This window comes from Nicotiana sylvestris, chromosome 6, assembly GCF_000393655.2.
Source record: "Nicotiana sylvestris chromosome 6, ASM39365v2, whole genome shotgun sequence".
NCBI classification, from domain to species: Eukaryota; Viridiplantae; Streptophyta; class Magnoliopsida; order Solanales; family Solanaceae; genus Nicotiana; species Nicotiana sylvestris.
The window spans coordinates 42,786,321-42,858,409 of NC_091062.1; the positions used below are offsets into that span (position 1 = coordinate 42,786,321).

General features: G+C 37.7%; 3 protein-coding genes and 1 long non-coding RNA gene across 6 annotated transcripts; 2 read left to right on the top strand and 2 right to left on the bottom strand.

The window, feature by feature from the left end:
* Positions 1-17,745: 17,745 nt before the first annotated feature.
* On the top strand, positions 17,746-22,464 carry LOC104217255 (probable sodium/metabolite cotransporter BASS1, chloroplastic). Its single transcript, XM_009767447.2, has 7 exons — positions 17,746-18,380; positions 19,913-20,006; positions 20,082-20,115; positions 20,219-20,273; positions 21,303-21,386; positions 21,473-21,760; positions 22,016-22,464. Exons 1-7 carry the CDS (start codon positions 17,859-17,861, stop codon positions 22,166-22,168), a joined length of 1,230 nt encoding a protein of 409 aa, XP_009765749.1. The 5' UTR covers positions 17,746-17,858; the 3' UTR covers positions 22,169-22,464.
* Positions 22,465-28,576: 6,112 nt separating this feature from the next.
* Positions 28,577-31,049, bottom strand: LOC104217254 (uncharacterized). Its single transcript, XR_708727.2, has 2 exons — positions 30,509-31,049; positions 28,577-28,700 (listed from the first exon to the last, which is right to left on the bottom strand). It is a non-coding gene; the product is annotated as an uncharacterized lncRNA (long non-coding RNA).
* A 1,844-nt stretch (positions 31,050-32,893) lies between these two features.
* On the top strand, positions 32,894-39,763 carry LOC104217253 (cyclic nucleotide-gated ion channel 4-like). 2 transcript variants are annotated; one of them, XM_009767446.2, is made up of 8 exons: positions 32,895-33,279; positions 33,439-33,558; positions 37,098-37,313; positions 37,404-37,717; positions 38,062-38,170; positions 38,269-38,505; positions 38,932-39,018; positions 39,186-39,763. In XM_009767446.2, the coding sequence occupies exons 1-8, from the start codon at positions 33,028-33,030 to the stop codon at positions 39,699-39,701; spliced, it is 1,851 nt and encodes a 616-aa protein (XP_009765748.1). In that variant the 5' UTR covers positions 32,895-33,027; the 3' UTR covers positions 39,702-39,763. The 2 variants fall into 2 exon arrangements, with proteins under 2 accessions (XP_009765747.1, XP_009765748.1); XM_009767445.2 differs by having other exon boundaries at positions 32,894-33,558.
* Positions 39,764-40,092: 329 nt separating this feature from the next.
* Positions 40,093-43,856, bottom strand: LOC104217252 (vesicle-associated protein 4-1-like). Of its 2 annotated transcripts, XM_070150017.1 has the most exons (8): positions 43,605-43,855; positions 42,998-43,068; positions 42,514-42,595; positions 42,293-42,414; positions 40,675-40,752; positions 40,469-40,588; positions 40,293-40,371; positions 40,093-40,215 (listed from the first exon to the last, which is right to left on the bottom strand). In XM_070150017.1, exons 1-7 carry the CDS (start codon positions 43,741-43,743, stop codon positions 40,312-40,314), a joined length of 672 nt encoding a protein of 223 aa, XP_070006118.1. In that variant the 5' UTR covers positions 43,744-43,855; the 3' UTR covers positions 40,093-40,215; positions 40,293-40,311. The 2 variants fall into 2 exon arrangements, with proteins under 2 accessions (XP_070006118.1, XP_009765746.1); XM_009767444.2 differs by having other exon boundaries at positions 40,093-40,371; positions 43,605-43,856.
* Between the last annotated feature and the right edge of the window lie 28,233 nt (positions 43,857-72,089).

Consider the following 72,089-nt stretch of genomic DNA (forward strand, 5'->3'; position numbering starts at 1 on the left):
TTTTCTTATTGTTCTTAAAAGTCACAATCTTCTATCCCTAGTAGATGGAACCGTACCATGCCCCTCACAAGATCATGAGGATTATAAGTTATGGATTCAGTGTGATACTATCGCAATGAGTTGGATTAATGCAACACTTTCTCCAGCAGTTCTTGACACTCTTCTTAACTATGGTTGTGAGACATCCAAAGAAGCTTGGGATACACTTGACTCCCTCTACCTTGACCAAGTTTCCTCTTCTTCAATCCATTTGAAGTCAAAGTTCCAAAACTTCAAGAAAGGTTCTCTATCCATGAAGGATTATTTACAACAAATTCATTCTACTGCATGCTCTCTTCGAGAAATTGGAAAACCTGTAACTGACAAGGACTAAGTTACTCAAGCACTGCAAGGATTGCCTCCCTCTTATCGCACTTTTATTTCTGGCCTAAATGCTACTGGTACTTTTCCTTCATTCATCGCATTGCAGCCATTATTGCTCACTGAAGAAGCCCATATTAAGGTAGCCACTCTAGATGACTTAAAGTCACAAATAGCTTTGACAGCATCGACTCAGGCTAAAGATTCATATGATGCTCCCTCTCCATATCAAAATTCATATTCTAGAAGACAAAATAATGGTCGTGGACGAGATAAGACTAATAGAGGCTACAATATTAGGGGTCGTGGGCAAAGTAACCAGCATTCGCCTCGCTCTTTTTCTCCTCAATGGCCTGGTTTCCAATCATCCTTTTTCCATCCCTCACCTATGGCTGGGGTATTGGGACGTTCCCCCTTTAATCCCTCTAATCAGTGCGAAATTTGCTTTCATTTTTGTTTACCTTGAAAATGGTAATTACAATTAGATTTAATTTTGTAGTTCTAAAAATACATGATTTATTTTTATACTAGTTGTTAGGCAGTAGATGCTAAGTGTGAGACTAAAATATAAGATAAGATCTTGAAGGTAGTATGTTAAGCAAATCGAGAGACTGAGAATTAGGGCCTTGAGCTGCCCTATACGGGGCCTCGAGGTCGAGCTAAGTGTTAGGCTATGACCAGCCGATGAAGGTCTAACTATTCTAAGAGCTTTGAAAAGAGCTCTTTATGATCAATAATGAACAATAAATGAAGAACGGTTAATATAACACAATAAATGTAAGCAATAAATGTAAATAATAGAATCAAGAGAGAATATGTTTAAGCTAGAGAGCAGAGAATGTTCTTGTATTGAATGTTGTATATTGGATCTGCTTACAAAATGACAAGGGTCCCCTTTATATATGAGGGGGAATCCCAACATAGTACAGACACATTTATTACAAGGATTAGAGGCTGGTACAGTCATTTAATGCTACGGTACGGGTTTGAACTAGCCTAATAGACCTAGTTAGTTTTAATCATGTGCCTTGGAAACTTCCCGTTTGTCCATCATAGTCATTGATGTGCACAGCCTTGAGGTCGATCATTGAGAACCCTTGGGGTCGAATCCTGGGCTGAGCCTCGAGCATTTTGGGGGCGGTCTTACGAAGTGCCATAACGATCATAAAATTGGACTCTCTGATTTTCATCGTATACAGATAGTCCCTGCATTTCTTAGAATGAGAATTATAAGAAACAGTCTTGAATTCTTGCCTCTTCGATACTACCATCATGACGTCAGTCCATCACATCATTAAATGCCATGACTCAAAGACTGCACAGGAGTCACAGTCAACCGTCTATCGAGAAGCCCACGAACCGTTATTGGTTTGGCCTTTCCACTTCCCAAATGCTGCCCATATGGCTTCTATAAATACCTCAACCATTTTTTTATTCACACTTTCATAGCATCTTCAACTTTCTAGAGGTTCACCATCTTCTACATTCTTCTCCCTTCTGCGCTTATCTTCTTACTTCCTTTCTTGGGAACCTTTTTTATAGTCATGGCTAGGACCTCTAGAACGGCACCTCAAAAAGAGGGTGCTGCTTCTTCGTCTCGCCCATCTAGGGGTAAACCAAAAGTACCCCCAACTGTCAAGCAATGTACTCTTACCCAATTCGATAATGTATCCAATTTTTCTATCGAAAATCCCCCTTCTACACCAGGTCGATGTGAGCACGTGTCTCAGTATATCAGCATGGTGACCAATACGAACAGAGTGAAGGAAGACTGCTGATGGGAGGAGGCAGTGTCAGTAGAGATCCCCAATTCTAGGGAAAGCATAGTAGACCACAAACCTAGCTTCCTCAACGTGTATACGTACCCGTTTACTCTAGGTCCCATAGATTCCTCGAATCCTTCTTCCCCGTTGATAGATCCGGTGATTCTCGACTTTTGTCATGAGTACCGAGTGACACTCAGTTAGATCTGTCCTTCTTTCTGGAGGATCGTTTATATGATCTGGTACTTTTCCAACCAGGTTGAGGGTATGACCTTCACCCTCAACCACTTGGTCAAATTATATAGCCCTCGTCTCTTCTGGGGTTTGATCAAGCTTCACCCTCAATCCGCGAGGCCGTTCTTTTCGAGCATCAATAAGGACAAGGATCGGGGTGGATGAGTCCGTTTGTTTGACTGAGGACCTCATACATCATCCCGACTAATAGGATGCCATTCCTTGAGGAATGGAATATGAACCGTAAGTGCCCCTACCTCTAGCATATTTTATTTCCCTTTTATCCCCTTCTGAAAGATGATCTTCTTTTGATTATGCAGCCACCATTTGGTACCTCGATGCGGTTTAGAACCTACTGGGATGGATCAGACAGTTGGACTCCACTTTCCCTTACATCGAGCGTTCTTGGTGCAACTTGGCCAAAATGCGGTGGCAGGCCAAGAACCACGGTATGCTCTTTACCGCTATCTTTACCATGTTTCCATATGAATATCTTTTATGGTGGTAAGTTTGAGCGTCACACTTGTGTAGGCCTCTGGGATGGAGTGCCGATGAGACCGTCTCCTGATGGTGAGGAAGGGACCTCGAAGCCCGGTAAGGGCAAGAAGAGGAAAAAAGAGGTGTCGGCTGCATCTCCCAAATCAGAGACCTCTAAAGTTCAAAGGCCTCGGACTGATGCCAAGGTCTCGACTAAGGTTGCTGTGGAAAGTCCCCGTGCCAGGGATAAAGGTGATGATGATGATGAAGGCCTTTTGGTACAAAGGACGAGACGAGGGGCAAATCCTCCGAAAGTTGTCAGGCGAAAAACTGCCGAATCGGTGGTGGTCGATATGGACCAAACCCGTGTTGAGGAGACCCTCGAGGAGGGTGCGGGCACAGTCCCTGAGTTTCAAGACGGACATGGTACAGTCCGTGACGATGAACCCGCTATTGGTGACTCTGGAGGGCCTGAACCCAAAGCTTCTCGGGGGCAAGATGAGACCCTTAGAGAAATTAATCCTCTGGGTGGCCTTAATTTGGGTCATTCGTACTCACCGGGGGAAATCAGGGAGGCACAGGGCCCGAGGACCGTTGATGCGGGGGCCTCTCATGGAGGATAAGATGTGCTTGGAGACCTATTTGCTTGTATAGACGAACACATTGATCTTGATGCTCCCATCGCTCTCAAGGAGGCAGAGAGGCTTCAGCAGTAGGTCACATTCTTTGACACAACGTTTGCGCTTCAATCTTTACCTTTGGTTTTCTAAATTCTCCGCCTTGCTATAGGCCAAGAAATGTATGACCGTGCCTTTTCCAGGCTTTGAGACAAGCTTTCATCTTGTGGGAATGAGGTCGAGAAGCTCACCTCGGAGTTAAAGGAGTCGAAGGCCTCCTTTGCCCGAAAGGGGGAGGAGTTGAGCAGGCTCCAGGCTAGTTTGGAGGGATTGTGCCAGGAAAGGGCTGTCGTTGCTGAGAAGGTAACACGGCGCCCATGAAATTGTTTTTTATCCTTATAACTTGATGTTTACCAACTTGTTTTGTCTTCGCAGATCAGGCAAAAGGATTCCCTCTTGGGGCAACTTCAGGAAGAGGTTGCAACCAATGATGCGGAGATCTTCGAGCTGAGGGGGCAAAATGAGGTCGTGACCTCGGAGAGAGAGCTTTTGCAAACGGAGTTGGCCTCGATCTAGGGTCTTCTTCGAGATACTCAGAAGGAGGCTATTGCACTATTTGTGGCCAAGTCTGAGGCCGAAGAAAATGCGTCTTCATACATGAAAGATGTCGCCACTGCGAATGAACGAGCCTGAGAGACATTGGAGAAGGCCAAGCAGAAGCTGGCTTGGGCCGTTGCTTACGCTCGTTCGCAAGCAAGGAGGCAGTCTCTCGAGGAAGCAAGCGCCAAAGGCACCGATCTCGGGAGAATGCATCGAAGTTTATCTCCTTTATAGGGAAGAAACACCTCGAGGCGATTAGAAAAGACTGCGGATGGGGAGAAAAGGCGGTACTGCAGGTACCTTCCCCAGAAGAAAGCATCATGGCTCATGTCGAGGGGTTTTTGAACGTGTATGCGTAACCCTTTACATTGTGCCCTCTTGATAGGGTCGTGCTTGAATTTTGTAGAAGATATCAGGTTACCCTGGCACAGGTTCACCCGTCGTTTTGGAGGATAGTGCTGATGATAAGGTATTTTGCAGATAAAGTCGGGCTCCAATTCACCGTCAACCATCTTATTAGATTGTACCGTCCCTTGCATTATCGAGGCCTGATTACTCTGAGACGTCGATCCACTCGGTCCTTTGTTGCCAGCAATGAAGAAGATGGGGACCCAAGGTGGATGAGTCATTTCGTCCGAGTGCCATCTGTCGATATTATCCCCGCAGAGTTCCTTCCATTTCCTGAGAAATGGAATTTTACACGTAAGTGGTACACTCGTGTTCTCATTATTTCTTCCCATGGTGGAGGCGGATATTGTAAAGACGCTTTCTTTTTCTTTTATTTTTTTTTAGCAATCCCGTGGATGCCATACGAGGTTTCAGACCAGGCGGATTGGTCTCAAAAACTGGCAGCTTGCTTAACTTACAATGAGCATAAGTGGCGAGATCTGTCCAAGGGTAGATGGGAGGAAAACATCACGGTATGTGCTGTGTGGCTTGTTTTCTTTGAAATGTACTTTCTTTTACGTGTACTAACTCTGTCACCGTAGGCATTAGAGAATTTTCTGAGATGAGACTGTGCCCCCTCAGGGAGGAGGAATAATCGTCGCTTTGGGGTCGAGGACTGATAACAAAGCTGAGCCTGCGACATCTGAGGCTTCTAGCCTTGGAAAAGTGGTTCCTCCCTTGGCGCCATCTTCATTTCCCGTCGCATGTACTTCAAGGGATACATGTGTTCAGCCGTCATTCTCGCCCCCTGTCAAAGGTACTTTAAGGGATGTTCAAGACCATGGGCCGCCTAAATCAAGCGGGGTCTCGAGCGACCATGTCCCTACCGAGATAGGTTCAACTGGGGCCGGTGAGACCAGGCCAGTAGATGCACGCTCAACCTTTGAGGAGGCTCAACGGCTTTGTTATGTGGTGAGCTTTGGTTGACTTCGTTGATCTTCTGATTTTACATTTTTGTTTTCTCATTGAGCTTCTTTTTCATAGGCCTTTGACAAGCTCAAGTCTGAGTTGCTCCGCTGTGAAGCCCGGTTAAGGAAAGCCTTGGATGGGGAGAAATCCCTCAGGCTTCTTTGTGATAAAGGGGGAAAATAATTGAGGCACCTTCGGTACGAGGCGAATCGAAGCCTGAACTATGAAAGTTACCTCGAGAAACAGGTAACCTTTGCTCCGAGGGAATGTGTGTTTCCACTTCTATCCTCAAAGACTAATATTTTGACACATCAGTTGCAGAGCAAGACAGAGGATCTGGATTACCTTTGGGGCAAGGTTGGCCAGGCCAAGTATGAGTGTAACGGGCTAAGGGCTCAGATAGATGCCCATGTTGCAGCTAAGAAGAATGCTTTGGCCAATATTTCTTCCCTCGAGGTGCAGCTCCGGAATGCCCATGAGAACATCTTGGTTCAAACGAGCAGGATTGCAAGGCTCGAGTCCAACCTTTTAGAGATGAAGGTCGAGGTCGTGGATGCCTGGGCTGAAGCTGAAGAGATTTGGTCTAAGGCCAACAAGAAAGTGGTCATCTATTTAAAAGACGTTGCTGATGTTCGAGCTAAGTTGAGAGAGGCTTCCGATCGGGAGAGCAGAAGCAATGAGTATTCTCGGTGCAAATCCCAGAGGGAACCCCTCGAGGAAATCTACCCTAAAGGCTTCGATCTCTCAAAAGAGATTGAGCAGGCCATTGCGGATGAATACGATGCCAAGTTCCTCATGTCCGATGCCGAAGATAATAAGGGGGAGACCGAAGGGGCCGCAGTCCTCGAGGGGGGAGTAGACTAGGCTTTTTCTTTTTGATTCTTTGTACAGGGCTCTCAAAGAGCATTTACAGATATATGCACATATAAAGAAACCTTTCGGTTTTCTCCTTTCATGAATTTCTATTTGCTTGTGTATGTCTTTCTTTGTCTTGAGTTTTGACATTTGTCAATGATTAGCCAGACGAATTGGCCTTCGAGTAAAACCCTTTAGGTTTATGAATCAGCCTTGAGGCTCGTTGGGCTGGCTCGTATGCTCTTACGCATTTGCCCTTAGGCATTTTTAGTTAACTATTTCGGGCTTAGTCTTTGAGTCGTATTTCGATTCAAGCTCATTGACCCTTAAGTTTTTAAGTTGGCCCTTAGGCTCTTACACGTTGGCCTGGTACGACCTCTAAATATAGGTTGGCATCTGGGCTCTTACACGTCGGGTCGGTACGACCTTTTAATATAGGTTGGCAATAGTCGCATTGGGTCGTTATGACCTTTAAATATAGGCTGGCAACAGTGGCTCTTACGCATTGGGTCAGTACGACCTTTTAATATAGGCTTTATTTTCCCTCGTTAGAGACTTTTTGAAGTTTTTGTGTTTGCCCGACTCTTCGACTGCTTGATGAGAGCCTCGATTGTGAGCCGTTATGTAGGGATAAATGAGCACCACGGGAGGTTTCGCTTGATGGCTGAATTGTTTCGAAGCCTATTGTTTGGAGCTGATATGATCGAAGCTCTTTTGCTTATGTTGAAGGTAGCCTGATTAATCAGTTCTTTTTGAAGTATTTTCAAAGTAATTTAAAGGCATGTGATTTTATAGCGACGGTCGGGCGTCCCGAGTCGCGTGAGTTTGGCCGGAGATCATTGCGTTTGGTTGTAGCCTTTTAGTCCCCGAGTGAAGTAATTTCGGTGTTTATATCGAGGGTATGCCTTTTTAGGGGTCTTACAAGTTCGAATATAGCCTTAACTTTAAGATCATGATGATGCCTTTTTGCAAGGTCTTATAAATTTTAACATGCCTTACTTGAGGTCTTACAGATTTGGTTACTTGGTACAAGTATAATTCACGCCTTGCTTGAGGTCTTATAGATTTGTTTACTTGGTACAAGTATAATTCATGCCTTTCTTGAGGTCTTACAGATTTGGTATTGCCTTATAAAGTCTTATGAGCTCGAGGTTGCCCGCATGGGGTTTTATAGCCTCAGGTTTTCAACAAATCGATGGGCGTGACAGTCGGCGACAGTCCCCAAGTCATCGAAAGTTTCTTGGCTCTAGAGTCGTTCCTTGTAAACTTGGTATTTCCTCATTGAGGGCTTACGAGTTCGAAGTTTCCGACTCGGAGGTCATGTGGCCTCAAGTTTTTGGCGTGAGTCCCCGAGTGTTTGGGAAATTTCTAGCTCTAGAGTCGTTTCTTGTAAAAGTGGCATACTTCTTTAAAGCGCAAAGAGTTTTAATGGAGGAGAAATATTCTTCGATTACTTGGTACAAGTATACATGTTTTTGCCATCAAGGGCTCAATTATTCTATGCGGACACGGTTCATTCGACCGTTTGGATCGATACATCATTTTCCTATTGAGACCCTTTTTGGCTCATCTTGACTTCTTCGAGAAGGTGATGTTCCGGGGGAATGCCCCCCAGTGTTCGAGGTTGATTGAAGAGAAGCCTTGAACACTTGTGAATTTCTCCTTAGGTAGCATATAGATGTTGCCTCATTAAAAACCTTGCCGGTAAAACCCTTCTTGGGATAAAACCCGATCGAAGGAAAAGAGTGCAATGTATGCTTTGAAACCTAAGGTCTTCAAGCTGGATAGCGCTTTGACTGTTCTGTTCGGACACTTGCACAAAGGTTAGTGTCAGATATAAATGGAAAGGGAGATGTTTATACCTTAGTGGTGATGGCTTTTTGAGCCTCGATATGCTTCAAACGTTTGCTTCGGGACGCAGCACGTTCCTTTGCTTGTTTTATTCGGGTGTAGCTGAGAATGTGTCTCGTGATTCTACTTCACTGTTTGCTTATCATTTGGCTCCTTCGATGTTGAAGGCGTCGATGCCCGTGCCACATCATGCACCGCGAATATCTCCATCGCTATATGTTGTTCTCCATACACGGTTTTTATTTCGTCCTTTGTCAAAAACTTCATCATTTGATGAAGGGTTGATGGTACTACTCTCATGCAGTGTATCCATGGCCTTCCGAGCAAGGCGTTGTACCTCATATATCCTACGATGACATGGAATTTGACATTTTGGGTCGTGCCGTCCACTTTGACCAGGAGGGTGATTTTCCCTTTCGTTGTTTCATTTGCTGTGTTAAATTCATTGAGGACTCGAGAGGCGGGCATGATCTGGTCAAGCATTCCGAGCTGCTCCACCACCTTCGACCTGATAATGTTGGCTGAGCTACCTAGATCCACAAGCACACGCTTAAATTGAAATGTATTCACAAGAAAAGAAATTACCAAGGCATCGTTATGAGGTTGAGAAAGGGTCTCGATGTCCTCGTCGATGAACGTGAGAGCATCTTCGGGTATGTAACCCCGAGTTTGCTTCTCCCTGGTGATGGATATTTTCTTTTTTTTTGACAATATATTCCTACAGGATGTCGATTCCTCCAACTATCATGTGGATGACATGTTGAGGCTCATCTATTTCATTCTTCATGTTCGCCTCTCTTTCCCAGAACTGATTTTGGCTCGGTCGCTAAGGAACTCTCGGAGGTGCCCTTTGCCGAGTAGCCGGGCTACTTCTTCTCGGAGCTGTCTGCAATCTTCGGTCCTATGACCATGTGTGCCGTGAAATTCGCACACTAAGTTGGGGTTCCTCTGTGGCGGATTTGATAGTACAGTTCTTAGCCACCTAGGGTCTCTGATTTTACCGATGGTAGATATGATGTCTGAAACATCAACTTTGAAGTTGTATTCCGACAGGAGAGGTAACTTCATCGATCCTGTGTGTCTGTCGAATCCGGCTCTGCTCACGAGTCCCTAAGGATTCTGACCCCAATCTGTCCTTCGATCACTTCGGGGTATGTTACGCCTTGGGGCGTTTCTCCTATCTTCGGTGTATGGTTGGTACCTTTCCTTGTTTGGCTTTGGCTCTTTTGCCAGGAGTCTGCTAGGATATACTGAGCCCGAGGGGGCTCCCAGTTGGTCGTCCTTGACCCTAATATTTGACTGATATCGATTGTGGACATCTGACCAAGTCACGATGGGGTATTCAACCAAATTCTGCTTTGAAGCCACCGAGCTTCGTTCGTTCAAGCCTTGGGTGAAGGCATGTACTGCCCAGTCATCGGAGACTAGTAGTAATTCCACTCTCTCCATTTGAAAGCAAGATATGAACTCCCGCAACATTTCATTTTCTCTTTGTTTGATTTTGAAGACGTCGGATTTCCTTGTAGCCACCTTGATGGCAATGACATGTGCCTTTATGAAAGAGTCTACCAGCATGGCAAATGAGTCTATCGAATTCGGAGCTAGGTTGTGATACCACATCATGGACCCTTTTGAAAGTGTTTCCCCGACCTTTTTTAGCAGGACAGATTCAATCTCGTCGTCCCTCAGATTGTTGCCTTTCACAGCACAAGTGTAAGCAGTGACATGCTCGTTGGGGTCCGAGATTCCGTTATACTTCGGAAGGTCAGGCATTCTAAATTTCTTCGGGATGGGCTTTGGAGCGGCATTTGACGGGAATGGCTTTTGTACGAATTTCTTTGAATCAACATCCTTCAGGATCGGGGGTGCGCCCGAGATCTGGTCGACCCTTGAATTGTAGGTCTCCACCTTTTTGTCGTTAGCTTCTATCATTTTTTCGCCCGATTCAATCCTCTTTGTGAGGTCCTCGAGTATCTTTATAATAGCGGGGTCGGTTGTTAACCCGTTGTTACTCGATTTTTCCGGTACCTATTCGGCTCGAGGAGCCATTTTCGGTGTTGTTGTGCTTAGAGTTTTTTGGTGGCTTTGCAGTTGAGCAATCACCAACTATTGTGCATGTAACATCTCAAAAATAACGTGAAGGCTAACCTCTTGCTCCCCTCGCACTGGGATTTCCTGAGCTTCTTGTTGGTTTTCTTAGCGTATACTCCTGTTGGTGTGGGAGCTTATGTCGACGTGTTGGGCGTTGCGCGAGACCACGTCCACAGGAATTGGTTCTGATGCATCCTCAGAGTGTCGTGGTGGTACACTAATACCTGGAACAGCTATATCATTCTCTCCATGGTCCTCAAGATCATTGTTTTCATGTGCGTTTACTGAGTTAGATATTTTGACCTGAAATCAAAGATTTTTGGACTAGAAAAAGTGTGAAGAATAACTTGCGTTATGCAGTAAACCAGCAAGAAAACAATCACTATTATTTTTAGCCCCATGGTGGGTGCCAAACTGTTTACCTTGAAAATGGTAATTATAATTAGATTTGATTTTGTGGTTCTAAAAATACGTGATTTTTTTTGCTAGTTGTTAGGCAGTAGATACTAAGTGTGAGACTAAAAAATAAGATAAGAGCTTGAAGGTAGTATGTTAAGCAAATCGAGAGGCTGAGAATCGGGGCCTTGAGTTGGCCTATACGGGGCCTCGAGGTCGAGCTAAGTGTTAGGTTGTGACCGGCCGATGAAGGTCTAACTATTCTAAGAACTTTGATCTGAGTTCTTTATGATCAATAATGAACAATAAATGAAGAACAATTAATGGAACACAATAAATGTAAGCAATAAATGTAAATAATAGAATCAAGAGAGAATATGTTTAAGCTAGAGAGCAGAGAATGTTCTTGTATTGAATGTTATATATTGGATCACCTTACAAAATGACAAGGGTCACCTTTATATATGAAGGGGAATCCCAACATAGTACAGACGCATTTATTACAAGGATGTAAGGCTGGTACAACCATTTAATGCTACGGTATGGGCTTGAACTAGCCTAATAGACTTGGTCAGCTTTAATCACGTGCCTTGAGAACTTCTCGTTTGTCCATCATAGCCATTGATGTGCATAGCCTCGAGGTCGATCATTGAGAGCCCTCGGGGTCGAACCTCGGGCTGAGCCTCGGGCCATCTGGGTGCGGTCTTATGATGTGCCATAATGATCATAAAATCGGACTCTCTGATTTTCACTGTATACAATTTTAATCATACTGTGCTTGAATGCAAAAATAGATTTAATCATTCTTATGCTTCTAATGTGCCAACTAAGTCTTTTGCAGCCATGAGCCTGGAAGAAGTTCGTCCTACTACTTGGTATCCTAACTTTGGGGCTTCAGCCCATATGACCCATGATCCCATTATTTTATCATCTCCTTCCTCCTACACCGGATCATCTCAAGTCATTGTTGGTAATGGTAATCTCCTTCCTATTCTCTCTACTGGCACTTCAACTATTCCTTCATCTTCTAGGCCTCTACTTTTACGCAATGTTCTATATATCCCTTCTCTGAAGAAAAATCTCCTTTCAATTCAATGACTTTGTGCTGATAATGGTTGCGTTATTCAGTTTACTGACACTGGTTTTTTTGTTAAGGACAAGAAGACCAATCAAGTGTTGCTCCACTATGATAATGTTGGGTCACTTTACCTTTTTCAAGTTATTCCGTTTTCGTCCTCTCACCTTGCTCTTTTCAGTGATGTTTCGTCTCCTACAATTTGGCATCAAAGGCTCGGGCACCTTGGTCAACGATCTCTTGCTGCTTTAATTCATAGAAAGTTGATTCGTTGTGTTTCGTCTTTTGACAATAATTCTTGTATTGTTTGTCATTTGGGCAAACAAACAAAATTGCAGTTTAATCTTTCAGTTAGTCGTGCAAATAAACATTTTTTCTAGTTCATTCTGATGTATGGCAAGCTCCCTTACCCTCAAATTCTGATTATCATTACAACATTCTTTTTCTTTATGATTACACCAAATTTTCTTGGATTTATTTGATGCACGACAAATCCGAGGCCTTTGACAAATTCAAAGAATTCTATCTTATGGTTGCTAATATTTTCCATTCTTCTATTTCGTATTTTCAATCAGATGGAGGAAAGGAATATGATAATCACAAATTTTAAAGTTTCTTTAAGGACCGTAGCATCCTTCATCGTTTCTCTTGTCCTCACACCTCTGCCCAAAATGGACGTGCAGAGAGGAAACATCGTCACATTAATAATATTTTGCGATGACTTTTATTTCAAGCTTCTATACCATTCTCCTTTTGGGCAGATGCTTGTCTTTTTGCTACTCATTTAATCAATATTTTCCCTCTTCCAGTTCTTAACTTTAGTTCACGTTGTAAGCACGTGATTTTTGCCCTATGAGAGAAATACTCCCAAAAAATTCAAAATAAAACAATTTTCCTTTGTGTGCAATTTTGAGAATTTTTCTCTCAAATTTTGATAATTATTTGTATTTTGTCCATGCATGTTTATTTGTTAAATTAATAAAAAATACAAAAATATGTCGCATTTGCATTTAGGATTTAATTCTACAATTAGGAGCAATTAAGTTTGTTTTTACAAGAACAAAAAATCATAAAAATATTGTACGTTGCATTTTTAGCATTTAATGTCCAAATTGTGTGATTTTATCGTAATTGCTATTTAATTGTGTGTTAATTGTTATTGAGAGTTAATTTGCACTTTTATAAATTAATTTAGTTCTATATGATAATTTAGGATTTTTAGAATTTAGTTTAGTTTAAGAGAAAATAAAAGAAGAAAAAAGAAGCAATAAAAGAGGAAGAAAATCGGATTGGGCTACCTTCTAATTTAAATCAACCATGGCCCAAATCAAATAACCCCACCGGGTCGACCCGACCCAGTCCGCCCCATAACCCAAACTATGGTTAATCTCATACCCCCATTTTCATTTTTTTTTACCCTAAAAAACCCTAAAAGCTACCCGCCCGCCCCTCTCTTCTTCTTCTTCTCCAAAACCACCCCACTTTCCCTCGTCCCAAGCTCCCATGGCTGACTCCAAGCTCCAGTTCCAGCCTCCTCCTCACGACCAGTTGCTGCCCAAGCTTCGTCTTCATCGAAGAACAACACCCCTCCTCGTCGTCCACCCAAACCGCCATGGCTGCTCCTTCTTCTTCTTCTTCTTTGTTCCCAGCTCCACCATGAATGACCAACAACCATGGTTGTTGTTTCTTCGTCTTCACCAGTCCGTCGACCTCCCGTCCAAAAATGAGCTCCACCAAGCAACCAAACAGTCTGTCGCTCCATGTCTAGCAGCCATTGCTGCTGCTTCATCTCCTCGTCCCAAGCTCCCATGGCTACCCTCCCATGGCTGAAACCCCAGCTGCTTCCATGACCACACGCACACACACGGAGGAAAAGCGAGGCAGTCCGGTTAAAGTCCGGCGAAGTTCTGTCAAGGTTTCGTTTGGTTTTGTTTGAGTCCGTTGTTGTTCGTCGTTCGGTGAGGTCCAGTCTGAGTTCGTCAAGGTTAAAAGAGAAGGTGGGTATTCATTGAAGTCGAGATCCGTTAGGTCGTTGGCAGTCTTGGTTCGAGTTTGCCATTTCCGTTCGAGTTCGTCGTTGTTCATTTCCGGTTAGTTGGTTTAAGTTTCATTTCTGTCTGTATTTTGTTTGATATTCTCGGATTTGAAATCAGTATATGTTTGATTCTTTTCTTGTTCGTTGTTTTTCATTTCTTGATTATTTCTTCGTTTTGTTTTTATTCATTTGTTTTTGTTTAGTTTTAATATAGAAGTGTGTTAGTTTAATCACTTGAATCATTCATCTTTGTTGTTTAATTTAGATTTAATTCGTGTTCATTTTTTGTTTGATGATCGTTTTTAATCCAGTGATTTAATGTGAGTTTATGTTTTGGTTTTTAATTTTTGATTTAGTTTGAATCATTCATCTTTGTTGTAATGTTGTTGGATTTAATTCGAGGTTCGATTGATGATCGAGTTTAGTGATTTGTATTTACTTGTTTGTTCTGCTGAGTTTGTTCGGAAATGAATCTGACTGTGTTGTTAATTCATGAACGTTGTCGATTAGGAGTTTGTTTGGCAAGTTTATTATGCAGAGTTTGATTATTAGTTGTCAATTGTCAGGTTTGATTGGTTATAGTTGTTGTATTTTGGTTAATTGATTAGGTGAATTGGTTATAGCTGATGTGGGTAGAATGGTAAATTGCAGTATTTTCAGGGGTATAATGGTAATTTCAGTAATTTCAGAGGGGTATTTTTGGAATTGAAAATCTGAACAATTATTTGTTTTGAGTGCTCTGTCCACTAAGCTAATAATATTAAAATAAGGTATTAAAATAATATAGTGGGGGACAAGACATGTGGTAGTGGGGAATAATGCATTTGTTTAATCAATAATGGGGAACAAGACATAGTAGGATTACGGGGCTCAAGAAAAACTGATTAAATAAAATAATAATTGCATTTTTTATGTAGTAGTGGGTTTGGTAAGAGAAAGTAGATTGTTTTATTATTTGTTTAATTGATTAAGGGGTCTGTTATGAGACATAAATAGAGCAGACTTGGACAGAATTAGAGGGGATTTTGGCTGAATATTGGGAGAAAAAAATTCGAAAAGATTAAAAGATTTTTGAGGATTCGAATTTGAAGAGAGTTTAAAAGAAAGAATTTTCTGAATATAAAAAAGGAGAAGAGATTCAGAATTCAAGTTAAAAATTGACTGACTTTTAAATCTTGGAGAGTCAGAATTTGAGAGAAAAGAACTAGATTTTAACGTTAAGAATTCAGTTTCTTTTTGAGAGTCAGTAGTTTGAGCGTGTTCTATTTTGAGTGCTAAAAGAACAAAAATCAGAACGGTTCCATTGCATTTTTTGCTTCTGGTTCAATCTGCATTCTGCGTGTGATTGTTTGGTATTGCTGGGTTTCAAGTTGGTTTTTCCTAGGTTGCTATTTGGCTATTTGCCACTGTTTCATTGGGTGTTGCTGGATTTCTGCTCGTTTTTTTTTAAAATCTGTTGTTGGGTGTTGCTGTTGTCGTATGCTACTGCATTTCTGCTGATCTTCCTTTTCTTTTGCTTCCAATATCAGGTACACAACTGACACGCTGGTTACTGTAAACTAAAACATGAAGCATGAATATGAAATGAAGAGTTGAAGTTCTGAATTTATCTTAGTTATATTCTGAATTTCAATTGTATATATACACATTATTTAGCTTCCTCTAATCAGAATCATGTAGTTGTTTAAGATATATAATGGAACATCTGACAGTAGCTTAGTGGACGAACTGTCTATATATTACTAATAAATAAAAAATGGTGTGGTAATTCTGTTCAGTTAGTTCGTTATTGTTTGATGATTATCATGTCTCAAAAAGTATGTTAGCTGATTTAGACTATTCTTAAACATTCAACAATTAGCTCATTAAACGAATAGACCGTTTCGGAACTTGTAGGAATATTGTTTAGCTAGATACTATTGGTTAATTTCAGCATGTAAATGGTCTAGGATTAAAATTAGATTGCCAAGTTTTTTTTTAATTTGACAAACTGTGAGCATGCCTAATATAATGTAACTAGGTAGTAACATGTGAATGAGATGGCCCAGGTCCAGTTTTGTGCCATACACATTGGGCCTGGGTCCACGTTAGCCAACGGACTATCCATATTGTGTTCTGATTTAACAAATTGTGTTCGGAACCCGATTATAACAACTCGTAAGCATGTAAATAAATTAGGACATTTTCTCTTTCATTTTTTAGAGACAAATTTAATAGAAAAAATGTAGGCACTTTAGGATTATCCTTTTAAAATAAATGAGATGAGTCTCACCCAATAAAACGCACAAGTTGTGGGGCCCTCAATAAATGGTTAATAATTGTATAGACTTCGGGATAGGTCATTTAGCAAATTTCACGGTCTCACCCAAAATAATGATACGCTAGTCGCTTTAGGCGCGCCTTTAACAATTTATTTTCTTAAACTCGGGTGCACATTTATGTGACCCAAATCCAAATCTCAACAGAGTCGAAATATGTCGATAACCACGGGTACATTGATGTGACGTGGTTCGAGATATATTTTCACGATATTGCAATTCTCGATAAAAATAATAATAATGATAAAAACGGTTAAAAGATAAAATTCGCACATATGTTCAACATGTATTATATCAGATAATCAAGCCGAATATGACAGTTGAGCGACCGTGCTAGAACCACGGAACTCGGGAATGCCTAATACCTTCTCCCGGGTTAACAAAATTCCTTATCCGAATTTCTGGTGCGTAGACTGTTAAACAAAGTCAATATTTTCCTCGATTCGGGATTCAACCGGTGACTTGGGACACCATAAATCTCCCAAGTGGCGACTCTGAAATAATAAATAAATCTCGTTTCGATTGTCCTTTAATTGGAAAAAACTCCCTACTGCGCCCCTTTGAGGCGGCGCGGGCGAAAAAGGAGGTGTGACACACGTTAGGAAATAATTTTTGGGTGTTCCCCAGATTATAACCTTGTTAAAGTATTTGGTTGCTTATGTTTTCCATTTGCTTCTCTTGGTCATAAAAATAAATTCGAACCCCGTTCAATTCCATGCTTGTTTCTGGGAACTTCCACCAAGCACAAAGGTTTCAAGTGCTTGGATCCTACTACTAATAAATTTTTAATTTCTAGGCATGTTAAATTTATCGAAAACATATTTTCGTATCTCTCAATGTTTCCTAGTATCTCCCTGACTCCTTTTATCTTAAGAGACACTGATTTCAAATCACCTAATCTTGATTATTCTCCCACACTTTTCTCCTCTCAAAGTAATATTACACATAATTCATCTGATAACTTGAATGCAAACTCTAATAAGAAGTCTTCCCCTTCAATGCATGTTTTACATGATAACTTACTCACATACTCTTCGAAATTAAAGTTAAGTGAGTTTTCTTCTGCTTCGCCTCCTATTTTTTCGAAGACAGTTGAACAAGACTTACCCTATTCCTATACTTCTGGTAATCTCCAACAAGAGTTATCCCCCTTCTTCCTGAGATTCTTTCGCAACTTTAAGTTCCAAGTCAATTACAACTTCTCATTCTCATATTCCTATCTCTCGTGAAAATTTAATCTCAATATTTAAAAAATTGACTTACTTGGTTTGGTTTCTTTTTAGGAAAAAATCGACCCAAACCGAACCATGAACATCCCTAGGTAGGAGTAAGGTATGCGTACACACTACTCTCCTCGGATACCATTTATGGGATCAAACTTGATTTTTTTTTTGTTATTGTTGTTGTTGTAGATATTAGAAAATAATTAAATACTTATATTTTAGTGTGAAATTTATTTTGAAAGGATAAGAAAACAAAAGACATTTCCTAAATCCCAGGACAAAATAGTGTCGGGATTATTTTATACCACTTGAGATATGGCATAAAATAATACCACATTTAATGACATAAGATGGGATAGATACGATAATAGGTGGGATTAAATTTATACATTGTTTGATTGGAGATATAAATTTATCCTGGAATTAATTTATACCTCCAACCAAACAAAGTATATATTTTATCCCACCTGTTACCCCACTTAATCCCTCCTACCAAACGACCCCAAAGAGTTTCGTGAATAGTTTATATAATGATGGACGATGGGTGACTAGCAGAAAAGTTGCTTCGTTGTCGGAGTGGTGAACAGCCACTGAACTAGGGGGAAAAATGCAGGCGTTTCTATCAACACCAAATACTGCAAAAACCTGTTACTTCAATCACACAAGATTTATACACAACAATCAATATCTCACCTCTAGAAATCTCCCTTTGCCCTTTTCACCATCCCCTAAATCACTTCACTTCTCAAACTCCCATTCACCAATTCTTGTTTTGAATCAAAAACCCAAACCCATTTCACAAACATCCAGGACAATAAGTGTGCCCCTTCTGTGTGCAAATTCGTCAAATGCCATTACTGCAGATGATAATAACAGCAAGAAAAGCTTCGGGGATTGGATCCAAACTGTTGGGGAGGCCATTTCTGTCTTGTTTCCTTTATGGGTAGCTTTGGGTTGCTTAATTGGGCTGTTCAAACCCAACTCCTATAATTGGGTCAAACCCCAATGGACCGTGATGGGTATTACACTTACAATGCTTGGCATGGGAATGACTCTTACTTTTGATGACCTTCGTTCTGCTTTAGCTATGCCTAAACAGTTATTCTGCGGTTTCGTCCTTCAGTACTCGGTATTTTATTAACTTTTTGTCCTTTGAATATTTATTACTCCTTTTAGCGTACTTGTGAAATGTTAATGAGTAAGTAAATTGATCAATCAAAGGTCCAAATTATCACCGGTGTCAGAGGTGGAGCCAGGATTTTAGGTTCTGGATTTTTGGGACCACGATTTCAAGTGTTAATAATTTTGTTCTAGATTTAATATCTATACATATTTCATGAATTCAAAACACCAAATACATCACTTGAGCAAAAGCTAGGGTTCGGCCGAAGCAGTAGGTCGGCTTGTGCCTTCGCCCCTGACCGGTGTTGTAAGCATGCAGCTAGAAATAATCCAGCCAAAGTAATAGAGGTAACATTTATACCCAAATATTGTTTTGATGTATGAAGCTTTGTCCATTTTAGTCTACATTTGTGGCTGAAGAAGGAGCAACATTTACTCTGTAATTTGATTGATAACCAATAAATCCGTTGTTTTTAGCTTGGATGCGTGGTGGATTTGAACTCATAGACCCCCATGCTACGGTTACTTGTGGTCCAATGATGTCCGCCTACCGCACATTTTTCTTTATACTACCTTTGGCATCGAACCAAAGCCCTAGGGGCAACTTTTTTTTCTCTAACTTAGAAATTAATCGTTTGTTTGTTCTCTGAGTTCTTAAGTTTGGTACCATCCAACTCCTTGTTGCTCCATGAACAAGATGCTAAAATGATATGGATGAAGTATGCTGACAACTTGTAAATACATTTCCAAAAACCATATGCAAATTCGAAATGAATTGTAGCACTTTGCTACCAAGTGCATTTCACCATTTAAAGACAGAAGACTTAGTTAGGGTTAAGATTTATATGGGGATTCCTTCCCTTTAGGGTGAAAACTGATATTATTTTGGTTTTGTGTTCTTAAGCTGCCAATTGTCGATTTTATCCAGATTTGTCAGCTTCCGATAATGCATTTTCTTCCTCTTGAATGTTAGCTCTTAGATTGCAACTCAAATATATGCTTCCCTTGACTTCTTTTTTCCTTGTTAAACTAATAGTTTGTTCTATTTGTCCATCCTCTCTTTTGTTCAAGAAGTTGCACTTCCTGTGATGTCTCTCGGAAAACGCTTTCTATATAAAGTGAACTTGTTCCGCATTTCTGTTTACCTTGTCATTCGTTGTCCATTTCTTGTGATGACCTGCGCTAGATTTGCAGTTTATCCCACAAACTACTACTCCCTCCATTTCAAATTAGATGACACATTTCGCTTATCGAGAGTCAAACTGTATGAAGTTTGGCCAACTTTTAAAAATGTATTTTTTTTAATCATATTGACATGAGAAAAGCTGCATTTTATAGTACTTTTCGTATAGTTTTTGGATATATAAATTTTAATTTAAAATGCGGAGTTGAACTAATCCAATTTAGCTTAAAGTTTAGTCAAATTGACTCTCGATAAACAAATTGTGTCATCTAAATTGAAACAGAGGGAGTAAGAAAATCTATTTCCTGCGTAATTTCTTTGGGATGGACACGTTAACAGGCTGTTTTCTGGTGTAGGTGATGCCTTTATCAGGTTATTTTGTTAGTAAGCTGTTAAATTTGCCATCCCATTATGCAGCAGGCTTGATTTTGGTTGGCTGCTGTCCTGGAGGTATGCTTAGTTAGACTCCTTTTCAAACCCTCTACTTATAGACATTTACTAAGCATCTCATGCATTTTTCTGCAGGGACGGCAAGTAACATTGTCACTTACATTGCACGGTAGGTACTTTTGGAAAGTTCTCTTGTATCATTGTTATTCATATTACTATTGTTTTGCTGTTGTTTCCATTATAAATACCTACTAGGTGTCAATTAACTGCAGTGGAAATGTGGCGCTTTCAGTATTGATGACTGCTGCAAGCACCCTATCTGCCGTGGTTAGTAGTTTTGTTTGGTTGATGAATATAATATGCATATAAGACGTTTATATCTGTACATACGCTTATGTTGTGTGTTTAATGCATCCCAAGCATAAGTGACCTAAAACAATATGAGATAGTTCTAAAATGTGTAACGTAAGGTAAGCTCTAAAGTCTTGTGAAGAAAGCTTTTGGCCGACAAAGAAATGCATTATTGACAGAATAATCAACAAGCAACTAAATCAAATCTGGGGAGCTTCTTTTTCAAGTTACTTTGAATTTGAACTCTCTTGATTCCCAAAAGCATGAAGGCATTTGGAGGAGTTGGTCCTTTTTTTCCTAAGAGCGATACAAGCTTAATAAGATTGCAGAGCAGTCGACTGTTGCCTTCATCAAAGACAAAGATGAACTGTCAGGATAGACATCAGATATAGACAGGACATTTTTTAAATTCAGGTGGGGAGAATATGCAGATTTAAGTGAAGGCTTCAGCACTAATTACAATCATTTCTTTTCTAAACGGTTAAATTATACCACCAGAGTTGTTGTGCAAACAGTCCAAATATTTTGCTTCTAGACTACAATCAAGGTGCAGAGTTAGAGAGTGTAACATTGAGTATTCAATGGTCATATGGAAGTGTCAAGTCCAGAACAGGAAAGTGTGTTTGGATGGTCAAGAATATAAGAAAAGATTTAGGTTCTTAAATTGTTTTCTTCATACATAGTTTTATTTGATTGTTGATCCGTGTTTAACTTTAACAGCAAAATTATTGGTAAGCAAATCCGTGTTTGCGACTGCTCCGAAAAGACACAGATGGCGATCTTTATATCTAAACGTAATAAACAAAGCATTTTATCATCTCACCAATTAATAAGCAACCAGAGAACTTTTGTCTAAAAGACTGGTGGGCTGTTCGTGGGAAAAAGCTCCCACACTTCCTCTTATTGTTGCATGTGTCTCATTCTCTTAATATCCTTGAAGATACTCTAATCCTTTCTGATGGTGTGAGAGCTCAAGTTAATTGACCTTTCTGGCTATACGTGCAGGTGATGACCCCTTTCCTAACAGAGAAACTTGCAGGGCAATTTGTTGCAGTGGATGCAGCTGGACTTTTCATGTCCACTTTACAGGTCCATTTCCTAATCTGGTTATTGGCTTATAAGTATCGTAGTATTGTAATTTATCATAATGAATTATAAACCCTGCCAAAATACAGGTGGTGCTTCTTCCTGTCTTAGCTGGTGCATTTCTGAATCAGTATTTCAAAAGCCTTGTCAAAGTTGTGTCTCCATTGATGCCCCCTATTGCTGTAGCAACTGTTGCAGTTCTTTGTGGAAATGCAATTGCGCAGAGTTCTTCTGCAATCCTCATGTCAGGTCAACAGGTTGTCTTAGCTGCTGCTCTTCTTCATGCATCTGGTTTCTTCTTTGGCTATGTGCTCTCAAGGATGCTCGGGGTTGATGTATCATCCTCAAGGACAATATCTATTGAAGTCGGCATGCAGGTAAGCAAATGATTTCAGAAATAGACTCTGGGAAGAGCTCTCTCTCTCTCTCCCCCCATTTATCCCCAAAAAAAATTGCCATTTCCAGTCCTTAGTATATGACTGAAGAAAATATTTGTAATCGTATTACATAATGGCACCTGAAAAACAATCAGGGGAAATATGACACTTAAATAATTAGATAAGCCCTTGATGTAAATCATGCCTTTTAGTAAGGTGCTGTATAGTCATTAAATTGTACTTTGTTTGTTGCAGAACTCGGTTCTTGGAGTAGTTCTAGCCACTCAGCACTTTGGTAATCCGCTTACTGCAGTACCATGTGCGGTTTCTAGTGTTTGTCACTCAATATTTGGCAGTGCCTTGGCTGGTATCTGGAGGTGTTCTGTTCCAGATCAAGTGCAGCAGTGAGTCACTCTCTTGGTGTATCTTGGCAATTGTTTGTTCATGAATCTGAGATTGTAGCGTTCTTCTTTGGCACTGGATCGCTAAGTGATACATCAAGCTTGTTAGTCATTTGGAGTTATAGGGTCTTTTTTTGAAGTTCCTACTTCCTAGTGTTGATGTCTGGTAATCAGCATTGATATTCGATACCAACAACATTTTTATTTTTTTGGTGGTGATTTCATGATGTTCTTCTGGGAACTTCTAAAACTGCTTCGACCAGAAAAATTAATCAATTACGCTGGAAGTACCTATGGTTATAATCTCTACGTATTTAGGGGGTTTTGGGGGGGGGGGGGGGTTCTTAGGGAGGGGAGTATCAAATATGTGGATTGGCATTCGTGGTTTTATTTTTCTTTTTTTTTTATCAAGGTTTGCTTTTTGGACATTCATGTTTTTTTTAAAGGGAAAGCATCCTATAAATGTTGTCAAATCTTCTTTCTGTCTTGGTATGCAAAGTCTTATCACCCTGAAACTGTCGTCCCACCCTAAATAGTTGATGCCACAGGTAGGGGTTATTAAATTTAATCAAACTAAACCAATAAAACTGGGGTTTTTCTACTTCGGCTTTTCTCATGTTTTCTTGGATTTTTGGATTTTTTTTCGGTAAAATCTTCGTAGAACAAAACATATAATTTGTGCTTAAATATTTCTTTAATCCTAGTAAAATGCAACTATATAAAGTATTTTTCAAGAAAATATAAAATATGAGATGTCTCATGGCATTATCCTAAAATATTCAACAATAAAAACAATAAAATTATATAATATAAATATTGCTAATTTAAAAAGTCATAATAAGAATAAACATAATCTAAAAGTACTAAATCATGTTAAAATAAGTAAAAATTGCACGGGGCGCCGTATTTGGTCGCCCCCATTTAACCTATACCCATTTTTTAAAAAAGTTTTAAATTGTACCCACTCTTTAAACAACTTCAGCCTCCTACTCCTTTCTTCTTCTTCTTCTTCTTCTTCTCCTTCTTCTTCTTTCTTCTTCTTCTTCTTCTTCTTCTTCTTCTTCTTCTTCTTCTTCTTCTTCTTCTGTTGGTGCTGCTATGAAACTCCAGTTCATTGGATGATTGCCATAAGTATGTTTATCAGATTATTTAAAAATAAATTATAAATAATTACGTAAGTTAGTAGACAATAATTTGTGAATATTTCCACGTAAATCTGTTCTTTTCACGTTTATTGTTTCCAAAATTTATGATTTAGATACTGTTGGCAATCTGATTATTTTATAGTAGTAATACACTATGAATGTGATGACCCAACAGGTCATCACTTGATTTACGAGTAAATTCTATGTTCCAAGGCCTTAGAAGCCTCCTTTTTCCTCACCTCGATTTGCATGTGCGGTCCGGGCATATATCCGAAACGCTTTTATGTGGAAATGTGATGAAAATGTTAATTTGGCCTTTAAAATTGAATTTAAGTTGACTTCGATCAATATTTTGGGTAAACGGACCCGGACCTATGATTTGATGGTCCCGGAGGGTCCGTTGGAAAATATGGGACTTGGGCGTATGCCCGGAATCGAATTCCGAGGTTCTAAGCCCAAGAAATGAATTTTTAAAGAAAATTATTTTTTGGAATATATATAAGTTTTTGGAAATGAAATGTGTTTGGAATTTAATGGTATCGGACCCGTATTTTGGTTCCGGAGCCCGGTACAGGTCTTATATGTGATTTAAGTTGAGCTTGTAAAATTTGGCAAGAAACGGAGGTTATATGACGAGATTCGGAACCTTACTTGTAAAATTTGAAACTTTGAAAGTTCTTGAGAATTTCTTTGATTTTGATGCTAAATTCATAGTTGTTGATGTTATTTTGGTGATTTGATTGCACGAACAAGTCTGTATGATGTGTTTGGGTTAGTGTGCATGTTTGGTTTGGAGCCCCGGGGGCTCGAGTGAGTTTTGGATAGGCCTCGGAGTGAAATTTGGACTTAGGAAGTTGTAGCTTTTTAGCTGGTATGTTGCAGGTCTGCAGGCTTCGCAAATGCGAAGCCTGGCTCGCAAATGCGAACGTTTATCACAAATGTGAAAAATACCTGGTCTGCCTTGGGGTCGCAAATGCGACGTAGTCATCGCAAAAGCGATATCGCAAATACGAAGGGCCCATCACATTTGCGAAGTGGCATGGAATCCTTCAGTGTCGCAAATGCGACAATCCCATCGCAAAAGCGAGTTCGCAATTGCGAACATTTAATTGCAAATGCGATGATATCAGTCTTCTGAAAAGTTCGCAATTGCGAACACTGGTCGAAATTGCGACATCTGCAACCTACAAATTCATAACTTAGCCGAAAGTCTTTCATTTTTCAAATTTGGGCGATTTTTCAAAGACAAGTACTCTTCCAAATCGATTTTAAGTCATTTGTAACTCGTTTTCATTAATCTTTAACATCTTTTCACATGATTTGAACTCAAAATCAAGGGTTTTTACGGGGAAAATTGGGTGTTTTGGGTAGAACCTAGATTTTTCAAATTTTGGGGATTTGAACCTCGATTCGAGGTCCGATTTCAAAACAAATTATATATTTGGGTTCGTGGGGGAATGGATAATCGAGTTTTGGTTCGAACCTCGGGTTTTGACCATGTGGGCCCGGGGGCAATTTTTGACTTTTTGGGAAAAATTTTAGAAAACCTATTTTCATGCATTGGAATTGATTCATATAGCATTTATTGATATAGTTAAGTAACTTGTGGCTAGATACGAGCGAATTGGTGGTGGAATCAAGGGGGAAAGCGATAGTTGAGACTTGAATTGTGTTCGTGGCATCAAGGTAAGTGTTTAGTCTAACCTTAGCTTGAGGGATTAGGAGTTGTGTCCTATTTGCTATGTGTTATTTGTTGAGTACAACGTATAGGCATGGTGACCAGTATCTATACGTTGGTGTGAAGCATGCCCGTGAGTCTTATATTATGATTATTATAACTCCGTTTGTATTGTTCATGCCTTATGTGATGATTTCTATTGTTGAGCAAAGCTTGTGGAAGTAATATTGGTAATTGAATATTGAAGAGTGTTGGCTCAAGTTGTAAAACGAATCGTGGAAGTAAAATTGGTAACAGAACCTTATAGAATATTAGCTCAAGTTATGTAGTGAGTTGTGAAGTAAAGGTGAAAAAGAGAAGAGGATTGTTATATTGTCTCCCTTGCCGGGATATTGTTGCTTTTAATGATATCTCCCTTGCCGGGATGTTGATGTTTTTAATATTGTTCCCTTGCCGGGATTTAATTGTTTTACTATTGTTCCCTTGCCGGGATTTTATTGTGATTTTATTTATTTCCTTTCTCTTATTACTTGTGATTGTTGTTTGGGTGAGGAAGAGCGTTAAAGCACGAAGGGTGATGCCGTGCATTGTTTTGGTGAGAGATTGTTAAAGCACGAAGGATGATGTCGTATATGATTTTGTGAGGAAGAGTATAAAAGCACGAAAGGTAATGTTGTGCCGCACGATATACAATTCCGTGCCGATTATACTTATTTTATGGTAGGACGAGAGTAAAAGTACGAAGGGTGATGTCGTGCAGATTATATTGATTCTTATGGCGAGGATGAGAGTAAAAGCACGAAGGGTGATGTCGTGCACTTGTTTGATTTCTGATTCTTGTTGATAATTGAGTTACGGAGTTCCTTATATTTACCTGCTGTCTTTCTGTTATCATTTGATGTTTCTCCGCAGCATGTTTCTCCCTCCCATCCTTAACTATACATTCCTGCTTTTATTTTCCGTTGTACATGATTTAACTGCACATGTTATTTGTTAGTCTGGTCCTAGCCTCGTCACTACTTCGCCGAGGTTAGGCTAGGCACTTACCAGCACATGGGGTCGGTTGTGCTAATACTACACTCTGCACTGTATGCAGATCCCGGTACTAGAGCATACATGCCATAGCTTGGGTTGCTGCCTTCAGTCCGCTCGGAGTTCCAAGGTAGTCCTGCAGGCGTCCGCAGGCCCTGTCGTCTCCCTTTATCCTTTCACCCTGTTTCATTTATGTATTTCAGAAACAATGCTGAATTTATTTTTCGGACCTTGTTTGTAGTACTCCTAGACTATCTGTGAAGTTGTGACACCAGTTCTGGGTAGTCTTTATTTAAGAAATTATATCGGAAATACTTAAATAGTTGTATTTGTTTCTTTCGCTTGTTTAAATTTCCGATGTTTATCTAATATTGGTTATTAATTGTTAAAGGACTAAAATGGGAAAAAGATGAATAATTCAAACGGTTGGCTTGCCTAGCTTTCACTAGTAGGCTCCATCACGACTCCCCAGGGTGGAAAATCCGGGTAGTGACAATGAAAGAATAAGGTGATTATTTATCTAGTATGTTAGAAAACTTTTTCAAAAACTTCAGCTTATATAGTGCTGAAGTTTTTACAAATGAACTAAATAACTTCAGCATCTTCTGCTGAAGTTTTTGAAAAAGCTTTATGACAAAATTGATGAATCCAGGACAAAAAACTTTAGCTTATTTAGTGCTGAAGTTTTTACAAATGAACTAAATAACTTCATCATCTTCTGCTTAAGTTTTTGAAAAAGCTTATCCACGACAAAAAAACTTCAGCTTATTTAGTGCTGAAGTTTTTATAAATGAACTAAATAACTTTAGCATCTTCTGCTAAAGTTTTTGAAAAAGCTTAATGACAAAACTAATGAATCCAGGACAAAAAAAAACTTCAGCTTATTTAGTGCAATTACGAAAAAAAACTTCAGCAAATAGAGAACAAAACTTCTGCTACTATGCTTAAGTTCAGCAATTACAAACAAAAACTTCAGCAAATAGAGAATAAAACTTCAGCTACTATGCTTAAGTTCAACAATTACAAACAAAAACTTTAGCACACTTAGTTCAGCACACTTGCTACTTCAGGCCCGTCTACTAGAATGCTGAAGTTTTGCGTGACTGCCTTTGCTACTTCAGCCTCGTATGCTGAAGTTACGCAAAAAAGTGGGTACGTTTGCAATTGTATTTGCAAAGCAAGCACAAGTTAAAACGTGACCCAAAAAGCGGGTATAGATCCAAATGCCCCTTAAAATAAGTAGACTAATAAGGGAGTATTAATTACATAACTAAATGCTAAAGAAAAAAAAAATAGGCTATGCATTTTTATCCAAAATTATTGCCAAACAAAAATAGATATATTCAATACATTCCCGTTCGTAGCATTGAATTGAATGTCTTTTTTTAGCATAATATTGATTTGATATTGGTTTGGGCTTTTGTTAACATTATTTAATTTACTAATATTAATGGCTATAAAACTTATTGGAGCTTTCAAAAGTTCTAAGTCCAACTTTGAAATAATACCTTAAAAGATAAAATTATGAAATTTTTTAACAAATATTTATAAATTGCATCACAATAAATATATTTATATATTAAATATATCTAAAATTTCTATATATGTAATGACGGGTTGGTTTGGTTTCGGTTTGACTTTCTTTGGTTAAAACTAAACCAAACCAATTATGGTCAGGTTTTTTTTTCCAACACCAAACCAAATCATAGTCGGATTTTTTTTCTCGATTTGACTCGGATTATCGGGTTGGTGCGGTTTGTTGGTTTCCTTTGTACACTCCTAGCTACAGGAGCTGAAGAAACAACATTTTAGGGTTGTCAAATTTGGCCCAAGCCCAAATGACCCGCCCAACCCGTCCAAGTTTGGGCTGTTTATTGACCCGCCCCTTTATTGAACTTAGTCCATCTTAACCCAATCCATTTAAAGTTGGGCTGATTTTTAACCCAAGTTGATCATGGGTAACTTTGTCAAAATATCTTAGAAATAATTTATTTTTTGTTTGATATGTTATATATGACCACAACAAAAGAAAAAAAGTCTTATTTAGTAATTATACAATTCATAAGAAATAACACATGTATTAAGTAAAGATTGATAAGAGTTGGACAGGTTGGGTTATGACCTAAATTTTAGCCCATCTTGACCCAATCTATCTTAGCCCAAGTAACTTTTGGGCAATGCCCAATTATTGAGTCGGCCCGTTTTGACCCGCCCAATATCGGTCCAATCCGCCCATTTTACAACATTTTAATAACCAGAGGAGCCTGTGTCCGATAGACTATTTCTTCCCTATTGCTTGCGGATATGGGAGGGCATTGCATTGGCAATTTGGCGTAGGATAAGACCAAGCTAGAGCTAGATGTGAATCCAGAATTTAGTATGTCCATTATGAGCGTGATCTTATTATGTGTATATATTTCAAAATTCTTTTTGTGGATGCATACATAATTCGGACCACAAGCACCGGTTTAGCTATTGAGCACGTTCGTCCTAAATACGCCCCTGGCAACTCCTGATACCTTTCTTTCAGTAATAAATAGTAGGAGGGACCATATTCATATATGTTTAATATACAGAATCTTTGTTTCAGCACGGAAAAATCCTGGAACGGAAAAAATTCAACAAAGGATACAAATTCTGTTTAATATGTCAGAAATGCCAGCTTCCTTCATCTTGGCTGTTGCCTACAAATTAAACTACACATTAGACAAAATCAACCCAAGGAATACCATATAGAAGCTGACTGATACAAAATAACATCATGTGCTCCTCAATAGCTCAGACACCACTACACACTTAGCATTCTGCAGATGCTTCTTTGACCAAGCATACCTCTCTGGAAATAAAGAACTTCTTGGTTAGGAGCATTTTATCCTATAGTAATAAAGCTAATTATCGGGGAGGAATCCGAATTAGTGGGCTAGTTGAATTTCATATAACGGATGTCTAAAGCAAAAAAGAAAAAAGAATAGCTAGATTACGTATAGAGGCACAAATTACCAGCAAGATCTGTGAATTAAGTTAGGTCGATCGGTATTTGTATAGATCAAGATGGGCTTAAGCTGTTGTGCTCTTAATAGAAAATGCACTCCAGAAATATATTTGTCCACCAATAATCTCTCAAGAGTTATAACAGTTGGACTGCATTAGGTGCTACACAGCTTTGGGAAGCATAACAGTATTTATTACACGTACTATATAGAAGGTAAAATCTGAGGAATTAAAGAACAAATAGATTTAGAAGTTCTCCTCATATCTAAAACATGAATAGAAATATATATATATATATATATATATATATATATTTCTATTTGCTTCTGGCCAGGATGGACCAAGATTGCAAACAGGACCTACTGCAACTCATCTCAAACTTTATGTCACGTGAAAAATAAAAGAAAATAGCTAATTCTTGAAGGTTCTGACGTGGAACATGTTAAGACCGAAAAAATCATGTTTCACGCGGAAGCTAGTAAAACAATATTCAAACGGCGATAAAGCAGACAATAAAAGAAAAATACCAAAAGAGACACAAATATTTAATGTGGTTCGGTCAATTGACATACGTTCACAGATGGAGATGAGCAATCCACTATATAAAAGAGAGTACAAAATATCGAGAAAACAACCTCACGAAGAAGCAAATACAAGTAACACACTAACACTTGTCCCGTAAAGTTTTCCCCCTAAACAAGACTCTCAAACTCCATATGGCTACATTGTGGATGCTACTGAATGAGAATGACGTATCCTCAATTTATAGAACTCCAAACATTTTCCTACAAGAAAAGGGACTAGCCAAATATGGAAGAATTAATATTTTTCTTCTAGGAAAAGAAAAACTCAATTATAGTAAATATGTTGTTATTTCCTTAATGAAATAGGAAAATCAATTATGGTAAGAAAATCAGGATAAACAACTAAGCGAACAAACAAAAAATATCTGGGCTAAATTACCGCATTATATAATTGATGGAATGATAAATGATCACTTATTACTAAGAAATTGAATTTAAGTTATATGCATGGAACGAACTTTTTACATTATAAGTGTAGTTTAACTTATTATAATATGTTACTTATTATTTATTTTAGGTCTTCAACTAATGCTATTAAACAAAATCACTTACAATTACTTTTTAAATAATCTGATTGTATAAATATTTTTTAATTGTTGACGCGTAGAATCTAAATTTGAAATTGAATTTAATGAAAGTAGACAAGTATAGTATATTAGAGATCTCAGAAAATATTCTTTTCAAAATTCACGTTAAACATCTTAATAGTATTTCATCATCTCAAAAGACTTATTTTTACTAATTATACAATTTTTCCATATAAAATCGCTACTGGAGTTAAAGCAAATAAAACAAAACTTAAACACATATTAATTAAAAGGACATCAATTTACTAACAAACTGCATATTCATTAAGTAAAATATCCAGTTGCTAGGGATTAAAAAAGAAATTTATCGATAAAAAATAATTATTTCACCTTTCGTGATGCCTCACTAATTGGTATGGTTCTCTATTTTCTCTTCAATTTCTTTCTTTGTATTAAATGAAATAGCAGCTACTACCACCTTCAAGCAGATAAAGTCCAAGAGCTCCATGTAGCACGGTGACCTCTCTTTCTTGCAATTTTCTTCCATTATCATGTTCTGTTTTTTTTTTCTCGTAGAAAGAAAGAAAAAGATTTGTATTTGTGTATGCATAGAAAGAAAACAAAATGAAAAATCAGAGGCATGAAATTGATCATATGATCTATCTTAACTTCACTATCCCATAGGTATAAACTCAAAAAATAAAGCCAGTAAAGAAGTAGGAGGGATGTGTGAGAGCCACTAATTTTATAGGCTGCTGTAATTAAATTTAAATACAGTTGATAAAGCTATGAGAATTAATGGGAAAGGATCATGGTAGCACAAATAAGGAAAATAAAGGAGTAGTTACTCTTAAACATGTGAAACGGAACAATAGTAATAATGAGGAATTTTTGCAAATAAAGGAGTAATTACTCTTAAACAATAGTAATAATGAGGAATTTTAAAAAAAGAAGGATAGTGAAAGCAAATTGGATATTAATATTAAATAAGGAAAGAAATTAATGAAACACATTTAAGGAAGAGATGAATAGGGTATCTTTATTTTCTGTAATAATATTTTTAAGGGAAACTAAGAGAAAAATGCCAAAAACAATGAGAGAGTAGATAAATAGGAATCCAAGCATTAGAGAGTGCCACATCACTTTTTCTATCCCCAACTTTATATATATATAGAGAGAGAAAAACAGAGATAGAGATAGAGATGGATAGGAAATATGGATAATGATGATTGAAGGAATATTAATGAAAATTTAGATGATGTGTTCAAATTCATAACGGCTCTGTATCTCTCTCCCAAAAGCTCGTAGGTTGTGTGTCATTTGGAAGTGATTCCTGATAAAACAGTATCCTCTTTTTAATTTTATAACAATTATCTGGTATCCAGTATTCATTTGTCTGAATAATTAAGATTCGATTGCATATGCCTAATTAAAGGAGAAACGCTTCCTATATTAAATTTTATTTTCAAAACTCGAATTTTTATTAAGGAAAACGATTTTCACCCTCCTCACCACGTCCCAATTTACGATGGTAATATAACAGTAGTCCAGGAATAGTATAGTTTCTTTTGTATAATTGATTGATTAACATACAAACAAAAGGGCGGAAACTGCGAAGAACCTGTGTTTCTCAAACGTATTCGTGAATATGACTTCTCCTTTGCCAACCTCTGAAGCCCCCCCCCCCCTCCCCCACAATCTTCCTGCCCTACTCAACTCCTCTTTGTCCCTCTTTTCCCTCCCTCCTCTCTTCTCTTTATTCCTAAACTACCCTTTTCAACTTTAATTTTTCCTCTTTTTTCCTTTTGGATTTAAATTATGTATAATAACAATATCAACATTTTTTTTAATACTATGAATGTAATTTGATAGGGTATAACAAGTAGCTTACCATACTTTTTTAATCTATAATCACAGGTGGAGATAGGGTGAAGGTATGGGCTCATCTAAACCAAGTAACTTTGATTCAAATTCTATATAAATAATATTAAAAAATATATTAAATATGTAGATATTATTGATTTGCAACCGACTAAATCAAATGATTTGCTGTAGAAATTTGAACTCGAACTCATAAAGCTCAAATCATTGATTTACCTCTATCAGTGTATAAAAGTGCAAAATGTGCGATCACATGTATATAGATTTGGGGTTTTTTTTCTTTTCAATTGGAGCGTAGGCAAACCAGAGGACTATGTACAAGCTTGAACATTAATTCACATCTTTGCATCTCTCGGGTTACAATTAGTTGTCGAATTTTAGAAGGCAAAATTGAAGTTATTGGAAGATAATTGGATAACAAGTAGGAGTAAAAGTTATAGGAACATATTGATGTTTTAAATGACAAGCAAAAGTTGCACAAAGTTTGCCTTTTTCCCGAAACGTTACATACATTAGCCTACAAAAGATGAAGTTTATTTGGTCCCCGATCAGAAATTGAACAGTCTTAGTTGGTAAAAAGTGTTACTATTAAAAAGTGTCTTTTGGTTTTTGCTAGAATAAAAACAGTATCTCTGAATTAGTCTTCGAATTTTGTAAAATAATAATAATAATTATTATTATTATAATAAAATTTCAAAACCAAGTTCGTTCATCACATTTAATAGTAATAAATTCTTGGAATCCTTTTACTTTTGAAATTTATGATAGTGTGTAGACAAATTACAGAAGGGTAGTCTAGGAAGTTCCTACTATTTTTGTCAGCTTTAAGCTCTCCCCATATCTACAATAATTTATGTCCTCTTCTTGTCATTGTTTCGAATTATCACTTGTCTAACATTAAAAAAAAAAAAAAATCAGTGCATATATTCTCTTCTCTCTTCCCAAAAACACAACCCCACTCCATTCACCCTCCATAGTCCCAAACCCATAACAAGAAAGAAGCATAAAAAATCTAGAAAAAAAAATTAATGGCTAGTCATATTGAACTTGCACTGTCACATAATTACAGTGACAGTAATGATGATGACGAGGAAGAGGAACAAGACATCGATGAAGAAATAGAAGAGGAGGGAAAAGAAGAAAATAACTCTAATGACTACAACAACATTTACGGAGTTTGTAGTGGTCGTGGTCGAACAGGACTGGCAGACTTTTTCTCCGGAAAAATTATAGACCCGAGAGCAGCTTGGGTTCAAGAATGGAACAGAATATTCTTATTAGTATGTGCCACTGGACTTTTTGTGGATCCATTATTTTTCTATGCTCTTTCTATTAGTGAGAATTGTATTTGCCTCTTCATCGACGGGTGGTTCGCCGTCTCGGTCACGGCTCTCCGGTGCATGACTGATGCGTTTCATTTATGTAACATGTGGCTGCAGTTCAGGATGAACAAATTACGTCCTAATGATAAGAGTCCTCGACGTTCTGTGGCTTTACGATATTTGAAGGCTAAGAAGGGTTTCTTTTTTGATCTATTTGTCATCCTTCCTTTGCCGCAGGTGAGTTCAGGATGATTAATTTATGATATGCAACTTTGTTTTCTATTTTGTGGTATGATAAATATGGTGATGCATGTTTTGTATTTTAGTATGAAAATTGTGGTAAAAGAAGACAAAAGGCGTGCATGTCATGGCAGTTGTTTGTTATGCATGCAGAGATAACCTTATGCAGTTGCAGTAAGAACATGTGAGGTAACCAAGTGTCTTTTCTTTCTACTCACAACAGAAAGAGGAACTCAAACAAATTTGTACGACAAATAAGTATTAGTAATCACTTACAAGAAGAATTACATATATTTATGCATTTTGAGATTGTTTACCCTTCAAATCGGATAACAATTATACTTATAAGTGGTTTTAAGGATACGTACGTAATTTCACCTAGCACCGGTTGATAAATATGATGATTAATAGTAGAAATTAACAACAAAGTAAAGCAAACCAGTACTGAAATGTAATTCAGCCCTCGAGCTAGGTCGCCCTCGAACCGATAGATTTATGAAATAAACTGATGAACAAGAGAGTATAAGAGAAAAAGAGTATTATATTGCGTTGATATGCAAGAATGAATCCCCTACAAAATGATTAGGACCCTCTTTATATAGTAGAAGAATCCTATTTATGGTATAATTCTAATTATAGAAGCAAATCCCATGATAGGCTAAATAATCGGTCCTGATTTGATACATGCCGAGATTTTCGCCACGATCCTTGCCCAATCACGGATATCTCGGCCTTCTGTTATTTGACCTAGCTGGCTCCCCTCAAACTCCGTCTTATTTGGTCTTGATCTTGGTCGACCTCGAGCTTAGTCGGTCTCAGGGTCTTGATAACTTAACCTCGCGCCATAGTTTGATATAAATCGGAGCCAAACCTCGACCTATCATGCTCCAACCTCGGTCAGTTGAACAAAAAGGGCAAGCCCGATTTTGACCGTATACAGAGATGGCATTTAGATCAAGGGTTCAAGATTTCACTCACGTACCAGTTTATATTATCATAGAAGAAGAAGAATGACGAGTAGCCCACTTTACGATCCGTCTTATTATGTATCGAGCTTAAGAAAAAATAAAAAATTGACTCATAAACTAAAAATGTATCATACCCAAAGTACCCTTAATATTTTGTGGTCTACATACCATGTCAGCTTCGACAAAAATATATCACTAAAGAGTTTAAGTTGTATGCATAGTCGGTGTAAAAATACTTACACAATCATGCCACTTTAGGTAGTTAAAAGTTAATCTAATATTATAAAAATTGATAATTAATCTGCTCTCTCTAGTAAAACTACATTACTATTGTAAAAACATTTACACTATCAGTATTAAATACCTATGGCAAAGTCAAAAGTTTTTCTAATTAAAAATGAATCCAAAAAAAAAAAAAAGAATGTCATTGAAGATGGAACAAGGGTCAAACTTAAGAGAAAAGGAAAGCTTGATGAACAATTTAATTTCTTGATTTGAGCAAATCTAAGAGATGTTTTAGGTGATTTTGTGTCACTTGCATAAATAATTAAGCATTACTAGTATGAATTAACTGCATAGTTTATGAGAAGGGACGCAGAAAAAGCCCTATTTGCTCCTTTTGGTTTCTTCTATAAATTTCTTTATTAAATTGAGGAAATGGAAAGGGGTGCTATATGTATCACCCCAACCATGGAAAGGGAGGAGCTTATCAATTGATCTGACCTCAAACCCTCGCTATTCACTCCCTTAACTTAAAGAAAGATGAAGAAAGTACAGAAAAAAAAAAACGTCATTGCCCATTATCATGTTTCTCCGCTAAACCTACCAATATCCACTTATTATTTATAACATTTCTATGATGAGTAGGACCTACGTAGATTTTGAAAAAACACTATTTTTAACCTATGTTGTCTTGAAAAATAATTTCCTATTGTTTTGATGGTCAAGAATGATCAAAATGCTTAGACTCAAAGTGTTGTGATAGTCATATGTGTGAGAAGATTTCTCAGTGAAGCCGCACAATTTTGGTTGATCGAAAAAATCAACGAATCGTAGTTTCAAACATGACTTTATAAATGGAGAAGTGCCTCAATCTCCATATTTTTAGCAACATATATAGTAGCTTATATGATTGTTAACTTTAGGAGGCACTAGTAATTAGTTAACTACCGATCAATCATGTTGGGATTGAAATAATAAGGCGTCAAGCGGAAATTATCAATACAAACCTTGAACGATAAATTGGATGACAAAAAAAATATATACTAATTAATAGGCATAAACTTTAAAATGGTTTGGTCAATTGACCTACATATGAGAAACTAATATAAAAATATAAAAAATACTCCCCTAAACAAAACTCTCTTAAGGACTACATTGTGGATGTTATTGTTGCTGTGTGAGCAAGATTCTAAAAATATAGAGGCCAAACCTTTTTCTCCAATAGAGGAATCTGTTAAATATCGAAGAGATCTATATATTCCTTTTAGGAAAAACAAAAAAATTATGGTTAATATTCTACTTTTCCTTCAAATAAAAAAATAAATCCAAATAAGGTAAGAAAATTGTATGGGCCAAAAAATATCTTTAATATAGGCGAGTTACATCAACACCATGATATATAGCCATCATTGGCTGCTACGTGCTAGCAGTAAGGTCTCCACAAAGATCTGCCCTAGGTCGAAGTAGCCTCGAAGTAATGAAGGATGCGGTCGAAGAGTCAGTAAAGATCAAGGTCGTGAAGTCATCATAGTTCAAAGTCGAGGTCGAGCATCTTAGATAGAGTTATAATGACTAGTTTTAATATAAGACACAAAAGAGAATATTCTAGTAAATATCCTCTACACCGGTACTATTAGGGTTTCTAGTAACATGTTCTCTATAAATAGAAAGAGACACGATGATAGGAGACATGAGATATTCATTTGTAAAAAAACACTTTGACTTTATAGAGAAAATGATCTTATTACAAGCATACAAAAACAATCTTTTTACTAAGATTCTTGCCTATTCTTTCCACCGTATCCAAGAACAACCTGAGTGTTCAAATGCTCATCAATCATTCATCATTGTTAGAAAATATATCCACAGATCTCACCTCTTTTCGGGTGACTCACACGTTTTTATTTAATTACTTAAATGCCATACATTGCCATTTATTATACTATTTACGTTTGAATGAAAAAGGTACGAAGTAGCTCGGTGTCGGCTCTGCTTGTTGGCGGAGGATGAAAAGATCTGCGCCTTTCTCCCCCTGTGATTATGGCTCGCCCGCCCAGTCTAGTACCAAAGCACCCCGGTTCAATACCCGGGAGTAGAAGAGAGAACTCCTCTTTCTCATAAGTAGTGTTATTGCTATCTTCAATCTTTTTGGACCATTGTTTATTATTGCTCACATTCATTACCATTCAGTCAAATATACATGTTATTGTCATAAAACCAATAACATAATCTTGAGGATATTATTATTGGCTTCTTTATTAAAATCTAATTGGTTGAACCAAGATCTATATTTTTGGTCAAACAAAAATGAGGACGAATTCCTAATACATCAAATATTTGTTGCAGATAGTGATGTGGGTAGCGATTCCAGATCTACTGGAGAAGGGATCAATAACAACAGTGATGACAGTGTTGTTAATAATGTTTCTGTTTCAGTATCTGCCCAAAATCTATCACTCCGTTTGCCTATTGCGGCGGATGCAGGGCTTCTCCGGCTACATATTTGGCACTGTTTGGTGGGGAATTGCTCTCAACTTGATCGCCTATTTTGTCGCCTCTCACGTAAGTACATAGTACCTCTTTTATACCATAATCTTGGTATTATCTATCTCATATAGCTAGGAACATAACTATAGTATATAACATGGGCAGGCTGTGGGAGCATGTTGGTACTTGCTAGGAATCCAAAGGGCTGCGAAATGTTTGAAAGAACAGTGCGGAGTTACAAAGGGTTGTGGCGTCAGAATGTTGGCGTGCGAAGAGTCAATATATTATGGAACAAATAGTCTGGTGAAGCACAAAAGTCGAATCATATGGGGTGAGACCAAACTTGCTAGAACGACGTGCCTATCCTCTGAAGAAAGTTTTGATTATGGAGCTTATAAATGGACTGTTCAACTTGTTACTAATGAAAATCGTCTTGAGAAAATACTCTTTCCCATTTTCTGGGGTCTCATGACTCTCAGGTATACAATTAATTTCTACTTTTCCAGCCGCTTCATAGAAAATAATACTTATTATATATAACTAATGTTAACGTTTTTTTCATCTCTTGTTCCAATAAATGCTTTTTCAATTTTTTGTTTTATAAAATATGGTAGTCAATAAACTTTTACATGGTGGATTCTTTAATTTTCTATCATTTGTATTTTCTGTCCTGAAAATTTGACTTTTCGGTATTAATATTTCCTTATAATACACATAGTTCAGTTACTATAATGTAACAAAAAGTATTTTTCTAACTTTACTGTCACGGTATAATATAGTTGAAGTTAATCCAGTATATTGTGCCTATATGGACATTTTACAGTACTTTTGGCAACCTGGAGAGCACAACAGATTGGCTAGAATTAGTATTCATAATCATCGTTCTTACTAGTGGGCTAATTCTGGTCACCATGTTGATTGGTAACATCAAGGTAATATTAACTCTACTAAACACACAGGAAAATGCTATAAGGGTCTTGTGTATATATTGTTTATGGTATATATATGTTGGTACATGAAATATGTGCAGGTTTTCTTGCATGCAACGACATCAAAGAAACAGGCAATGCAACTAAAGATGAGAAATGTAGAGTGGTGGATGAGGAGAAGAAGATTGCCACAGAATTACAAGCAGAGGATGAGAAATTATGAACGACAAAAATATGCAGCAACGCGTGGAGTTGATGAATGCGAGATGATACAAAACCTTCCTGAGGGTCTTAGAAGGGACATCAAATACCATCTTTGTTTGGACTTGGTCAGACAGGTAAACTTCTCAATGCTTTGATTCTTCTATAGGAAAATTCTATCAAATTAGAGCAGTAATGACGTATTCATCGGGGCAAAGCCTTAGGTTAGATACTATATATAAGCATTGGATTTTAGGTATTTAGTTTAAGTTTCATAGTACAAGCCATATTTACACTAGTAAAAACCTGCTTTAAATAAGTTTACACTCATCACGAGTAAGTAACTTAAAAAGATGACCTGCAACCGAGGTTAGAAATAAAAGTTTTGCATCATATAAACACAGAAAACTTGAAAATTTTATAGACGTATAGTACTGCTGACATTGCACTTGCAAGAATTTGATGGGTGAGTGGTGTATTTTTAGTTCAAAAGGACCGTATGAGTCAATGGACATATGGCCCTAACTCGTCCACATTTACTAACTTTTCTGCACATATTTCAGGTTCCTCTATTTCAACACATGGATAATTTGGTCCTGGAGAACATATGTGATCGCGTGAAGTCCCTGATTTTTACAAAAGGAGAAACAGTAAGTCCAAATGTCATAGTGTAAAATTTAAACATTTGTATTAAGCAATACACTATAAAGAACGGGACTAGGAGTTGAAATCTGTCTCATACCCACTACCTCTTGTGCATTACTCTATATAATATCTCCATAATCCCCCGTCTAAGATTTATCTGCTTTTTTTATAGATAACTAGAGAGGGCGATCCAGTTCAGAGAATGTTATTCATAGTGAGAGGCCATCTCCAAAGTAGTCAAGTACTTCGAGACGGTGTAAAAAGTTGCTGCATGTTAGGTCCCGGAAACTTCAGCGGCGACGAACTTCTTTCGTGGTGCCTCCGACGACCCTTCGTGGAGCGACTGCCGCCGTCCTCATCGTCATTAGTGACTCTTGAAACCACTGAAGCCTTTGGCCTTGAAGCTGACGATGTCAAGTATGTAACACAACATTTCCGGTACACATTTGTGGACGAAAAAGTCAAGAGAAGTGCCAGATACTATTCTCCAGGATGGAGAACTTGGGCAGCAGTTGCTATTCAATTGGCTTGGAGGAGATATAAACACAGGTTGACACTCACCTCGTTATCGTTTATTAGACCAAGAAGACCATTATCTCGATGTTCTTCGTTAACGGAGGACAGACTCAGGCTTTATACGGCTTTGCTTACTTCGCCAAAGCCTAATCAGGATGATTTTGATTTTTAAAAACAACAAAATATTTACTTGTGGAACATATGTGTGGTACTATAGTTTCAATGTTCTTGTTACATCCCCCTCCCACTTAACTTCCTTCAATTGTCCCAACCTTACACTCTCAAAAGTTCCTAAGCAGCTAAAATTAATGAGGATTTACTCACCTCATGAAGTTATAACAAACCCAGCAATTTCCCACCAGTGGGTTTGAGGAGGGTAACATCTATGCAGCTTTACCCCTACCCTGGAAGGATAGAGAGATCATGAAGTTATAATTTACTTGTTATATTTTCTTCTCGAAAAAATCAAAGAACCACTAAGGCAACACTCCAGCTGTGAGCTGCAGTTCCATTTTATGCTCCCCATAAGAATAATGCTTCCAGAAAAAGGAATACAAAATGTCTACAAGAAAATAGCCAAAAGATTACATTCCTTATATCATGCTTTTAACCACAAAGAAGAACTCAAAATCTCCAGCCATTATTCTACTTTTACATGAAGAACTGCATTGCCCTTCTCCAACATCCTTCCAAAGAAACGCAAGTATATATAAAAGGTGTGGATCTGATTTTACATTACTATTCTCGCAAAAGATGAACTTACATAAAAACTCTTTACTGCTTTACACTGAATCGACTACCTCAACCTGTTGCCGGGCAAGATACCTCTCCCTCCGCTCCTTCTGTAAGCATAGTGAGCAAAAACACATGGTTAGAGAAATGAAGTAGGCCAGGAATTAGAATGATTCATGTCTTTACACAAACAGCAGATATGCTTACCCATTCATCTACTATTAAACCTTCTCCCACAACTTTCGGACCTGTGTCAACTGGAGGTTTCTTGTCAGCTTCTGCTGCAGCCTCAGCTTGAGCCAACTGACGTTTTAGTTTATCCAGTGCCTTCAATCATTCAAATTACTTTGGTTGGAGATTGGACATTTGCACAATGTAGTACAACAACAAAATATAATATGTCTAACTCTTACTGGAGAAGGGCGTTCAGGGTCCAAAAACACCACCCTTAGAGTACGCTCAACAGTGACTTGATCCTTTTGTTCATCGAACTGCATAAAACAACCAATGAGGGTTACACCACTAAGCTCATTTTGCTCATCAAACTGCATAAAACACCAATGAAAGTTACACCACTAAAGCTACAGTAGTACTGTGATACAGAGCAGGTATTTGATATACCGGCAACCAAAAGCACACACCCCCACATATTGTTTTTGGTACAGAACAGATATTAGATATAACGGCAACCAAAGCACAGATCCTCACCTATGTTTTACCTCTTACACTGTAAAGTTTCTCCCAGGAATAGCACCCAGGTCAAATGTAAGTGTCATACGGTTGCATCAAGACTACTATCCTAGGAGTATTGCGTGATGATAAATGGAAAAAAATATCGTAGATATGCAGAATGATATATGGCTGAACAAATTGGAAAGAGATGGATTATGTATGAAATTATTATCCTTCTCATTTTTAGGAAATTGAAGAGGTGGAAATTTTACATCATGGAGTTGCATGCAAAAGCAACTATACATCATTAAGTTTTACTTTCTAATCTCAACAATCAGCACTTTGTTCATCACAAAAGCCAGTGTTAAGATTTTAGCTGATTAAACTTTTGAGATTAGCCAAAAAAAAAGAGATTACAAAGAAATTTATCATAAAGAGATACTTCACATCAATCATATCTGTCAGAGGTTTGTCATCGTAGACATAGTCAATAATCGTTATTCTGGGGCGAAGAACAACATGAGAATGTAGAGAGCAGAGAGGTAAATGTCCTGATTTAGATTAAGATTATAAACAAATCTCTATGAGATTTCATCAATGCATTTTCTTTTCTGGAAATGAGTCGATACAGACATAGCACCCTTTCAGCCGACACCGACAGAAAAGAACCTCTGCAGCAGTCAACATTTTTCTAGAACCCCAACCAAGTGGAGCAACTCCTACATAAGCGAAGGGAGAAGAAGAAGCAATCACGCCATGCTAATTTAGCCAGCACCACTTATATCAGATTTAGATCCTCTGGGAAACGGATTTGTCTCGGATCAAAAGGGCATCAAATCCAGAGCTTGTACCCTCATTTAACAAATTACTAATATGTTTAATTGTAGATGGAAAGAAACGATGATCTAATAAGATGTCAATGTGGCCCAGCAACCAGTAGAATATTCAGTTATTAAATTTGACCGAACTCTCTTACCGAAGACTACACGAACTATTTTTCTTAATCATTGTTACTAAAATATATTTGAGCAAATTGGATTGGGTTCCATCCAAAGAAGATACACGGAATAGAAAGACAAATAAGAAACTTAATGACTCTCAATACGAAGTACATTTAAGTCCACGATCTAAACAATCCATCTAGAGATTTGCATAAATTCAAGTTTGAAATTTAAATTGCATGGATACTAATAAACAGGATGCTGTCAGTGACAAGTTCAATGTGTAACATGCGCCGAGAAAAAAAGTACACAAGCATATTTGGCAATGAATAGGGATGATGCCTAATCATTTTTCTGGTCACGGAATGCAATATAGAGAAACTTAATTTTTCATCACCTAGTAATTTCATTAACTTACCAACTCAGGTACATAATCAGTTCCTTCTTTCACCTTCAAACTCACGATCTTGAACTTTACCTTGGTCTTTTGATCTACTATAGGCTTCTCATTGTTCTCAGGGAGCTCAATAAACTTGAAGACTGTCAACCGGATATATAATAGAAAATAAAAGGAGGATGTACACTGAAAACAAATGAGATATAAAATTAACTGAAATAATACTGAGGAAAAGTGAATACCAGTGGCAATCAGGATTTCACCAGGTGTAAGAATACCTCCAGGAGGTCGCATATAGCAGCTTTTTGGTGCGGTAGTTTGAAACTTAAAAATTCAAAAGGAACAACAAATTTAATTTAAAATTCGAAAGGAAGTGGAAACTTAGACTACTTCTTATTTTTTGTCATCCATATTAATTTATGATTTATGATGAAGATAACAATACAATATCTTTGAATCGAATTTTGCAAGATACATCACCAATTTTAGAACTTAACAAAAGAAGTTATAAATCACTAAGCTTCCACGCGAAAAAAACGATCCAGAAAAGGTAAAGTCATTACAAAACAATGACACCTCATATTCATTGTCCGTTTTAACTAAAAGTACAAACTTTAAAAACTGCATTTGTTATAAATGCCAAAAGCTTCAAAGGTTGCAAAGATATATAGATGAAAAAAATCAACTACCAAAAGGGCTGAACAAAAATGGGGATAAGTAGTTTACCTTGAATGCCACATAGGATTTGCTTGTGTTCTTCATCCTTACGGCACTCTTCGCCTGCTTTCCGGGTTCATCTTCAGAACACAAAACCAAAAACAGGAACCAATATTCTGTCATTGTCAACATTACATAGCTAAACCAAAATTCTTTTTCCTGTGTTTGATTACCTAAAATTGTGGAAATACTTCTCCAAAAAAATTACTTTAACTAAATAATTATCTTCCTTCCACTTATGGGCACGAAACCATTTTGCTTTACAAATATCACAACTCTTACTACATATCACATGATACTATCATATACTTTCCTTCCATCCCATTTTGTGTGATACTATTTTCTATTTAGTATATTACTAAAAGAATGATACATATCGATATTTAGAAATAATTAAGGTTTAAACTTTTAATTACCGCTAATTAAATGATGTATTATAGCAATACAAATTTGTATCTCTGTTTTCAGACCACAAATTTCAAAAGTTTTCTTTTTTCCAATCAAATAACTTCACGTAAATTGAGACAAAGGTAGTATCATATCTTCATATAAAACGACCTAAAAATGGAATAAAGAGAAGAAGTAGTTAGCATGTAACTAAATAAACTCTACTCACAAGGAAAGTAGAGTTTGCTAGCAGGATCAAGACGGAGCCTACGCCTACGCCAAGCCGGAAATATGGATTTAGTGAAGGGGCAGAGCCAGCCGAGTTTTCTGTCGGAGGGTTGTCGCTTGTGGCGGTCTGCGGTAGCCATGGCCCGGAGCGTAGTGGAATTCAGACGATAAATTACAATTTCAGACCATAAAAATTAGGGGAATTAATGTCGTCGTTTAGGTGGGAGCTTTAGGCTGACTCAAGTTTTAGAAGACTTTAAGGTCAGAAACAGCGGTATTATATCAGTATCAGTAGTAATAATAAAAGTGTTATAAATATATTATATTATGGATATTCATTTAGTAATCCGTTCTAAATAAGCTTCTTATTCATATGGGGTTCCACCATAAATATGTTTATCTATTTAGTACTCTATTGGAAATAAGCTTCCTGAAAAAGCTTATCACTTCGGTACCCGGTTATAAATAAATATTATCCTCGGTAAAAGATTATCCATACCGGGTATAATAAGCTTATCTTTTCAGTACCCAGTTATGGATAAACATTACCCCCGATAGAAGATTATCCATACCGGGTATAATAAGCTTATTCTTTTAGTATCCAGTTATGGATAAACATTACCCCCGGTATCCATATCGGGTATAATAAGCTTATCCTTTCAGTCCTCCGTTATGGATAAACATTGCTCTCAGTAGAGGATTATCCATATCTGGTATAGTAGCATCTTACACAACACCTTCCATTCTTCTATAAATAGAAGAGATTTCAGTTCATTATGTACATCAGTTTGAATTCGAATAATATAACAGTTTCTCTCTATACTTGTCTTTACTTTACAGTCTTTATTTTATAACACGTTATCAGCACGAGACTCTGACATCTCGAGCAAATACTTTGAAAGTATTAGAGGTAAGAACTTTCTTTTCCTAAATAATGTCAAATCTTTCTAAACTTGAATTTGTAGCCCTGGATATATCGGGCAAAAGCTACATGTCTTGGGTGCTTGATGCTGAAATTCATCTTGATGCGATGGGTCTGACAGACACCATCAAGGATAAAAATCAGGCATCAAATCAAGACCGTGCCAAAGCAATGATATTCCTACGCCATCACCTTGATGAGGGCCTGAAAATGGAATATCTCACTATTAAAGATCCAGTCATACTGTGGAATAATTTGAAAGATAGATATGACCACCTGAAGATGGTCGTTCTTCCACAGGCACGTTATGATTGGACTCATCTAAGGCTACAAGATTTTAAATCTATCAGTGAGTATAATTCTGCTATGTTCAGAATTATTTCCCAATTGAAATTATGTGGTGATAATATTACTGATCATGATATGTTGGAGAAAACTTTCACCACTTTTCATGCCTCGAATATGCTCCTGCAGCAGCAATATCGAGAGATGGGATTTAAAAAGTATTCTGAACTTATCTCACATCTTCTTATAGCAGAGCAACATAATGGGCTATTAATGAAAAATCATGAAAGCCGACCTATTGGTTCTTGTCCATTCCCTGAAGTGAATGAGACGAACTTCCACCAAGCTAAACGTGGAAGAGGTCGTGGCCCCAGTCGTGGTCATGGCCGTGGTCGGGGAAGAAACCCCAATCATGGTAATAATAATGCACCAAAGAAGCCTCCTCACCACCAGCAGTGGAAAAGGAAGGAACAAAAGCATGAAGCGGTGCAAGCGCCAAATGCAGAAAATGCATGCTATAGATGTGGAGGAAAAGGGCACTGGTCACGTACTTGTCGTACGCCAAAGCACCTGGTTGAGCTTTATCAAGCCTCCCTGAAGAAGACAGAGAAAAATGCTGAAGCAAATTTTATTTCTGAAGATAATTTAGACTTCATGCATTTGGATGTAGCTGATTACTTTGCACTCCCAGAAGGAGAAACAAGTCATGTAATCGGTGGTGAATCTGTAGAAATGTAAATATTTTAATTTTTGTTGTTTGTAATAGATAGTATGGTTATGTAATTGTTGTACATAAATAAAAGTTATGCTTTGATAATGATGTTTACTATAATATATTTTATTTATGTTATTTTGAAGAATATGGATAACCCTCAAATTATGTTTGGATCAAAGACAAATCATGAAGATATTTGTGTTATTGATAGTGGAACAACTCATGCCATATTCAACGATCAGAAATACTTTTCTTATTTGCATAAGGAAAAAGCAAATGTTTCAACAATTTCTGGTAATATAAGTTTGATTGAAGGCTCCGGAAGAGCCATAATATTTCTGTCTAAGGGAACAAAACTTATTATAGACAATGCATTGTTCTCCTCCAAGTCCCGAAGAAACTTGTTGAGTTTTATAGATATCCGCCGAAATGGGTATCATGTTGAGACAATAGATGAAATGAACAGGGAATATCTTTGTATTACAAAGAATATTTCTGGCCAGAAATGCATTGTAGAAAAGTTACCAACTTTATCTTCTGGCTTATACTATTCAAAAATTAGTACAATTGAAGCACACTCTATCGTAAACCAGAAGTTTACGGATTCAAATACTTTTGTGCTTTGGCATGGCCGTTTGGGCCATCCCGGATCAATAATGATGAGACGAATTACTGAAAATTCGAGTGGGCATCCATTAAAGAACTTGAAGATTCTTACAAATGACGAATTTTCTTGTGATGCTTGTTATCAAGGAAAAATGATCACTAGACCATCACCAATGAAGGTTGGTATTGAATCCCCTGCCTTTTTAGAGCGTATACATGGGGATATATGTGGACCTATTCACCCACCAAGTGGGTTGTTTAGATATTTTATGGTCCTAATAGATGCATCTTCAAGATGGTCTCATGTGTGCCTACTATCATCTCGCAACCTGGCGTTTGCAAAGCTATTAGCCCAAATAATTCGATTAAGGGCACAATTCCCAGATTATCCTATAAAGGCTATTCGCCTTGATAATGCTGGAGAATTCTCATCTCAAGCTTTTGATGATTATTGTCTATCCGTTGGGATAAAAGTTGAACATCCTGTAGCTTATGTTCGTACTCAAAATGGCCTTGCAGAGTCATTTATTAAACGCCTGCAATTGATAGCAAGACCACTACTTATGAAAACAAAATTGCCCACTACTGCTTGGGGCCATGCTATCTTGCATGCATCATCACTTATCTGTCTCAGACCGACACATTATAATAAATATTCTTCATCACAATTAGTTTTTGGTCATGAACCAAATATTGCCCATCTACGAATTTTCGGATGTACTGTATATGTGCCAGTAGCACCACCACAACGTAGTAAGATGGGACCACAAAGAAGGATAGGAATATATGTTGGGTTTGAATCACCCTCTATTATTCGCTATCTTGAACCATTAACAGGAGATTTATTTACTGCTCGATTTGCAGATTGTCGGTTTGATGAAACAAATTTTTCACAATTAGGGGGAGAGAAAAAGGAAATCAAAAGAGAAATTGTGTGGAAAATTTCATCATTATCTCACTTTGATCTCCGTACCCCTATATGTAATCAGGAGGTCCAGAAGATCATCCATTTACAGAATATAGCAAATCAAATGCCAGACACATTTACTGATTTGAAAAGGATAACTAAGTCACATATCCCAGTAGAGAATGTGTCTATCCGAATTGATGTCCCAGTAGGACCATCTACAAGCATGAGAGATAGTGAACCTAAAGCACGCCTGAAGCGTGGTAGGCCTTTGGGTTCTAAGGATCGAAATCCTCGAAAAAGAAAATCGACAAATGATCAAAACGATACTATGAAGGGATCTCCTGAAGAGACCCAAAATCTGATTAGTTCTGAGATTCCTGAAGAAATCAATGAACCCGAAGCTCATGTGAGTGAGGAACTTTTAATAAGTTCGATCGGTGATGGGATTAATTTAAATCGATCTGAAATAGTGGTGGATAATATTTTTGCATATAATGTTGCACTTAATATTATGCAAGATAGTGAGGATCTTGAACCTCGATCTGTCGAAGAATGTCGACAAAGATCTGATTGGCCAAAATGGCAAGAGGCAATTCAATCGGAATTGAAGTCACTTGCTAAAAGAGAGGTCTTTGGACCAGTAGTCCAAACACCTGCTGGTATAAAACCAGTTGGTCATAAATGGGTTTTTGTGCGAAAAAGGAATGATAAAAATGAAGTTGAAAGATACAAAGCTCGCCTTGTTGCACAAGGATTCTCACAACGACCTGGAGTCGATTTTGATGAAACATATTCACCTGTTATGGATGCCATAACATTTCGATATCTCATCAGTTTAGCACTACATGAAAAGCTTGAAATACATCTAATGGATGTAGTTACAGCTTATCTGTACGGTTCACTTGATAATGAAATTTATATGAAAATCCCTGAAGGATTTAAAATGCCTGAAGCAAAATCTCAGGAAATGTATTCAATCAGATTACAAAGATCTTTGTACGGTTTAAAGCAATCTGGGCGCATGTGGTATAATCGCCTTAGTGAATATTTGCTGAAAGAAGGTTACATAAATGATGTTATTTGTCCATGTATTTTTATAAAGAAAATGACATCAGAATTTGTTATACTTGCTGTTTATGTTGATGACATAAATCTTGTTGGAACTCCAGAAGAGCTCCAAAAGGCAATTGAATATCTTAAGAAAGAATTTGAGATGAAAGATCTTGGAAAGACAAAACTTTGTCTTGGTCTGCAAATTGAACATTTAGCAGACGGGATCTTTATCCATCAATCTGCCTATACAGAAAGGGTCTTAAAACGCTTTTACATGGACAAAGCGCACCCATTGAGTACACCAATGGTTGTTCGATCACTTGAAGTGAATAAGGATTTGTTCCGACCTCCAGAAGAGGACGAGGAACTCCTTGGTCCCGAAGTACCCTATCTCAGTGCAATTGGTGCACTAATGTATCTTGCTAATGCTACAAGGCCTGACATAGCATTTTCTGTTAATTTACTAGCAAGATATAGTTCTTCTCCTACACGGAGACATTGGAACGGGATTAAGCATATATTGCGATATTTAAAGGGAACTCTTGATATGGGTTTGTTTTATGCTAACAAAGATAGTGCAGACCTTGTTGGTTATGCAGATGCAGGTTATTTATCTGATCCCCATAAAGCTCGATCTCAAACCGGCTACGTATTTACATATGGAGGTACTATCATATCATGGCGCTCCACAAAGCAATCTATTGTTGCTACTTCTTCAAATCACGCTGAGATAATAGCTATTCATGAAGCAAGTAGGGAATGCGTATGGTTGAGATCAATAATTCATTTTATTCGAGAAAAATGTGGTTTGGAATGTGAGAAAAGACCTACAATTTTATACGAAGACAATGCTGCATGCATAGCCCAATTGAAGGGAGAATTTACAAAAGGAGATAGAACGAAGCACATTTCACCAAAATTATTCTACACACACGATCTTCAAAAAAGTGGTGACATTGATGTGCAACAAATCCGTTCAAGTGATAATCCAGCAGATTTATTCACTAAATCTTTGCCAACTTCAACTTTTGAGAAGATGGTATACAAGATTGGAATGTGGAGACTCAAATATTTGAAACAAGGTTTTCATCAGGGGAGTAAAATACGCGATGCACTCTTTTTCCCTTACTAAGGTTTTTTCCCATGGGGTTTTCCTTATAAGGTTTTTTGAGGCACCTGGCAATGCGTCTTACTAAATATGTGTACTCTTTTTCCTTCACTGGGATTTTTTCCCACGTGATTTTTCCTAGTAAGGTTTTAATGAGGCACATTATCTTTTAATGAACATCCAAGGGGAGTGTTATAAATATATTATATTATGGATGTTCATTTAGTACTCCGTTGTAAATAAGCTTCCTGAAGAAGCTTATCCATATGGGACTCCACCGTAAATATGTTTATCTATTTAAGTACTCTATTGGAAATAAGCTTCCTGAAGAAGCTTATCACTTCGATACCCGGTTATGGATAAACATTACCCCCGGTAGAAGATTATCCATACCGGGTATAATAAGCTTATCCTTTCAGTACCCAGTTATGGATAAATATTATCCCCGGTAGAAGATTATCCATACCGGGTATAATAAGCTTATCCTTTCAGTACCCAGTTATGGATAAACATTACCCCCGGTAGAAGATTATCCATATCGGGTATAATAAGCTTATCCTTTCAGTACTCCGTTATGGATAAACATTGCTCTCAGTAGAAGATTATCCATATCTGGTATAGTAGCAGCTTACACAGCAGCTTCCTTTCTTCTATAAATAGAAGAGATTTCAGTTCATTATGTACATCAGTTTGAATTCGAATAATATAACAGTTTCTCTCTATACTTGTCTTTACTTTACAGTCTTTATTTTATAACACGTTATCAGCACGAGACTCTGACATCTCGAGCAAATACTTTGAAAGTATTAGAGGTAAGAACTTTCTTTTCCTAAATAATGTCAAATCTTTCTAAACTTGAACGAAAACACGTATTCAAAATTCGAAAAATACCCCAACATAATATACTAGAACTACAACATAATATATTGGAACTAAGTATATTATACTTGAGCCAACTAAGTATATCGATCCATCATAATATGCTGGAAGTTCATGCAATATGCACCAAACTCCAGTATATTATGCCGGATCGGTCTCTGTTGCACCAAAATAGTTGTTATTTTTCAATAATCTAACAAATGCTGGCTATTTTTAAATGATCATTCCGAAAACTGGCTAGCCCGTGCTATTTTAACGAAGGAAACCTCCCAGCAAAATCCAAAATTTGTGGGCCAATTTTACAAAGACATGGATTTAAAGAATTTAACTTATTTTAAAGGGATTTTTACATATTTATACTTCTTTTGAATTCTATTTATCCTTGAAGTTTTAACTTAATTACAAATTGATATATAATTTACTATTTATATACAAAATAATGTATTAGAATCTAATCTTCCCTAATTTCTCTCATTTTCTTCCTCACCCAAACAATCAACCCTCTTCAAACTCATGTCAATCAGTATCCATTCATTATTTTTCTTCCTAATCAGTGGCTTCACCTAATTGCATTACTTGTAAAGTTATGCACTTTTCAGTCTGCTTTAACTAACAAAGAAGAATAATCAATAATGAAAATTCAGTAACAGAGAACAACAATTGAACCTTTGATATCATGGCATCAAGGTCGTCACCATTTTTTGTCCGTCTTGAACTCACGGATAATAATAAGAGAATAAAAAGGGAAAAATAGAACCATGATTAAGTACATTGTTCACAATAGGACATTGATAAACAAACTCATCTGATTAGTTAAAAGTTTATACTTTATTGATATCCATTACAAAGTTTCAAAGCTTTAAATTCGAAAATTGAATTTTGCGAATTTGTTATTTATTTGGACTGGGTGTTGTTGCAAATGATAGAGAATATCTTTTGGGGTTCATATCTCAATTTTGAGAGAATTTGATGAAGATTTGAGGTGGTTTCTCTTAGAATTTCAATTTGAAACTGGAAAAAAAAAACATAAACAAATTGTATATATTTTGTATATCGGGTGTAGAAGTGGCATACAAAATACAACGAACGTAACTAGATACAAATTATATTTAAGTTACATGTAAATTATAGTTTTTGACCGGATTCTGTACAAAAAAAAATTATATTTTAATTGTAAATAAATTATAGATGAATTGTAGATTTTAACTGAATTTGTATATATTCTGTAAAAAAAAAACTTTAGTTACTTTCGGTAAATAGAAAAACTTAGATAAACTGGGCAAATAATTTGAAAATTTCGTATATATATAAAAAGTCCCTTTAACTAATTTAAGATCACATTTTTAAAAGTGTTCAGTTTTTTTGTACAAATCTTAAATTCACATCTAGTTTAAAAAAGAAGAGATTTTTAAAAACACCTATTATAGAATTGGTATAAAAACACCTCTCCTCATCCGTGCTCTCCACCATGACCAATACAGAGGCAACTCAATGGTGTAAGAGGCCTAAAGTCAAGCCGTAATAAGAGGTCTTAAACTTGTTTAATAATTTTAGATACTTTTTTTTTTTTTTACTTTTTTAGATGCAATTTAATTTTAATAGTGTAACCGTCCTATTTAATCTTTGTTACTAACCTTTGATAAGATTTTATTAAGCTTAATGTTGATTTGTTTTCACATGACGTAACAATCATATGGGAATTTGTATTTACAAAGATGATAAACGAATCAACTATAACTTTTTACGATCTAATTAGCTTGAAACGTGCCTATGTAGACCTTGAAAATATATTTTACAACGTTAGAGTTGTAAATAAAATTTGTTCAAATTGAAGTAAGAAGAACTAGAAAGTAACTGCAGATTTAATTGCATTTCACTTTCATTTGAATTTTCTCAACTAACTCCGAAAAAGATAATATGAAATACAAAACTATCCGATTAACACTGGTTACAAGGTAGCAATAAATAGTCGAAAATTTTTCTTATTACTATTTAATAATAAGTACAATAAGTTTTTAATTATATACACAAAGAGTAGCTTTTGGGGCCTAAAGTGGCCGCTTTAGTGCCTCGGGGTTAAGGCGCTTCTGGACCAATATCATCCCATGTGGCTTAACATTTTGCTAAAATGGATGTCACGTGACATGCCATCTCATCCATCGTCACGATCCGAAATTCCAACCTCGGGGTCGTGATAGCGCCTAACATCCACTTGCTAGGCAAGCCGACATGAGATAATTAAATAACTAATTTTAACAGTTAAAAACACAATGGTGATATACAACGAGAAATAGAAACCCAGTCTAACATAGTACCGATATAAATCACGTGATAATATCTACTCCCAGATATCCGGAGTCACGAGTACACGAGCAACTAAAAATCTACAAGCAAAGTCTGAAGTAAATACAACTAGTTCGAAAGAAATGAACAGTAAAAGTGGGGAAAGGAAGGGGACTTTAAGGTCTGCGGATGTCAGCAGATCTACCTCGAGTTTCCATATACAGTGATCCGAGATAACATACCTCAAGCACCACGGGAACCAATATCAGTATCTGCACAAGAAGTGCAGAAGTGTAGTATGAGTACAACCGACCCAATGTACTATGTAAGTGTCAAACCTAACGTCGATGAGGTAGTGACGAAACTATGACAAGACACCTACGTAAATAAACACGTACAAGTGTATATAAAGCAACAATAATAACAAAGAATAATAGCGTACAAACTGGGAGGGGACATGCAAAAAGGGCAAATATAACAGTTGCGACAGGTATGAAATCACGAATTAGCCAAGAAAATCATCAGTCAATAAAATCAGATAAACCAATTATATAAAAATGGCACGGCATCACCCTTCGTACTTTTACTCTCATCCTCACCATATAATAATAATAATATAAAATACAATAGCACGATATTACCCTTCGTGCTTTTACTCTCTTCCTCACCATGTAGCAATAATAATATGAATCTAAGTAATAAATAATGCGGAGAATATATTTAACTTCAAATATGATGCTAGGATACCAACCTTCAACTTCCAAAAATATTTACTAATTATAAAAGGGGCAATAATTACGAAACGAATAATCAAGGAAATAATAATCTAGTCTAACCATCGATATCATAATTAACAAAGCAATAAAATACAAGAAAACAAGTTTCACCCACATGTTCTAACCTAATAACAACGCATAAGTATTCGTCACCTCATATATACATTGCTCCCACACATAAACACGTAGCAAATAGACTAATAAGACCTAATTCCTCAAGTCAAGGTTAACTATGACGCTTACCTCGTTTCGCAATCAAATCAAAGCTTAACCAGGACTTTGCCTCTAGAATTAGCCTCCAAAACAATCAAATCTAACCAAATATAGTTCAAACAATTCAAAATAAGCTTTAGAAACTACCCATGAGTGAAAAAGATTCAATCGTTAATGTTTTTTGAAAAGTCAACTCCGGGCCCGCTTAGTCAAAATTCGAGATTCGGACCAAAATCAATTACTCATTCACCCCGATCACGGTTATGTGATTAGTTTTGAAATCCAACCTCAATTTGAGGTCTAAATCTCAATTTCTCAAAATCTCAAATTTCTACCTAAATCACTAATTTCTACCATGAAAAAGCATAGATTAAGAGTTAAAATCAATGGGTGTTTATGAAAATAGAAGGAAACAAGGTAAGATCTATTAACCTATGAAGTTGGGATGAAAAACCTCTTCAAAATCTCCTCTAGGCCGAGCTCAAATTTGGAAATGGTGAAAAATGGGTTAAATCCCGACTTTGGGATATTTAAGTCACTGGGCGTTAGGCCTTCTTCGCGTTCGTGAAAAGCCTGACGCGATCGCGAAGCAGCAGAGGACAAAGGCCTTTACGTTCGCGAAGGCTTACTCCCCACTTGCCTTCGCGTTCGTGATCCAGATGTCGCGTTCGCGAAGAGTAACAACCAAGCTCCCTTCCCAGGCCCCATAACCCTATGCGTTCACGAGAGGTTGGTCGCGTTCGCGAAGGGTAAACTCCCCAGTGCTATGCGTTCACGACCGAGACAACGCGTTCGTCACTGAGCCACCGCGCTCGCGATGAAAAAGTTCCACCCCTGTCCCAATTTTCCCATCGCGATTGCGAGAGTACCTTCGTGATCGCAAAACACAAAATGACAGACACCAGCAACAACAAAACCAACAGATATCTAAGTCCAAAAAATCGATCCGTAGCCTATCTGAATCTCACTCGAGCCCCTCAGACTCCAAACCAAAAATGCACACAAGTGTAATAACATAATACGAACTCGCTTGCGCGATCAAAATACCAAACTAATACCTAGAACTACGAATCGAATATCAAAATGCATGAAATTTTCAAAGAAACTTAAGAACTTTTAAATTCACAACCGAACGTCTGAATCACGTCAAATCAACTCCGTTTTGCACCAAATTTTGCAGACAATTCATAAATATTAAAATGAACCTATAGAAAGTCCCGAAACTAAAATCCAAACCTGATAGCTATAAAGTCAATCTACGGTCAAACTTCAAAATTCTTTAAACCTTCAAATTATTAGTTTTCAACAAATCACGTTAAATCAAGTTAGAGACTTCTGAATTCGATTCCGGGCATATGCCCAAGTCTAACATCATGATATGGACCCACCGGGACCATAAAAATATTGATCTGGGTCCGTTGACATAAAATATTGACCGTAGTCAACTCAAATTATGTTTAAGGCAAAAATTCACATTTTCTTTAATTTTTCACATAAAGACTTTCCAAAATGAGACACGGGCTCTACCTCTAAAACAAACGTTCGTCCTCGAACGGACATAGAAAGTTACCTGGACTGGTAAAAAGGTGTGGGTATCTACTCTACATGTCGTACTTGGACTCCCACGTGGAAGCCTCGATCGACTGACCTCTCCACTGCACTCTAACAAAAGGATAACTCTTAGATCTTAACTTTCGAACCTGCCATGCTAGAATGGCCACCGGATCCTCCTCGTAAGTCAAATCCTTGTTCAATTGCAGTGAGCTGAATCTAATAAATGGGACGGATCACCGTGATACTTTCGAAACATGGAGGCATGGAACACCGGGTGAACTACTAATAAGCTAGGTGGCAATGCAAGCTTCTAGGCCACCTCACCAACTCTCTCAAGAATCTCAAAGGGTCTGATATACCTAGGGCTCAACTTGACCTTTTAGAACCTCATCACATCCTTCATGGGTGAAACCCGGAGCAAAAACCTCTCTCCAACCATGAATGCAACATCAAGAACTCTACGATCGGCATAACTCTTCTGCATAGATTGAGCTGTGCGAAATCGATCCTAAATCATCTTGACCTTTTCCAAGGCATCCTAAACCAAATCGGTACCCAACAACCGAGCCTCTCCCGGCTCAAACCAACCAACTGGCGAATGACACCGCCTCCCATATAATGCCTTGTAGGGAGCCTCTGAATACTTGATTGGTAGTTGTTGTAGGCAAACTCCGCAAGCGGTAGGACTAATCCTAAGAACCCCGAAATCCATAACGCAGGTGCAAAGCATATCCTCTTATATCTGAATGGTGCGCTCGAACTGTCCGTCAGTCTGGGGTGAAATGTTGTACTCAACTCAACTCGTGTGCCTAACTCACGTTGTACGGCCCTTCAGAAGTGCGATGTAAATTGCATACCCCAATCAGAAATGATGGACACCAGCACACCGTGAAGACGAACAATCTCACAAATATATATCTCATCTAATTGCTCTGAAGAACAAGTAACTACTACTGGAATGAAATGTGCCGACTTGGTCAACCTATCCACAATAACCCATACCGCATCGAATTTCTTCGAAGTCTATAGGAGACCAACAACAAAATCCATGGTAATATGCTCTCACTTCCACTTGGGAATCTCAAGCTTCTGAAGCAAACCAACAGGTCTCTAATGCTCATACTTTACTTGTTGACAATTCAAACACTGAGCCACATATAGAACTATATCCTTCTTCATTCTTCTCCACCAATAATGTTGCCTCAAATCTTGATACATCTTGGCGGCACCCAGATAAATGGAATACCATGAATTGTGGGCCTCCTCAAGAATCAACTTACGAAGCCCATCCACATTGGGCACACAATCCGACCCTACATCTGCAACACGCATCATCTCCAATAGTAACCTACTTGGCACCACCGTATTGTATCGTGTCCTTAAGGACAAGCAAATGGAGGTCGCCATACTGACTGTAAGCACGTGATTTTTGACCCTCCCCGAGAATTTTCACATTTTTAGCGTGAATATGTGAAATTGGGTCTAGTATAACTATTTTAACTATTTTTACTTTATTTCGTTGCAAAAAAAAAAAAAAAATTTCAAAAAAAATATATATATAAATTTTAGTTTATGTATCTCTCATAAACTTGAAAGTACAAAAATTGTACTTTATTTTGGTACTTTATATAAATTCGAAAATTACAAAAAAAATAGTTTTATTAATATTTTGTAGCTACTTTAAATCTTGAAAAAATATTTTAAAAAAAGATATAGTTTTGTTTAAATACTAGTCTTATTTTTGGTAGTTATTTTGTTTACATAGGACTAGTTAAGCAACGTTTTCCTATTTCTCGGGTCCGGGCAAAAGAATAATATTCGGGTTCAAACTACCCGGTTTTAGGCCTAATTTTCGGACCTAGCCCATAATAAACCGTGTCCAGGACACGTGGGGAACCCCACCACGCGTGGGGGACATATGCCTCGAACCCCACCACGCGTGGGGCTCATTTTCATGGGCATTGTATTACAAAAACACGGACAAACACAAGGGAGAGGACAGACTTTTTGAAAAATTGGAATTTGAAAAATGGGAAATACTACTGTTCTTCTTGCTTCTTAAAAAAAAAGAAGAAGCAGAAACCTGGAGGAGGCCCTCGACCACTGTTCCTCTTTCTTCTTCAAAAGAAGAAGAAAGAGCAAAACCCTACTCACCGGATCCCTACCTCCCCCAGCGTCCAAAACCAAAAGACCTCCCCCGTCACCTTCCCCAGCTCCCTCTCCGCCATAACCACCAGCCCCACCATCGTCAAAACCATCTCATCGCCAAACCAGTCGCCCTCACGACCAAAAAAAAAACAGTTCAACACCACCACTAAACCAGTCGCCCTCACGTCCAAAAACCAGCTCAAAACCACCAGCTCCCTCCACCTCCGTCAACGGTTCAAACGACCATAACCACCTCCCCTCCGTCGACCCACTGTCGCACCCAACAGGCCCGTCGCCTTCCCCCAGCTCCCTCTCCGCCATCGTCACTGCCCACATTGCCACTGTCCCCCACCTTCGACCACCAAACACCGGCAACCACCCTTCCTCCTCCTAGCTCTAACGAACCAGTCCGCCATTTTCAGTCCGACGAGCAGCTATCGCTGCATGCCAGGCAGTCGTCGCTGCGCTTCCGAGCAGCGGTGGGTTGCTTCGATCTTGCTTGGCTGAGTTGTCTGTTTTTCCGTCGAGGTCGACTCTGGTTCGTCGAGGTCCGGTACGTCGAGGCGCTGTCCGAGGTTCCGTCGTTGTTCTTCGTTCAGAAAGGTCCGGCTTGAGTTCCGTCGGAATCGTGTTTGTCGTTCTGAGTTTGTCGAGGTGCAAAGGTTAGTAAACCTCGATGTATTAGATAAATAAACTTTACGTCGAATGTTTGAGTTGCAATATGAAATTGGTATGGAAATTTTCTGCCTATGTTTCATTATCTGCATTTTGGTTCATTTTCATGTTATGTTATTCTTGTTTATTTGATGTCGTTTAATTAAGTTTGACTAGTTGTTCTATGACACAAGTTCGACGTTAATCTGTTCGTCCTTTCCTTTGCTTAGGTCATTCGGAACAAAATTATTATTAGTACATGCTCTTGCTACGCCCGAAACACTCGTTCACTAAACTCATTTTATTAATTTTTGACAAGTTATGAGATTTTAGTTGTAAAAAGTCGTAAGGTTTAGTAATGTTAAAGGCGTAAAAATGGCATCCTTTAAAAAAAAATAAAAAAATAAAAAGGGTAAATAAAAACAAGTAAATAAATAAACAAAAAAAAAACGAGACTAGCTTCGCCCAAAAATAAAAATGTACAGATTGCGGAGCCCTTTAAATGTATATATTAAATACTTAGATTCCGGGACGGGCCGTTAGCAAATTTCATGGCCCTACCCAAAAGAATAATGCGCTAGTTGCTCTAGGCGCGCCTTTAATAATTTAATTTTCCTAAACTCGGGTGCACATTTATGTGACCCAAATCTAAATCTCAACGGAATCGAAATGTGTCTCTAATCACGGGTACATTGACTGTGACGTGGTCTGAGATGCATTTCCATGACGTTGCAAATTCTAATAAAAAATAAAAATGAGATGAGCCTCGACAAATAAAAAATACAAAGTTGCGGGGCCCTCTAAATGTATATATATTAAAACACTTAGAATTCGGGACAGGCCGGCTAGCGAATTTTACGGCCTTCCCCAAAATGACAATACGCTAGTTGCGTTAGGCACGCCTTTAATAATTCAATTTCCTTAAACTCGGGTGCGCATTGATGTGACCCAAATCCAAATCTCAACGGAGTCAAAGTATGTTGACGACCACGGGTACATTGATTGTAACGTGGTTCGAGATACATTTTCACAACGTTGCAAATTCTTGATAAAAACAGTTTAATGATAAAAGCGGTTAAAAGTTAAATTTTGCACATAAGTTCATAATTGTATTAAAAATCAGATAAATAAGCCGAATATAACAGTTGAGCGACCGTGCTAGAACCACGGAACTCGGGAATGCCTAACACCTTCTCCCGGGTTAACAGAATTCCTTATCTAGATTTCTGGTACGCAGACTATAATATAGAGTCATTATTTTCCTCGATTCGGGATTAAAATTGGTGACTTGGGACACCCTAAATCTCCCAAGTGGCGACTCTGAAATAATTAAACCAATCCCGTTTCGATTGTCCTTTAATTGGAAAAAACTCCCCTGCGCCCCCGGGCGCGGAAAAAGGAGGTGTGACAGCTCTGGCGACTCCGCTGGGGATTGGACCCTGAACCACTGGTTCAGGGTTAAGAATTCGAGCTTAGAATAATTGTTATTATTTGGCTTTATTTATTATCTGATTTTATTACATGTTTTGAGCCTAATGTGCTAAATGCTGCTTTTACCGCTTTGATATTATTTGAACTGTACATATCAACTGTGCCGAAACCTTTCTCTTCTTACCTCCGGGGAGAAGCTCGCTGGTCGAGACTCCCTATTCTGTTAGTGTCATATCATGAAATAAGAAAGAGGTCGGACAAGTTACAAAGCCGGACGATCCCGCGGGTCCCCGGTACGTAGCCCCCTCATCGACTCGAGTTGTCCGCTCGGGTACTCTGTCTAGAACAAATACCCAGGTTTTGAACCTAGAATAACTCAACTTCATGCCGGATCCCTAGTAGGAACGTTTATTTGCATCATGTGTATTTGACTTAGGGGACTCAACATAGGGGTTGGGTCCGTCTAGGACAAGCAACCTGAAATAATAGACAATCTTTCGGCATCCTATGTGCTACATGATTGTATTTAGTCAAGGGCGTATGGGTCATTTGGTCATTTCCAGCATGATGTTATTTTAATCAAAGCATGGGGAACATTTGTGGAATCCAAGAAGCCTTGGAATTCTCTATGTCCCCCACGCTTGCTTTTTGGGAAAGCACATGGGGAACATTTGTGGAATCCAAGAAGTCTTGGAATTCCTCATGTCCCCCACGCTTCATATGTTGGGAAAAGCGCATGGGGAGCATTTGCGGAATCCAAGAAGTCTTGGAAATCGTCATGTCTCCCATGCTACATTTTTGAAAGAAATAATAAATATATAAAAAAAAAAAATACAAATAAAGGAGAAAATTGTCATCATTTTCCACATATAAGAAAATTGTGAAAAAGGGAGAAAATAACAGCATAGAAATCCGAGTAGAGTCGAAACTCTGCCGAAATTTTGAAAATGAAAAATGTTTTGTTAGTTTGTTATATTAAAAGCAAAGGAGAAATAAAAAAAAATCATCATTGTTCTGTCTTGTTTTTAAAAAAAATATAGAAAAGAAAATATTTGTTTTGCCATAAAAATGAAAATAAAAAAAAAGGGTTTTGTTTTAAAATGGGTTTTTATTTGTTTATCTGTTTATGAAAATGTCAAAATAAAAATAAAAATAATAAAATAAAAAGAGTCCGGCGTTGAATGTGATTTTATTATTTGTTCCAAAAATAAGTATATATATAATCCAAAAAAAAATTCAAAAAGATAAAATAGATAAATAAAAATCCGAAAATATTTTGATTCTTCTTTAGAAAATTCAAAATTCAAAAAAAAAACATTTTAGAAGCATTTCTTATATTGAAGGTAAAATTCCGAAAAATATTTTCTTCTTTTCTTTAGAAAAAAAAAACGAAAATTCAAAAAAAATATTAGTCTTTCTTTTAAAAAGAAAATCAATCAAAAAATAATATTTTCTCGCTTCTTTTAAAGAAGTTCTTTTAAACGACAATTCAAAAAAAGGGGTTAGTTCATCTGCTAATTTGCCTACTTATTCTTTATTGGACCGAACTACGCGGGTCTGATTCTCAGCGGATGTGAGATACGTAGGCAAACCTCATCGGTTCCGGCCCCAATTTTCAAAAATCCAAAAAAAATATATTTTCCTTTAGTTCTTTCTTAGAAAATACAAAAAAAAAAGAAATAAAAAATAATATAGAAGTTTTCTTTAAACTCAAATTAAAAAAAAAAATAGTCTCCTTCTTTCTGAAGTCTTTCATATGAAAAAATGAAATAAGAATTAAAAATCAGCAACAAAAATCCAAAAATACTTTTTTTTTTTTTAGTCTTTCTTTTGTAAAATGTCCATAAAAAATATTTGAAAAATTGAGTTCCAAAATATTAGGACTTTTCTTTAGAAGTGCTTTTGTAAATAAATAAAACTCAGAATTCTACATCATTTTCTTAAAAGTCCCTCTTTCAAAATTTAAGAGGCAACATCATATACATTCTTTCTTCCGTAGAAAAGGTAAAACAAACAAAAAAAAAATCAACCAAACACATTTTCTTTTTGTTTAAAAAATAATAAAGAAAAAAAAACATTTCCAAAGTTCAAGTCAAAAGCAAATAAATTTTTAGAAGTCTTTCTTTAAAAAATAAAACAAAAATCAAAATAAACAAAATTTTCTTTCTTCTTTTAAAGCATTTCTTTCAAAAATTCCAAAAAAAAGGGTTAGTCTAGTTACTCCATTTTCAATGACCGAACTACGCAGGTTTGATTCTCACCGGATGTGAGATACGTAGGCAACCCTCATCGGGTCCAACCCCACCTTCTCAAAAAGAAGGAATGTTTTATGTTTTTCGTTAATTTATTTGTTCGTTATAAGTGAAAAATAATAGTCTATTTGATTGTTGTGAAAAAAAAAGAATAATAATAAAAATAGAAAATGGAAAAGGGTCTTCTCAAAAATAGTTTATTTGCCCGAACTACGCGGGTTTGATTCTCACCGGATGTGAGATACGTAGGCAACCCTCATCGGGTCCAACCCCCTTTTTGCTAAAAGCCAAAAAAAACAAATAAATAATAATAATAATAAAAAAAAACATGTCAAAATTTCAATTTTGTCATAAAGAAGTCAGGTGACGCTGTTTTATCAAGACATAGCTGAATGTTCCCGAAAGGGACGCCGGAAGGCTGACTTTGCATAAACAGCCACCTTTGGGTCACTTTTTAAGACTTGGTCCAGTTGACCCCCACAGCCTAAAAATCTTCGTCTCCGAGACGTTGAAAGGCCGTGTTTGCAATATTGATTTTTCTAATTTGAAAAAAAACGATGAAAAAAAGTTATAAATAAGTCAGGTGATGCTGTTTTGTCATAAATAGCCGAATGTTCCCGAAAGGGACGCCGGAAGGCCGACTTGGCACAAACAGCCACCTTTGGGTCATTTTGAGATATGGACCCACACAGCCTTAAAAAAGCTTCGTCCCCGAGACGCTGAAGGGCCGTGTTTTGCAACACCAAGTTTTATTATAATTTGAAAAAGAGTCGACGGTCAAGTGAATACCGTCTTTTGTCACAATAAGCCGAGCCAGCTTCGGCCGCGTCTTAAACCGTTCTTGCCGAAATAGCCTTAGAATAATCTTTCAGTTGTCGAAGGGTTATTTTCGTAAAAGAATGGACAAGTTTGTAAAGTGTCGAAATAATCCTCCTCGGCCTCAAAATTCATGTGAGAGTTGGAAAGGGCCACGTTTGCAAAAAACAACCATTTGGTTAAAATTAGCAAATGGAAGAAGGAAGTTGGCCATTTGTTTTGAAGTTTGTAAACCTTTTGATTAAAATAGGTGGGTTGTTTGATTTTCAAGTTTGTAGGTCATCTTTAAACCTTTGAAACCCAGTTTGTTTTAATATGAAAGTGAAAAGAAAAAATGTTCATTATTGTTTATCTTTTATTGGTCCGAACTACGCAAGGTCTGATTCATGCGGGGTCATGATACGTAGGCAATCTCCATAAGATTCGACCACAACAAAAAAAAAGAAAAATGAAAAAGAGCAAAATGAAAAAAAAGAAAAGAGAAAGAAAAGAAAAAAAAAGGAAAAAACAATGAAAAAAAAAGAAAAGAGAAAGAATAGAAAAAAAAACATCGAAAAAAAGAGAAAAAAAAGAAAAGAAAAAAGATGTTGTCAATAATGAGGACCGACTTTACTGAGTCCATTCTAACCTGTTTGTTTTGCAAATAAGTTAAGGTGGTTGGTTTGTGGTAAGCCGGACAATGACACCCGGAATCCTTTACTTGCACCTCATGATGCACACTCTGCGGGGATCAGGCCTGATGATAGAAGCATTCCAGTCCTATTGGGAACTTGTTGACTAAGGGTAATGATATTGAAGTTGGCAATGGTCTTGACAATACTAATGCAAAGCTCAGTGGCTAAGATGCCAAGTTTGATAAAGTGGGAGGACGCTCCGTTCCTTGGTTAGCAAGAGAGAAGCTTGTAGTGGCTTATTTTGTTGTCATTTCTGTTGTCCGGATTATTAAGGTTGTAATTTGGATTTTGTCCTGTGTCAAACCTTCTTATCTTTCCATTTTGTCATAGCAGTTTGTTTAAATTTTGTCCAGTTTGTGTTAGGATTTTATTCTGGTTGTTTTGTTTGTTTTATTATTCAAACCATTTCGCCGGTAGTCTAATACAAAGTCGGTCTTTTGTTAGTTCCAGTCGTCTTTTGTTTAGTCCTTTTATCATTTCATTCAATGCCGATTCTAGGGACATGACATGCGCACACACTTTGGGCCTAGTCTTTAAAGTTAATCTTAAAACCCCGGAAAGGCGATCAGACCATTTAAAGAAATAAGGACGGTTTGAGATTATTCAGAGCTCGAGTCATGTGGAACTGGGGCAAGTTAAGCACAAAGAAAACCGTTAAAAGCAAGATTCGCCAAATTGGCATGAGGGTCGGTCATGATAATGAGAGTGTCGCCCAACGGTGCTTAGAAATGACAAAGGAAAAATAAAATGTTTAACATAATTGTCAAGTCCAGCACCATCAGAAGAGACTACAAATTTAAAGTGTGTTGTTTGCACTTGGCATGTTTTGAAGACTGAAATGACGAAGGCATTTTGTTCTGCTACCTAAACACTTTATCCTTCGTTACCCCTTTTGAGCATGTTTTGAAGACTGGAGTGACGAAGGCATTTTGTTCTGCTACCTAAACACTTTATCCTTCGTTACCCCTTTTGAGCCTTATTTACTTTCTTTCATACCCCTCGTTCGGAATCAGTAGCAACGAAGAAAAAGAAAAAGAAAGAAAACAACAAAACGAAAAAAAAAGAAAAAAAAAGAAAAAGAAAAATGATAACAGAGAAAGAAAGTCAACTGAAAGACGAGGAATTGGGAACTACGTTTGACCTGATTCCTCAAAGAGGATACGTAGGCGCTTCACGGCTCGGTCATAGTTTTGAAAAATGAAAAAAAAAATCAATTAAAATATCCCCAAGCAAGAAATTGGGGCAAAGGTTGCGTTTGTTGTAAATAAATCTAATTCCGAAGGCTGTAACTAATAACCCAAAATTAATGTATTTTTTGAGCCTTTTATACCCTTTCTTTCTAGCCTATCCGAAACCCACACTACGGTCCAAAGAAAGACCTTTTGATCAGTCTTCAAAAGATGCCAACTCAGACAAACGAAGAGTCTTACCGGCGCACATAACATTCTGTTCCACAGCAGAAAGGACTCTAATCTCCAACAGAAAGAGTCATACCGGCAACACTCCAAATCCCCAGCTGGAAAGTGATAGAAATGAGAGAGTCTTATCGGTGAAAATCTTCACTGACACCATAAGGCGATGAAAGCTGAGAGACGAACCAAAAATGAGAGAGACCTGATAGTGAAAACCCTTCGGGCACTACAAGTCGAATAAGATTGAGAATCAGATGGGGAATCGCTAATTGAAGATCTTGAAAGATGATTGATGGTAGAGGATAGGCCACATACGCATGTCATGGCCGTTAGAGTCGGTATCTGCATTTGATAGGTTTTCATTTATAGTTTCTTTTGTTAAAGAGTCATTTTTTCCTTTTGTCCTTTTATTCTGTTCCCTTTTATCTTTTTTTTTTCTTTCATAAAAAAAAATCCCCAATAGAGTCTATTTGGTCAGAACAAGTATGAATTGACTTCAAAATAGGCCATCAGCTTTTTAAAATGAGATCTGACTAGTACATCCAAGTGGTATAGTCAACAGGGAACAAACGCGAGGCCAGTGTCAAAAAGATATCCCTAGCAAAAAGGGAATTGACAGAAGGGTTGACAAGTGTCAAGAGGGATACCATTGCCTTTATCAAAAGTTATAAACCTCAAGGCCAAGGCCCATGAACAGAGCAGGGAGAGCAGTGAGCATGATTTGGTAAATTCATACTAGACTAAAAGGTCGGGGAAATGCCAGTTTCCGAGCTATGTCGCAAAAGAAGAGGAATATCCCCAGCAGAAAGGGATTATCCCCAGCACATAATATCATCCCCAACAAGCTGTGGAGCGTAGAGCAAGGAAGGAGAAAGGGAGAACCATCCCAGTGGGAGTATCACAACCAACCACCATGTTTTAAACTAACAAATTTTTTCTGATTTGAAACAGGTAAGGGAAATGGCATTGATACCAGAAATGCATGCACAGGGATATTATCAAACTGGGGCAGAAAATTTTCCTTCCAGAAAATTTTCCTTCCATTTAGAAAATTTTCTGGAAGTCAGGTACCCCCAACATGTAAGTAAATAATTCCCCAACAGTGTTATCCCTAGCAGTTGCGAGGAGTCCAACACAAGGTTGGAAAGTCGGTATCCTCAGCGGTTCCTTTCGGGGAAAGGCAAAACGACTCTCAAGGGAGGTAGTCTTCGAAGGAAGAAACTATGCAAAAAAAAAAGAATAAAAATAATTAAAATAAAAAAAAAGAATAAAAAAAAACAAGACCTAGTCCGATGAACCTTCTCCTAGGATCAAAATCTTAGTCCGACGAATCTTTCTCCTAAGATAGAGACCTAGTCTGATGAACCTTCTCCTAGGATCAAAATCTTAGTCTGATGAATCTTTCTCCTAAGATACCAAAAACAAAAAATGACCTAGTCTGACGAACCTTCTCCTACGATCAAAATCTTAGTCTGACGAAATTTTCTCCTAAGATAGAGACCTAGTCTGACGAACCTTCTCCTAGGATCAAAATCTTAAGTCCGATGAACCTTTCTCCTAAGATACCAAAAAAGAAAAGACCTAGTCTGATGAACCTTCTCCTAGGATCAAAATCTTAGTCCGACGAACCTTTCTCCTAAGATAGAGACCTAGTCTGATGAACCTTCTCCTAGGATCAAAATCTTAGTCTGATGAATCTTTCTCCTAAGATACCAAAAAAACAAAAGAGACCTAGTCTGACGAACCTTCTCCTAGGATCAAAATCTTAGTCTGACGAATTTTTCTCCTAAGATAGAGACCTAGTCTGACGAACCTTCTCCTAGGATCAAAATCTTAGTCTGATGAATCTTTCTCCTAAGATACCAAAAAAGAAAAGACCTAGTCTGACGAACCTTCTCATAGGATCAAAATCTTAGTCCGATGAATTTTTCTCCTAAGATAGAGACCTAGTCTGATGAACCTTCTCCTAGGATCCAAATCTTAGTCTGACGAATCTTTCTCCTAGGATACCAAAAAAAAACAAGACCTAGTCTGACGAACCTTCTTCTAGGATCAAAATCTTAGTCCGACGAATTTTTCTCCTAAGATAGAGACCTAGTCTGATGAACCTTCTCCTAGGATCAAAATCTTAGTCTGATGAATCTTTCTCCTAAGATGCCAAAAAAAAAAAAAACATCCCCAGCTAGTCCCCTTGTAAAAATTCTCCAGCAAGCTTGCCCCAACAAATCCCCAGCAAGTCCGTTCTGTACAAATCCCCACAGAGTCTCCCCTTGTGCAATCCCCCACAGAGTCTCCCCAATATTTTAAAAAAAAAAATGGAATCTCCCCAGCACATCCCCAGCGAGTCCCTTTGTAAAAATTCCCCAAAGATCTTACCCCAACAAATCCTAGAAAAACCGCTTTGAAACAAATCCCCAGCATGCCCCGTTGTACAAAGATCCACACAAAGAATCCACTTTGTAAATATTCCCCCCACAGGGCTTCCTTTTGTACAAATCCCCACAGAGTACCCCCAATAAAATCCCCGTTGAGAATCTCCAAGCAAGATGGGAACAAAAAAAAAAAAAAAAAAAAAAAAGAGAGCCTTGCGAGGCAAATCTTCACAAAATCTGGAAATACAAAGCCTGAGCAGTCAAAAGAGTTTCGCCATTTGAATCCAATCAACGGCAGGACTTCGCGACAGAAATAAGGACGCAACAAAGCAACATGAACAATCAAGGTCACCAAACCGACCATCATTTCCGAACTAACAATTGTTCTTTGTCTGAAAAGTTTGAAACAGGTATAATCCAAGACAACCGTGCAAGAAGCAGGTGTCACCCAAAGAAGAAGGTACATGGGTACAAGAAATACTTTGGCAATGATGAATTCACTCGAAAGGTAAGTTTCCACGAAACTCCCTTTTATCTTCTACTAAAACAAGAAAATTCAAAAAAAAAAGAGATCGTTTAGTATTCTCGAACTTTGTCCCCAGCCAGTCAGCATTAGGGTTTTAAACCCTAAACTGAATTTTTCCTTTAGTCAGCATTAGGGTTTTAAAACCCTAAACTGAACTTTTTCCTTTCAGCCAGCATTAGGGTTTTAAACTCTAAACTGAGCTTTTCCATGCTATCAGCGTTAGGGTTTTAAACCCTAAACTGAATTTTCCTTTTAGTCAGCATTAGGGTTTTAAACCCTAAACTGAACTTTTTCCTTTCAGCCAGCATTAGGGTTTTAAACTCTAAACTGAGCTTTTCCATGCTATCAGCGTTAGGGTTTTAAACCCTGAACTGAATTTTTCCTTTAGTCAGCATTAGGGTTTTAAACCCTAAACTGAACTTTTTCCTTTCAGCCATCATTAGAGTTTTAAACTCTAATCTGAGCTTTTTCATGCAATCAGCATTAGGGTTTTAAACCCTAAACTGAACCCTTTTCCTTTAATCAGCATTAGGGTTTTAAACCCTAAACTGAACCTTTTTCCTTTAATCAGCATTAGGGTTTTAAACCCTAAACTGAACTTTTTCCCTTTCAGCCAGCATTAGGGTTTTAAACCCTAAACTGAGCTTTTCCATGCAATCAGCATTAGGGTTTTAAACCCTAAACTGAATTTTCCTTTTAATCAGCATTAGGGTTTTAAACCCTAAACTGAACTTTTCCCTTTCAGCCAGCATTAGGGTTTTAAACCCTAAACTGAGCTTTTCCATGCAATCAGCATTAGGGTTTTAAACCCTAAACTGAATTTTCCTTTTAGTCAGCATTAGGGTTTTAAACCCTAAACTGAACTTTTCCTTTCAGCCAGCATTAGAGTTTTAAACTCTAAACTGAGCCTTTCCATGCAATCAGTATTAGGGTTTTAAACCCTAAACTGAATTTTCTTTTTAGTCAGCATTAGGGTTTTAAACCCTAAACTGAACTTTTCCCTTTCAGCCAGCATTAGGGTTTTAAACCCTAAACTGAGCTTTTCCATGCAATCAGCATTAGGGTTTTAAACCCTAAACTGAATTTTCCTTTTAGTCAGCATTAGGGTTTTAAACCCTAAACTGAACTTTTCCTTTCAGCCAACATTAGAGTTTTAAACTCTAAACTGAGATTTTTCATGCAATCAGCATTAGGGTTTTAAACCCTAAACTGAATTTTCCTTTTAGTCAGCATTAGGGGTTTAAACCCTAAACTGAACTTTTCCTTTCAGCCAGCATTAGAGTTTTAAACTCTAAACTGAGCTTTTTCATGCAATCAGCATTAGGGTTTTAAACCCTAAACTGAATTTTCCTTTTAGTCAGCATTAGGGTTTTAAACCCTAAACTGAACTTTTCCTTTCAGCCAGCATTAGGGTTTTAAACCCTAAACTGAGCTTTTCCATGCAATCAGCATTAGGGTTTTAAACCCTAAACTGAATTTTCCTTTTAGTCAGCATTAGGGTTTTAAACCCTAAACTGAACTTTTCCTTTCAGCCAGCATTAGGGTTTTAAACCCTAAACTGAGCTTTTCCATGCAATCAGCATTAGGGTTTTAAACCCTAAACTGAATTTTCCTTTTAGTCAGCATTAGGGTTTTAAACCCTAAACTGAACTTTTTCCTTTCAGCCAGCATTAGGGTTTTAAACCCTAAATTGAGCTTTTCCACTTTTAGTCAGCATTAGGGTTTTAAACCCTAAACTGAACTTTTCCTTTCAGCCAGCATTAGGGTTTTAAACCCTAAACTGAGCTTTTCCATGCAATCAGCATTAGGGTTTTAAACCCTAAACTGAATTTTCCTTTTAGTCAGCATTAGGGTTTTAAACCCTAAACTGAACTTTTCCTTTCAGCCAGCATTAGGGTTTTAAACCCTAAACTGAGCTTTTCCATGCAATCAGCATTAGGGTTTTAAACCCTAAACTGAATTTTCCTTTTAGTCAGCATTAGGGTTTTAAACCCTAAACTGAACTTTTCCTTTCAGCCAGCATTAGGGTTTTAAACCCTAAACTGAGCTTTTCCATGCAATCAGCATTAGGGTTTTAAACCCTAAACTGAATTTTCCTTTTAGTCAGCATTAGGGTTTTAAACCCTAAACTGAACTTTTCCTTTCAGCCAGCATTAGGGTTTTAAACCCTAAACTGAGCTTTTCCATGCAATCAGCATTAGGGTTTTAAACCCTAAACTGAATTTTCCTTTTAGTCAGCATTAGGGTTTTAAACCCTAAACTGAACTTTTTCCTTTCAGCCAGCATTAGGGTTTTAAACCCTAAACTGAGCTTTCCCATGTGATCAGCATTAGGGTTTTAAACCCTAAACTGAGTTTTCCTTTTTTCAGCATTAGGGTTTTAAACCCTAAACTGAATCTTTCTTTAGTCAGCATTAGGGTTTTACACCCTAAACTGAATTTTTCCTTTGTTCGGCGTTAGGGTTTTAAACCCTAAACTGAACCTTTCCCCAGCTAGTCGGTATTAGGGTTCCAACCCTGAACTGAGCATGCATATCCTCTTTCATCAATTTTATGAACCTCCTGGCGAATAATTAACGAAATTTTCCTAGTGAAACTGGGGCAGAAAATTTCGTTCGTTTGTTTTCTCCCGCAGGTCTAACCTCGAGCCACATGGATCGAAACGACCCACGAGATGAGTCCCAGTTCGGAATCTAAGAAGAAAAAGAAAAAAGATGTCCCGAGGCACCGGAGAAAATGGAAGGCAGAAGGCTACGATAGAAGTCCCCAGCACTCAATCCAAGACAGAAGCAACAAGAAGCTCGCCCCAAGAATGCGAGTCAACAGTCTGAGAGGGTCAACAAAAGCTAGTCACAAAAAAAAAAAAAAGAAGAAAAGAAAAAATGAATGAATCCGAAGCACGGATGTGGAGAACAGATGTGGTCTGCTCAAGAACTAGCGCCTACAACTAGCAAGTATCAAGGTTCAAATCCAAAAGTCTGTATGAAGCACCATTCAAGACTCAAGATCAAGTTTCAGAAGACTTAGAGATAGGAATTCTTGTAACTAGCAGCTGATAGGTTTAGTTAGTCTTTTTCAGTTATCATTTTGATGTAATGACAGGACCGCGGACCGGAACCTCAACGGAACGGCACCTCGATCGGCTCTTCACCTCGGTACACTTCACTATCTCTCTCATTCCCGAACTACACGTGGCCTGATTCCTGTATAACCAAGGATATGTAGGCAGCTCAGATACCAGGGCTCGGTCACATTCCCTCCCTTTCCTTAAGTGTAGTCCGTCCAAGTAATGGTCGGGTCAAAAACACGTCTAGTCGTTCTTTGTCGGAAAACTCTTCGTGTTTCCAGTCAAAGAGGGGCAGCTGTAAGCACGTGATTTTTGACCCTCCCCGAGAATTTTCACATTTTTAGCGTGAATATGTGAAATTGGGTCTAGTATAGCTATTTTAACTATTTTTACTTTATTTCGTTGCAAAAAAGAAAATTTCAAAAAAAATATATATATAAATTTTAGTTTATGTATCTCTCATAAACTTGAAAGTACAAATATTGTACTTTATTTTGGTACTTTATATAAATTCGAAAATTACAAAAAAAATAGTTTTATTAATATTTTGTAGCTACTTTAAATCTTGAAAAAATATTTTAAAAAAAGATATAGTTTTGTTTAAATACTAGTCTTATTTTTGGTAGTTATTTTGTTTACATAGGACTAGTTAAGCAACGTTTTCCTATTTCTCGGGTCCGGGCAAAAGAATAATATTCGGGTTCAAACTACCCGGTTTTAGGCCTAATTTTCGGACCTAGCCCATAATAAACCGTGTCCAGGACACGTGGGGAACCCCACCACGCGTGGGGGACATATGCCTCGAACCCCACCACGCGTGGGGCTCATTTTCATGGGCATTGTATTACAAAAACACGGACAAACACATGGGAGAGGACAGACTTTTTGAAAAATGGGAATTTGAAAAATGGGAAATACTACTGTTCTTCTTGCTTCTTAAAAAAAAAAGAAGAAGCAGAAACCTGGAGGAGGCCCTCGACCACTGTTCCTCTTTCTTCTTCAAAAGAAGAAGAAAGAGCAAAACTCTACTCACCGGATCCCTACCTCCCCCAGCGTCCAAAACCAAAAGACCTCCCCCGTCACCTTCCCCAGCTCCCTCTCCGCCATAACCACCAGCCCCACCATCGTCAAAACCATCTCGTCGCCAAACCAGTCGCCCTCACGACCAAAAAAAAAAAACAGTTCAACACCACCACCAAACCAGTCGCCCTCACGTCCAAAAACCAGCTCAAAACCACCAGCTCCCTCCACCTCCGTCAACGGTTCAAACGACCATAACCACCTCCCCTCCGTCGACCCACTGTCGCATCCAACAGGCCCGTCTCCTTCCCCCAGCTCCCTCTCCGCCATCGTCACTGCCCACGTTGCCACTGTCCCCCGCCTTCGACCACCAAACACCGGCAACCACCCTTCCTCCTCCTAGCTCTAACGAACCAGTCCGCCATTTTCAGTCCGACGAGCAGCTATCGCTGCATGCCAGGCAGTCGTAGCTGCGCTTCCGAGCAGCGGTGGGTTGCTGCGATCTTGCTTGGCTGAGTTGTCTGTTTTTCCGTCGAGGTCGACTCTGGTTCGTTGAGGTCCGGTACGTCGAGGCGCTGTCCGAGGTTCCGTCGTTGTTCTTCGTTCAGAAAGGTCCGGCTTGAGTTCCGTCGGAATCGTGTTTGTCGTTCTGAGTTTGTCGAGGTGCAAAGGTTAGTAAACCTCGATGTATTAGATAAATAAACTTTATGTCGAATGTTTGAGTTGCAATATGAAATTGGTATGGAAATTTTCTGCCTATGTTTCATTATCTGCATTTTGGTTCATTTTCATGTTATGTTATTCTTGTTTA

Bases quoted from the DNA above. Each gene is read 5' to 3' on its own strand.
- LOC104217253 (XM_009767445.2), top strand. From the start codon at position 33,028: ATGGCTAGTCATATTGAACTTGCACTGTCACATAATTACAGTGACAGT. The intron at 38,171-38,268 runs GTAATATTAACT...AAATATGTGCAG, and splicing joins TGTTGATTGGTAACATCAAG to GTTTTCTTGCATGCAACGAC. The intron at 38,506-38,931 runs GTAAACTTCTCA...CACATATTTCAG, and splicing joins GTTTGGACTTGGTCAGACAG to GTTCCTCTATTTCAACACAT.
- LOC104217255 (XM_009767447.2), top strand. From the start codon at position 17,859: ATGCAGGCGTTTCTATCAACACCAAATACTGCAAAAACCTGTTACTTC. The intron at 20,007-20,081 runs GTATGCTTAGTT...ATTTTTCTGCAG, and splicing joins GGTTGGCTGCTGTCCTGGAG to GGACGGCAAGTAACATTGTC. The intron at 20,274-21,302 runs GTTAGTAGTTTT...CTATACGTGCAG, and splicing joins CAAGCACCCTATCTGCCGTG to GTGATGACCCCTTTCCTAAC.
- LOC104217252 (XM_009767444.2), bottom strand. From the start codon at position 43,743: ATGGCTACCGCAGACCGCCACAAGCGACAACCCTCCGACAGAAAACTC. The intron at 42,596-42,997 runs GTAAACTACTTA...TGAATTTTTAAG, and splicing joins AATCCTATGTGGCATTCAAG to TTTCAAACTACCGCACCAAA. The intron at 42,415-42,513 runs GTATTCACTTTT...TCCGGTTGACAG, and splicing joins TGAAATCCTGATTGCCACTG to TCTTCAAGTTTATTGAGCTC.